The sequence below is a fragment of the Sipha flava genome, unplaced genomic scaffold, assembly GCF_003268045.1.
Source record: "Sipha flava isolate LNK unplaced genomic scaffold, YSA_version1 246_pilon_pilon, whole genome shotgun sequence".
Lineage (NCBI taxonomy): Eukaryota > Metazoa > Arthropoda > Insecta > Hemiptera > Aphididae > Sipha > Sipha flava.
The window spans coordinates 290,563-359,257 of NW_020272894.1; the positions used below are offsets into that span (position 1 = coordinate 290,563).

The window sequence follows — 68,695 nt, forward strand, 5'->3', positions numbered from 1 at the left end:
ATTAAAGGCCACAAGGATTATGTTGAAAAAGTTAAAAAAGAAATCAATAATATTATTATTGACTTGGTAAGTTGTATACCAACACTTATTGTTTCATCGTTAAATTATTAATCAATAATCGTGTTACACAGCAGCGTAGCAGTGGTGCAGTAGATGGGACGCACCGAGGCCCTCGTGATTTGGGGCCCTCAATTCAAAAGAAAACTAATATGAAAAAAAATAGAAGCTTGCGTTAACTACAATCAATTTTTTATTTTTATTTTTGGTAGAAATAAATAATGAAAATATTTTTTCGTCTTTTATTGTTTGATTAGTCAAAATAATTAAACTAATAAATTGAAATGTAATTATAATGAAATAAAATATATTAAATACGATAAACTCAATATAAAAATTAATATATTAACAAACTTATTGTTAATTGTTGATTATGTTTTTTTAGTATTTTGGGTTTGGCCCCTCCATTTTAAAATTCTGGCTACACTACCGAAAGATAATATTCTTTATTACATAAAGTGAACTAAACTATAGTCATAAATATTTTTATTCCATATTAATTTATGTAAAAAAATAGAGTAGGATTACGGGTGAACAATCCGACGCGTCGAATTTTGCTTCGCAATCATAGGAAGAGCCGACATCGAAGGATCAAAAAGCGACGTCGCTATGACCCTGTGGTAACTTTTCTGATACCTCTCGTTGAAAACTCTTCAGTGGACGAGAGGATCGAGAGGCCGATGCTTTCGCAGTCCCTACGCGTTTCCCTTTCTCATCAAGTTCCGGAGTCCACCATTGAGGTTTTGGTATGGTATTTGGTTTTTTAAGTAGTAAGCATTAGTTTATATTTTTTATTTAAAAATAAATTCGTTGTAACATTACTGCAGCAAAAATATTCTGTAATTATACATAAATTATTAACGCTGTAATATAATTGAATATATATATATATATTTTATTCAGAAAAACTAAAATCTGTACAGCTTATGTACAATAAGAATTTTTGTAATTATTTATTATTATTTTTTTATTATTTATGTAAATTTATGTTGTTTATGTTATTCTTTATTATGTTGAAAATTAATTAAAGAACATCAATAAATTCAAGTCTCGATAATGATTTGATATCGGATTTAACAAGATTTGAAGTATTTTATCATTAATAAATCAGGCTAAGCCCCATAATTAACATACTACAAATATTTGAAACGAGTTATGTGTGTACGTAATACATTCCTCGTTGGAGTTTTGAAGTACATTTTGTTAAAGCTTGTTATATTTTCAATACATGAACATAACACTTCAAATAGCAACATTCTCGTATTGAAAACATTTATTGAAAGGCAAGTTCAATTATTTGATTCGAATGTTCAATTTCTTGCAAATAAATAGACGTACGTCACTTCGTGAAATCTGCAAGCTTTGAAGACTGAAAAAAAACGCTTACTTAATAAAAATGGGTAAAAACGTTAACTGATTCAACAACACCACCTGTGGGTACCCAAAGTACGATGGGACTTTTCTTCCTCTTAAAAACTGACATTAAGCCTGCCGCCCGAATATACCATTGAGGTAATGTTTCGGGTGGTGGGTCGCCTTAATTTATTCTTTCAATGCCATAACTTTTTTTGAGGTAAGTGCGAGACACCACTGGCGGTTATCCCTTATAGATTTATAGAAAAAATATACATTGCTTTATCCAGCCTCGTTGGTAGGACTGGGTAAGTCTGTCGTCTAACGTGATGTCATGACTAACCTTCCCCACACACGGCGGGGATACAACACTGTCGAATGATACATATAATTTAAGAGATAATCTAGATTCAAGAATAAAATTCTTGTACAGTTTACTAAATCATTTTATTATTGTACATTTATGCAAAAGCTTAACGCTAAATAACATATTTAGTATAACGTTATGTAGTATTGTCGGGAGAGGGGGAGGGGCAGAAAAACGACGAGCATAGTTGGTATCAAAACATTCATTCCGCCTTAAATACGTTGAGTACACGATAATATATACATATAATGAATTTTTAGTTGCCTATCTTTTGCCGAGTCTTTCTGCCCTGTACTGCATTAGTAACAATATAAACGTATTGTTCAGCCGCAAGCAAAAATAAATTAATCGTCCTATAGACTACGCACCATTACTTTAAGAGATTTTATTAGCTTTATGTAACTTTTTTATGAATTAAAAATAGGGCACGAGTGGTTTTTAAACTGTAGTAGTATTTAAAATGTCACTTTTACCTCCAACAATTTTTTTTAATTTTTTTATTTTTTTATTCATTATAAAACGTATATAATTAATATATTAATAGAAAGACCGATATTCAAATTTAGACAGATATTAAAATTTATAGCATTGTAATCATGCAGTTGTATTTATTTCAAGATTATATAATTTCCGTCTCAATTCCATAATGCTGTACATTTATAATCCGGTATTTACTTAATATTTTAATACACAGTAATCAACGAAGCAAATGCCCAATGTGTAATACGTTCAATAGAATACATATGTTAAAAAAAATAGCACACCACAATGTTTTGATTTGAATATCCACTGAGAGTCGTTTTTCGAACATACAAAATCTGTTGTCTCGTTTGTATTCGATACATTACGATTTTTTATAAGTGTCTATATTTTACTTAAGTTATTTGGCTTATACCGGAAAAATTGTATAACCATAAGTATTTAATATATAAAATTATAAAATTAATTTTTGTTTATTATTATTATTGTTCAATATTTCGGTATTAATTTTTTGGAAAAAATACATCACACAAGCGCACAACTTGCCTACAGAAGTTGTTTATTTTTCTCGTGTTTCAAGAAATCGAAAATAGTTTTTTTTTTTATTTGTTGAACATAATTACGTTGGTTACGTTCGGTACCGATTTGTTTACGAGAAAACAACGGAAATATAAAATCGCAAAAGAAAGCGAGTAAACTGAAGGCAAGAATGTCAAACGAAGATAACTAACCACACCCTCAGTGAAAAAACCCACCGACAACAAACACTCAAACTCTATAGACCTTGTCAGTGTGTTATATAAGTATTCAATAACTGATTTTCCTATATAAGTATATATATAATGCCTTTTCATCGGGGTTCTCTATTTAAAATCGGTACATAAAAGAGACTCAAGGACAATCATCACTAATTATATTTATTTTCCGAATAAAGTGCCTAGAACGATTGTAGCAAAAAGTATTCAAAGAGAATATTGTTAATTTTTAATCACTTTTATTTATTGAATAATTAATATTCAAATATATATATACATATATATTTCAGAGAACAGTGATTAACATCAGAAGTAAGTTGTACAAAAAAAAAAACTTTTTTAAATATTCTGAAATAAGTGAACTAGTACAAAAATTACAACATTAATTTTTAAAGTACCTAATCCGATCTCATTTTATTTTTTTATTTTCATTTTTTTTCAAAACAACAAAATGTTCTTAGGTAAGAATACGGTTTAATTTTTCTAGCTCCCTACTAGTTTTTACTGATTGCTCTATGAATTCTACTGATTTTTCCTTTCTTATCTCTACGCTCAATGTTTCCTTTTCTAATCAAATTAACGCTCTTGCTTCGTCTTTTACTACTGAATATTACACCATAATTAACGCCCTTCAATTGTTTTTCTATCTTGACTTTAACAACTTTTTTATCGTTTCTGATTCGCAATTATGTTTACTGGCTAATTCCTCAGATTCGTTTAATTAATTTCTACCCCCTCTCGTTCATATCATCAAATCCTTAGCTTACCGTCTCAACCTGGAGAATAAATCAGTTAATTTTGTCCCCAATCATGTGCGTATCGCGGATAATGAACGAGCAGATAATCTAGCGTTCTCAACTAAATTTAACAATAATTTGTATAATTGAAAAATACTTGCTTCCGACCTTCTTCCGCATTCACCGTATACTCCTACAAGACGCTTGGAAATCTAATTGGTCCTCTTTACCTCCTAATTATGCAACATAGCACAGACATACTGTTTCTACTATCACAAAATCTCCTTGGTTTAAAGATTTAAAGATCTCTAGACACCTGATCGTCTCATTCACTCGCCTTCAAATTGGCCACAGTATACCTCATCATTCCTTTAAACACTCTCTTATCTCCTCTACGCGCCCTACACCACGTAGAAACCGTCTACGACTTCAACCATATCATTTTCCATTGTCCCTCTCTTTCTCCAAGTAGACATCTCCTTTTTTCATTCCTATCCACCCTAAATTATCTCACTCCCGATTCAAATCTTATCTTTAACTTTCGCTCTACCCTTATTATCAACTCCATCATTAATTTTATCCTTTCCGATAGCTTCTTAATTTGATCAATATAAACCCTTTTTTTATAAATTGTCATGTATTACCACTTAATTGTATTTCTGTAATATCTCTGACAATAGCAAATTAAATAAAAAAATAAAAATTAAAAACGAATACGGTTTGAATATACATCCAAAAATTACTTGTATTTATTCTTTAATATATTATATATTTCATTTTTATAATATTTATGGAATAATTTATTAATATACTGTGATTTATCATGTCACAAAATTCGTCATTGATAAAATGAAAACCATTTAAAGTTTCAATTTAATTAATAATACTAATATCAACTAATCTTTATTGTGTTGTCTTTTAAATAAAATGGTATTTTTTCTACTGAAACAGTTTCATAAATGATTGTGCTTTTGTGTGAGAATTATAAGCTCACTTATATACGAATATACCTTCAATAGTGAACTGTTGATACTTATTATAAATACCACAAAAAATAATCACATCAAATTTAAATAAATTATTCAGTTGTAAGGAACTTGTTTGCGCAGAGTGGTTTTATGTATGTTGTTATGGTGCAATAAAATATATGCAATAAAATAGTGAACGAGCCTGTAATTATTTTTAAATAAAATAATTTTAAAAAATGAACATTGTGTTATTACGAGAGTTCGAAATATTTTTTTAAATATATTTTTGTATTATTTTGCCAAATGAATTGATTATTGACCAAAACAATGCTTTTATGTTTGCTAGTAACAATTCTAAAATGTCTCTCAAAAATAAGGATCAAATAAAAACGTTGGAAAGCGAATACATGGACACATAGATAAACTATGTAAAATGATCGTGTGTGAGAGTTATTTTAAAAATATGATATAATGTTTGGTGTTCACACTAATTGTAAACTAAGGTAAATGCATTCAATTTTGCACTAACAATATTAGTAGAGAATTATATAATTAAGTGACTAGATAATAGTCATTTGTATTTGGTTTACTCAAAGTTTTGTGACGTATAATTTTGTTTAACAATGTCTGGTTATAGTTAGATCGTTTTCAAAAATAAAAACAGCAAAAACCAAATACGAATTGTAACTATTCTGAAATATTTAACCTATACCTCAAAACTATAAAATTACTTAAACTAAAATCGAGTAAATTTTTCTCCAACTCAGGTTTTCTCTACTTAGGATTCAGGATTTAGGTTGCTTAATTTATCAATAATTTATTTTATTTTTTAATAATTATATATATTTGGCACACTTTGCTTACATCCATTGATGTTAATAATAAATTCAACATTAAAACATTAAAAATTATATATGAATATTATTGTATACATTAAATTGTAACCATTTCTATTAAAAAAATTCATTGATAGTTTTTTCAATAAATTGCATTGTTCTGTTAAAAATATGGAATTTTATGCTGTACAAAACATTTTTTTTCAATTAATACTAAAACAATGCATTCAACACAAACACATTTATTTGTACATTATTATCAGATTAATTTATTTTCTTCAGTGATGTAAAAATAACATAATATTTTTTCATAGAGGAAAATTAAATTTAGTTTTGATTACTGTTGATTGGTAGTTGAATTTAATTCTGAAACCAAATACATATGTTATTGCTACAGTTACCTGTAATTTATTTTTTACTACACGTTTTACATTACAGTAAATTACATAATATTAATAAACAAATTACGAATATATATTTAAGAAAATTTTCAGGTACATTTTATATCATCACCAATTTTTAATAATAATTTTTTTTCCATCTTGATGTTATAAATCAATAGTCATATTATAAAAAAGTACATGGTAATTAAATATCATTATTATTCTCAAATTTGAATATCAAAGGATGTATAAACATAAAGGATTTATGATGTGAATGTAACATTTTATAATATAAATTTTATTTATATCACTTAATTTTTACGATTATTACCCCTGAGAACAAAAACAAAAAAACCTGTACTCTATTGATTAATTTTATAAGAATTAATTAACATCTAATAACATGTTTGTTTTTTCGTTATTTGGTTTTCAAATATAATTCAAGCTATATTGTTACCGTTTATCTATAACATAGACTTATGCAAAAAAATAAATGCATATAAATCATTTTTTTTAATTATTAGTTATTAAATAGAGAGTAAATCAAATGTATTGTAAAAACTCGTATTAAAATTTTTCTCTTCATAATTGTAAATTAAATGAATAAGTTACAATAATTAATCTAACCTTAGCTGGTTTAAAAATACACATATCGATTTGAATGGGAAACGATTTTTTTGTCGAAAGTTAAATAACTGTTATGCCTAAATTAACATCCAAAGTAGAAATTATAAGATAAATAATATTTTGAATGCATATACATTAGATAACATAATAATTAAATATTTTTCATGTACTGCATATTCTGCATATTCGCTGCTTCATACATCAAATATTTTTTGAATCGCTGTGTTTTAAAATATTGTATTCAAAATCTTCCCGATGTATTTTGATATTTCTCGCAGTACATAAGACACGTGGCTCTATTTTGAGTTAGATAAACTTCCGAGTAGCACTGATGGCAAGCATAAGAAAATCGATAATAAACAATAATATGTATAATTATCGAAAATAGAGAATTGTCCAGTGGTAAAAGGAAAACAAGAGGATATAGTGATTTAGTATTTAGAGAGATACAATTACGATTACGCTAAAAATTAATTAGACGTATTAATGAGACGCTGTTATCGGAGACACTATCAGTCTCACTTTATGGTCGCGGTCGGTCCTTTTTGGACGCGAGATGGCAAAGACCGACAAGAAAGATATTAATGGTTTTCCTTTACCAGTCGTCGCCTGTCGTTTCGTCCTTGTGACCCACGATGTGATAACAACGAACATCCACTAAATTATGATCATAATAAAATAAAGTCACCTTTTTCGATGTGCACGTGCGTATTTTAACAATTTAATGTCTTGTGAGCAATCACGGATACGGTATAATACCATGCATAAATAATAAAAACGTCAGGATTATACATTATATTGTTATACAAAATGTTGCAGAAATTTTACAATTTTTATTTACTATAATACGATTAAGTAAATCTTACACGAAAGTATTTACATACGAGATAATTGTACCCGTGTGTGTTTATGACGTTCATATTTCTTGGAATAACGTATTCATGACACATTCGTGTGTATATAATATATCTGAAAATATGTCTACGATAAATAAAAACGATTTTTCTTTCGTTCTCAATAATACTTTCAAGGTAATCTATACAGACTATACTGCAGAGTCAACTATTAGTGGACAGTCGTAGTTGTCTTAATTTATAATTGTACAATGTACATATATATATGAATAGTACTTTTTTTAATCATATTAACATGTCATCATTAAAAACTAAATGCGTCAACTGTAATAGAAGGAAAATTATTTTATTTTCATACATAATATACTGTTTTAGAATAATTTGTTATAGTAAAAATGAACAAATTTGAAAGCCCACCAAATTGTACGATTGTCGAAGTATGATTAATGTTTATTACTACCATGTACATTTAGTTTTGGGAACAAATTACATTCATATGATCGAAGTACTTAATTTGAGTACACTATTTATAGTACTCAGGTAACGGTTATGCATTTATTTCTTAGGAAGATCAAAAGTACACACCAGAAGTACATGAGCATAACGTTTTAACATTATTGAATTAAATTTACTATTTCCAAAAAAATTAATTACATTTTCATTATTTCCTAAGTATAATTAAGGATTAATATATAATAAGAAAATAGTAATAGTTTAAATAATATAACATTTGATTCCCCCCCCCCCCTAATATTTGTATTTATAAACGTTAGCGGTGTTTTAAATTATTCTAAATCGACTTCTATCAATATTTTTAAATTTATGGAAACAAATAAACCAGCAAAACAAAAAACATATACTCCAAACCATTACTTTTATCGACTATTTTTTATCACCTAGACAAAAAATGTGGATAAGACCATTACAAGATCTAATTATAATGTAGTCGAAATAAAATAGTTAAAAACAACTTAATTGTATAAAATATTCGAATTTAACTGCTTGTAGTATTTATAGTGTTTTGACATTAAATTCTAACTGGTTTCATAGTTTTATGTCTAATAACATTGATACTATAAAAAAGTATAAAATTGACCTCCAATATTAATTGAAAACATGAATATTTATTTTATACAATTTACGTGAAGTTGTAAAAATACATTTTATTAAAAATAAAACTATTATACTAGTGTATTGTACTGTTGATTATTATGTAATTAAATTTGAATCTATCTTCTATGATTTATAATACATCTGTTTATGTTGATATCTACTATGTAAATTATACGTATATTTAAAACTCTAATATAAATGTATAACAATTTTTTTATAATTACCCAATAAAATGTGTGTCGATGAATACATGTCATTAATCATTAACATTCATCCATATACGTATTCACGTATCAGATATCGGTTAACCACATGGGGTAACCATAAAAAGTAAAACTATTATTAACTTTATGGATATTATTATTATTATTATTTTTATTATTATCGTTTACATTGTTTTCGTTGCATAATATTGAGCATAAATTCAGTTAAATACTTTTTTATGAGCACAAAATAAATATAATTGTCAATAATTAACTTAAAAAATCATTGTAAACCAAAAAAAACCGTTTGTAACTCCCTATAAGCATTTTACTATTTTGTTATTTCTACGAACATAAATAATTCAACTTAAATTCATTTAAATTTAAAATAAATACAATTTCTGTTGTTAATTAACAGACATATATTTAGTTTTGTTATTTTAATGTTGTAAAATGTATATGAAATATTGCAAACTTGATTAACTTATTATCCTTGTAAAGTATATGTAACTTAAAAAAATAATTTTTTTTTCGTAATGAATTAAAATTTTTAATAATAAAATAAACGTATCCTATCGATTTCGTTTCATGAGATCATCTATATAATTTATATAATATTAAATAATAGTCATTGAAATATTAAGTTCACAAAATATAACCTTGAATAAATACTGTAAAATTACAATACATTTTGTATAATTATAATCATCTTAAAGACTGAACGTCTTTACAATAAAATGTATTTTTCTGCTTCGTTGTTTAAACGGTTAAGCTCACTTTTTTTAAATGATTTTTCAATAAAATACTAAAGCACACATACCAAATAGAAAAGTAATTATTACGACTCTTGTAAAATTTTTAAACATAATGAAGACATTTAGCGAACAGTTATAACAACAAGTCAGCAAACATAAAATGCGAATTACTCTGTTCTAAGGTGGCGTAGTAAAATATTATACTATGTGAGATTATAAAAAAATTATTTACGATATGAAATGAAACGATAATCTCAGAAAAAATCGATATTTTGACGCCATTTCGTGATCGCGGTACTGGAATTACATACGAGCACAACCCTATAGTTGTGTGATAGGTACGAGTCCAAAATGGTGTTTAAACGATGACTACCATAGTCCAATGACGTTTGCGCGGTTTGCGTACGTTTGCTGTAGAATGTCGTCCGATTAACAAAAATTATCTTCCGATTTTGGATTATTCACTCACTACCAGACATCTTTCTGAATCCGTATTTACGCGACGATCCAGGCAGTACTGGATTGTATTCCGAAGTGTGTTTCGCACCGTTGATCTTGACTTTCTAACGCATCTCGTCCAGACAAAGATGTTGTCAATGTCTCTACGCAAATTGTCAGTCACGGTCCGCTGGTTCTCTACTAGTGTACCGTCGTGCAGCCGAAACAAGTAAATGGCCGTCAGAGAATCGTCGCCAATCGAGCAACGGAAGCAGTACGTGGAGTAGACGTACGATTCACCTCGGTGCATCGAAGTTGCGCAATATTGTCCTGCACTCCTGCCCACTATGTCTTCCCAGTCTGCTTTTTTGTGTCTGACCACAGCCTGCGCAGGAGTCATGGTTCAAGCGGAGCAGTGTTCGAGAGTTTCGCACCACGTGTATATTGTCTATGAATAATATTAACATACGCGTAGTTATTAATAATTGTGTTCGTGAAAAACGCAGAACAAAATGTAAATTTGTACATTACGCATGCTTGGACGCCAAACAGCGGCAATCAGCACACTCAACAACCGCACATTTTACTTGTCACTAACAAAACAACATGATTTATAAAATTATGTTAAATTATTTATAAAATGATTTATCGAATATGTTTTATAATAAAAAAAAAAAAAAATTAACAAATTAACAAATTAATGGAAAAAGGTAAATGTTGTAAATATGTTGGCAGACAAAGTAGTTTGAGCTTCGATTCTCGCGTGTGGGTTACAGAAACGGTATTTACTTCATTTTGTGATTCGTTCCGTTAACAAGTTCGATTCCGTCAAAAAAAATTAAAATGCGATACTCAATCAAACAACGCGTAACTTAATATTTACACGCGCAGACTCCACTGTATGAGACTAAGATAGTATACAAGATATTATAGTGAATGTTTGCGTGTCTCACAATAGTTGTAATTTAAAACATTTTACAGTATTACCATTTACTTGTTCATTATGGTTATTGCAAAATAAATAATTCGAAGGATTATGAATTTTTAAGATTAAGAAGTAAAAGTTCACGTTAATTTCGTTAATAGTACACAAATCTGATCCGGTATATTTCGTGTTCAATAAAATACCAGATGACTGTTGCTCAACACAATTTTCAAATTGTTTTAAAATTGCTAGGCAATTTTATTTTTAAGAATTAATTTCACCACACTGTTGTTATCTATTTATTTATCATGTTTAATGCACAAATCGTGTAGAAGTAGGTACTAGTAAAATATTAAATATTGTTATTATTTTTTAACATCTAATTTATTAAAAGGTTAAAATAGGTAAATTTATGAGCTATCAACAAGCACATGAATAGAAATAAGGTCGAACAACAAAAACTGAATAGTGTGACCATGCATAGTATATATTTTATTAGAAACAATCATTGTAGTTTTCAATAACTTACAAGTTTCATTTTTACTCAAATATTTTATAGAATAAATAAAATAAGGCAATAGAATAGAAATATTTAAGTATACTTTCAGTTTTATACAAATATAAACATGTATAACCATACGGTTTTAGGTTATTAATTGACAAAATACCTTATACTACCTACTGCCCATAATATTCATCGACAAAAAAATATTGTTCAATTATTTTCATGAGTTATATGGTTTTGAGTTTCATTAAATATTTAAATTATAATTATTGTAGAATTATTATAACTCTCTTGACTAAAATAAAAGTGGCCTACAAACAATACAACATTTTTAGTAAACTAAACAAAACTTGAAAATTATTGTTGTAAGCTATCTTAGACCAATTTGAAAGTATAGTATTCGGAGCTAGAAAAGGCAAATGAAAAAAATGTACCGTTATAAAGTACAAGTCACAACTTAATAAGATTTAGTTTCATGACATATTACTTCAAATAATCCTATTTAATTTGTTAGTTGTTAATATAATTTCAAAATAACTTAGCTATATACTTAATTTAAAAATATTCATTTTTTACTTATGAAAAAAAAACCTAAAATCCAATTTGTACATTTTTTTAGATTATTCTCTTTGATTAGATTAGAAGTAAATGTTTAAAAGAAATGGATTTCAAAAATAATTTTCATTATTATGATTTATCTTTATAAAAAATACGCTCGACATTATTGATATAATTTAAAATTCTTATATATAAAGGAGTAGCTAACTTCACGATTATAAAACTATGTTTCAGCTCAAAACAATTGGTTATGTCATATAAAGGACCTACTTTATATATCGGAGTTTATCATTTATATGCAGACTAGTAATTACTTAGACATAATAATAACACCCGCACAGCTGTGGAAAATAGAACTTGCATGATATAAATAATTAACTTTTCAATAGATTATACATTTTAACACCAAGGACATGATGCTGATGGATTCGAAAGGAAATAATACCATTACAAATGTATGAATATTTTGAACTTTATAACAAGGTGAATGTAAATAATAAATTACGTCAATCACTTTTTTTGTTTAAGTGTTACACTATTTAGTCCTAAAAATTTCCTTTTTGCTGTATATTATTCAATTAAAAAATTTTACCTGTATTTTTCAATTACTCATTTATTTATTAATTTTATAAAACGTGTATCTATACTACCTATACCTATATAATTATATATTCAAAAATCCGTTGTACTTCTCAAGTATTACCATTTTTAATTTAAATTATTAAGTATAAATATGATGTACTTACTGTAATACACATTGAGTAATAATATATATTTTCGCAATACTGTGCAATTAATTTTATAATTATACTGCCAATTGATATTCTAATTATAATATTATGAGAATTTACTGCTGAAAAGATTCACGTAAAAATAATTCAATAAAAAGTCCTTCGCTTAGCCATGAATAATAAAGGATGTGATGGTTAGTAAGATCTCATGGTCTTGGTCAGTGTCCCTCTGTATAGCGTCTTTACATTTAAAAAAAATAATAATTAGATAATAATATAACTACATTTTGATTCATCTATTCGTCTTGGTTTGAAACATCGACTGCTATATAATCGAGAATTGGAGCGATAAAAAGATTATAATTTTAAATGTTCTTTAAAATATTTTTTTAACAAGTCAGTCTGATTGGTTTAATACTTTTTTTTTTTTATACACTTAGATTTAAGAAGAAAAAAGTATAAAAATATAATAACAAAATAATTGATATATAAATATACGAAATATAATATAATATTATATAGGTAGTGATCGTTTGTTTGTAATGCTACTTATAATGTCTAAGTTGACGTGACAAAGTGATTTTCACGAGTGAGTCCTATGCAATAACCAAGGTGGTGCAGTTTTTGTATGTTTATAATATAATTGCGAGTAGGTACACGAATTACCCGACTAAGAAGATAATTATAATCTGGAACTTCATGGAGTATTGCCGTTTTTGTTATTATTATTCATTACAAGCATACGCATACACAAACACACGCGTGGAAATACACACACACACACATTAGAAAGAAATAATACAAATTGCAGACGTAAAAGTGAACCGCTCCAAACGATATTATTAACCTCAGCTGCGGAGGCCATGACCCATCGGTTCTTCCGGACGGTCGTGGTGTATATTCTGACAAAACTTTGAAAACGCCAAGTGTGCTGTGGTTCCCATGATATAGTTGAAACCTATACGCGACCGAGGTCATATACAATTATAATATTTTTATTTTTTTTATTTTTTGTAATATTGGTTTTTTTTAAAAAAAAATTGAGGCTGAATTTATGAGTGAAACTAGTGGAGCATGGTCAATTAGTATTATACCATTATAGATTTTTTTTTTTAATATCATAATGCCTTGTGTTGTTGATTTGTCCTATAAAATTGTATTATAACAAACAATACAACGTTATAGTATACCTTATAGCTTACACCATCAATAACCATGCTTGTACTGGCACATGTACTTCTCTTCGGTCTTCTGAGCATTGTAAATAATGTAACAAGTGTTAATGTTAAGTTTATACGTATATATAATACATATGTATATATAGTTATACATATATAAAGTCGATATACACGTATACAAATTATCTTTTAGTTCCTTTGTATATTCGTAACTGATTAATTATTTGTATGAAAACAATATAAACAATATAACAGTATTTATATAAGATTATTTTTATAAAAGCAAATACTGAATGCCAATTTAAAGAAATTAAGATTTATAAATTTAAAAATTATAAAAAATATAAAAAATTGTGTAGTGTTTATATTTCTAGTTACTAATTACAAAAAATGCTGATGATTTTATATTATTTTATACCCAATATAATTCAATTGTAATCTAAATTATTTATTTTTTTTACGTACATATTATTTATTTTAACGAATTATTTTAAAATACCTTTTAAACCGAAATAATAATAGTAATTTATAGTTAAAAATGTATCAACTTCTTCTTATTCTTATGTGTCTTCACAACTCTACAAGAGTTTTGGCTGCCACTGTCACCGACCTCTAATAATTGCGATCTTATATCATTTCCTCCCAATCTGTTACTTCTAGTCTCTCTAGATCTTGACGCACTCCATCCATCTGTTATTTCTTGGATCTGCCTCTGGGTTTTCGACCTGTTGGTTTACATATAAATTTATCGGGCGCATGTAAACTTCGCTAGAAAAATAAAACAAGTGAAATCGGGTTCATGTAATCTCCACCACTAAAAAAAAAAAGATCAGGTAAAATTGAGTACATGTAAACTCCACCAGAGAAGAAAATCGAGTAGAAGTATAAAATTAGTATGATATACCTATTATTAAACAAAACTTTATATTATATAATAAAAATATATATAATTAAAAATCGTCCACATTAAATATTTTAATCTCAGAAAAAAAAAGCACAATAGACAATAGATATCAACGTATTTAATGTGAGAAGGCACGTAGCAATGTAAGCACTGAGAAGGTAAACAAAAAAACTGGCAGAGTTTACATATACTCATTACAGGTAAAAAAAAAAAAAACTGGTGGAGTTTACACTAGACCTTTTATTACCTTTTTATCTTAACCGATATTTTGGCAGAGTTTACAATCGCCCAAATTTATCATACTGAGGAAATATAAAACAGTGTGATTAAACCCGAAAAAAGTTAATGTAAATTTATTTTATTTTATTAAATGTCCAGATAAGATCAACAACGAAGCTTAATTAATTCCATAATATAAGCTAATTAATTATATTAAATTCAAATTAACTTTAAGGCATTCAACTGAATACTTAGTTTGGTATAGTTTATCGTGTGGTGTATTTCAAAATATAGTAAAAACTTCTATTCTGGTTAATTAATTTTTTCTTAATGTCCAATTACTTAGAAACTATATTCTTCATTCTCAATTATATTTAAACTATTAAAATGTTGGATATTAGTTTACACGATTAATGGCTTACCTAATGCAAAATTAAAATTTAAATTTAAAGTTTTATTACTTTTAAGTATAACTAACACTCTACTGTTAAGCAAACTAATATTTCTAATTGTATGTAGTGTATTTACTGGTGTGTAGACAAAACCGTAATAAATCCTAATGAATATAGGTGTAAAACATTTATGAACAGAAATATAGTTTAACCTGTAATCTTAAGCGTTGTTGTTAATACTTTTATCTAATACTCACATTGATACTGATATTGATATATAATTTAGGAAGTTCGTAATAAAAATGAATTTTATAAAATATTGTTGTAACGTTTATCATATTATAGATAATAATGTATTTTACTATGAATAAATTAATTTAAATAATATTATTTATTGCAGTTATTTGAATATATAAAAACTCTCTAAAATATATAAATATATATATATATTAAATGTATAAACATTTTGTATTAAATTTTTTATTTAATCTACAGAAATTAACACAATAAATTATTCATATTATCTCCTTCGTTCAGGGAAAAGGAATTCTTTTTTAACAATAAACATGGCCAACAACTCAAGAAAAAAATTTGTAGATCTATGTATTATTATTATAATTTATAATTGTTTGTTAAATGTGTTTAAAATTATTAACTTATTCTTGTTGGAAGGTCGATACTATTATTCCCACATTCTTATAGATTATTCCATCTCTTTCTCACATATATACAAGTAGTTTAAAATATATATATATATATAAAAAAAAAAAAAATAATGGATATAGATACGGAAGACAAATATATATAATTTACTAGTTGATTATTATAATTTATTACCGTAGCTAAGTGTAGGTGTCCATAAGTTTTAAGGGATTAAGTTAAAATGTACAATTATTTTATTTATTTCCATGTTCAGTAATTTATTGTGCTTAACAGATTATAAATTATATGTTGATAATCAATTTTGATGAGTTTAAAAACTAAAAGTATAATTAGCATCTTAGTTGATAACATAGTTGATACATCTATTGCATATAGTATACGTATAAATTTAAGATTTCTGCTTATTACGTTTATTGATCTTTCTTTGTGTTTTTAAAACATAACTTCTAAGATGTTCAATAATGTATAGTAATGTATACTTATATTAAAAATCATTTTTGAGGTGCATTATATTTATCAACAAAGGTTAACGACAAATGTCGTATTATAAATTACAGTAAGTATACATTTTAGTATTTTTTTCAAATAGGTTAGGTATCTCTAAATTATTGTAAGACGAGGATTGAATTACTTTTCTTTGAAAAAAACTAGATGAAATAATATGGTTCTATAAATAAATTAAAAAAAATTGTTATACAAACATAACATGTAATATTTATTTTTATTGATGGACCCTTATTAAAAATAATTGGATGGATCTGGATTTAGTCCTTGAACTAGATTTTATAATTTTTCAGATGGTATCCACGCGATCGAAACGTATTAGTAAAATTATAGAATAAATAAAGTTTGAAAACTCTTGATCTAAAAATTACTATTTTTATAGATCAAATATACTCCCGAGGTGAAGTGTATTTATATAAGTTATCAAATACTCAAAAAAAATAAATAAATAAATAAGTGTAGGCTCATATCAGTATAGGCGAATCACACTTGAAAATAAATAATTGTAATTAAATAATTATTAAACATCATCAGTTTCGTATACGTGGTATTTAACACCAAAGACGAATTTATTAAAATCAACACAAATAACAACTCAGAAAATTTTTGTTTGTTTATTCCTATTTATTTCGCTAGCACTTTGAAAAAAATTGCAGATTGTTTACATATATTATTAAATTTCTTTAACTTTTAGATATACAACTTTAACTTTAACTGACTTTCAAATGAGGTAACTAGATCCCCAGTTCACTCCTCTGAAGTAAGATACTAAGTAAACTTTACTACACTAATATATGTATATTATGCATATTATGTATATTATATATATATATATTATGTATACGAATAAGAAGTTTATTAGTTAAATGAACATTTGTCAAGTCGATGAACTTTCAAATACGTATACGAACACGTTATTCCTATTAAGAAATGAGTAATAATTAAACATATTACAAAAAAAACCATTCCGGTATATTAAATGCTTGATGGTATCAAATTAGTACATAATTTAGGCACTTGCAAGCAATAGCATAAGTTATTACATCAGTTGTTGCTTTGTCATATTAATATAATTTCGTATACCTTGTCGACTCACAAGTGACTCGAAAATCCCCTATTACAATTCCAATACAATGCTTCTACGATTAGGATAAGTTGACTTAAATACGTTTAACATTCATAATCCGGTGAAATGTCAGAATCGCCAGAAAACTACAAATTGAAAATGTACTTACTTCCTAGTAATGAACGAATTACGATCGAATACTAGAAAAGTGTGTGGTGATAAAAAAAAAAAAACCGTTAATAAATAATAAAATAATAATAATAGGCCTATAAAGTTTCTAGAGACTATTCGGATTTTACAACGAGTTCTGCAGGACATTCGAAAACAAGGTCTACTGGTTTTATTTTTTTTTTTTTTTTAATGAAAAATATGGAAGTGTACAATAATACAACATCGAAATATAATGCTACGGCGTGACCCATGGCCACGTTAAAAAAAATATGGAAAAACACAGTTGCCATATGACATAGTAGGCACTTTCAAAACCCATCGCAGTTACAGAATGGAAGGAAGAAAAATGTTATTCACATAAATAATATATATTAAAATAAATGTGTTGGTGAAATTAACAACGGTTTGGATACATAAGTGGTCGTGCGTGGTACCGAAACGAGCCGCAATTGAGTATCCGACGAAACACACATAATACAACATAATATATAATATTGTAGGTACCGCAGCCGCAGTAATTATTTAGATTATTCACGACGGAGATGATGTTTACCTGTTTAATAGTAATGAGACCCAATAATTCGTGTTATAATAGACCACGTCAAAAGACAATGAATTCGTTCACAGATAGTGGGTTGATCCTTGACCAACTTGAACGAAACGGCGTGTTTTAATTTTTACGCACTCGAGAGTGTGCCCGGTGTGTATGGCGAAGAGCGACCGCACGGGAGTTTGCATTATTTTCACAAACACCCACAAGTTCGCAGGCTATAATGCACATACCGCACTATAATAATGTATTCTAATTACCAAACACCCGAGTATTATAATACTGCGTGCATATATGTAGCAGCCGCAATTTATTTTTGCGTGGAACCCAGTAGGTCGATCCGTTCGTGACCATTGTTTAAGGTTATCGATTGTTAATGTTATCATTTTTATTTTTGTTTCATTTCGCCCATTCATCGGTGGTCTGTTGAGATTCTTTGAGACACAATAATATTGTATATTATTATATATTATGTAAATGTAGCGCGCGATCCGGAAATTAACGATATCTATAACCACTAACGAATGGGATATTATAATAAAACGTGTGTTTGTTTTGATAATAGAGTATACAATTATTTATCTTGTGCGAATTAATTAAAAATGTATTGATTTTGTTTATAGGTGTTTTTTTTTAGCCATTTCAATCAAATTTCAACAATCGGGTAAACCTGTTAAATAGTTATGTATTCCAATGTCCACACATTAAATATGAAAATGCAATGCTTTATTTAAATAAATATGTGGAACGGAAAATATTATACTTAACTTTCGCAATTTAATTTTGTCAAATTATGTCAAATTTCGTTAACTTTGTTGATTTTGGATTTACGTGCTAATATAACTTATACATTCAAGAATGATTTCGGAAACTCTTGAGTTGGGTCCCGAGATATTTGATTGCTTAAAAAAAATACGAGTTAGGTCCACGGTGTTATTTAATAATACTCAAATTGGGTCTATGGTCACATTTGATAATATGCGAATTGGGTCCACGGCTGATTTTATCTTATTGTTATCTTAATTACCTAACTCAAGTTTTTCCTGTGAAAGATATATGTTTTAAATTTCTTCCATAATTTAAACTATATAATTGTAAATAAACTATTAGTGATATAAATAAAAATAAATACAATTTTTTTCTAAAATCAAGCCAATTCAATAATAATTTTTCATACAAAAAAAATCTAATTGAATAATAATTTTAATATTTTAATAATGTTTACATCAGATCATTACCTTTGTTTAACAAAAAACAAAATTTTTTGGAAGTCTTTTTAGCCAACCTCCACATGATGTCTTCTAGGTAACACTAATAGGCTGGACTCAACTCATGTAGTCGATAAAATATATGTGGACACGACTCATGTACTCGATAAAATACATGGGGACCCAACTCATACTATTTTTGAAATTTAGGACCCAACTCGAGGTTATGATCCTTAATTTAATCCATGATTTCAAAATCAAGCGTTTTCGTTTTAATTGATCCGTTAGAAATATTTTTCATTCCGTTCAAATTTTCAGATGTACATCATCAGATCAAGGAAAATATACTTTGCTTTCTCGATTTTATTTTATCAAACGATTTCATACTTAAGATTAAGTGTAACAGTTATATTTATACTCAATAAGTGATCATATATAACAGATCATCAAATATGATTTCGAAATCAGACGTTTCCGTTTTGATTGATTCGATTGGTTTGGTAATATATTTCACAAGATTCGCTCATTTTTTTCGAATTCTGTTTGGATATAGATGATCTATACTGAAAGAACAAGAGATTGTATAGATTAATATCACTTCAATATTTTTATCGAAAGTGGGAGAATGTTGTGTCATTGGACCTTGTCAAATACACACTGACCACCGACCGGTGACCACATAATATATTCGTGGTTCATAGTTTAAAACACATTAACAGATTTGTCATCAATAATTTATTATTAGTACCTATTCGTTGTTAGTCATACAAAAAAATTTATTGCCGTGATTAAACGGAATGTTTTTTGTGAGAGTAAGCATATGAACATTTAAATGTTTGCTTATAATAACAAAGGTTGGGTTAGTGAGAGTTCTAAAATCAATAAGAAATGGTAAAATGTATAATATATTTATTCATGTAAAAATTACAATGATAATATAATAAAATATTCCATCAAATAGTGGATTATTAATCATTTAATACATTTAATAGACTTATAACATTATTTTAAAAATTATCAACGATATTCAAGTAAATTGAAATAACATGGAATTTTATTATTTTTTTTTTTGAAACTAACGACCTTCATTTGTTGAGCACTTTTATATATTAATGTTAACTAAAACTTTGACATCATACAACGTGTTTGATGCGAACTTAAATGCGTTATGAATTGTCATAAGATAAACTGTAATTATACTCTTCGTCCATACTATATATATATATATATATATATATATTTAATGTATTACGTGGAAGAAATAGAGATTTCGATTCTTTTACTTTGTTTATTACTATTTGCAATTTTTTACTGATTTTTTTCAACAGTGAGTAACTGCTCCATAATTAGCAGTACTTTTGTGTTTAGAATGGAAACTAATAGAATAGGAAAAATGTACTTAAAAATATAATTTTCTATGCTAAACTTTTATTGTATTGTATTTTCTTGGACTATTATAAATCTAATTAAACTTATTTATGTCAACTGACTTTATGCACGTTCTCAAACGATGATTTTATTTGGCACCATTTAATTATCGTTGAACTTTTCTTATAACATTTTCTTACAACAGAACAATTATAAATTGTATTACAACTGCACCAAATATTAAAAACAAGCGCACGCTGATAATTACATAATATTTGGTGTTACTATAATCTTTTTCGGATCAACAAACGGTATTTTAACAGACCCGCGAAACGAACGCAATATATCCAACGTCCCACGAACTAAATACTGATATTAATCGTCCTTATTATTTCTCTGATTACCAACTCATTATTACATTTAATCGTTTGAACAAGGTTGCATCTAGCAACGTGATAGTAGATTTGATAGCATAACCGATGCTATCCTCGAAAAATTAAAAATAATTATACCGTAAAAAGCTCACCTTTGGAAAAGTAAAACATCGAAATTATCTAAACGATATTTTTAATATTATAAATTTATTATAAATTTAACAAAATACAGTCATTACGGATATAAACAGTGTATTATGATACATATAGATATTATATGTATATAACTATACTAGGTACTTCGCCCATTGTTAGAATAAATCATTATATTTTTTTTTCTAATTAAAATCCAAATAATTAATTGGTAGAATATTGTATTATGCTATTGTTTATTTTATTAATTAAAAACGTTGAATAACAACTTAAAGATTCAAAATAAATTAACGTCGTGACCATATCACTGAGACTTGTACAAAACTCGTATTTTTAAATATAATTTGATTGCAATAACATAATATAATCATACGAAAATATTACTTATATTTAATACATACATAGAAAAATAATGTTAAAGAATTAATTGCGTGTGTGAATAGATACACCCCGTAATTATTATACGACCAAATAATTACAAACTTTACAGAGGCGTTGTCTTGGTTTTCAAATTTATTTTATCCGCTCGTTCATTAGCTATGTATAGAAACACTAATTGTGATTTAAATGTTTCTATGGCTAATTTAATTGTGTGGTGTGATTCGCTTCCGTCTCTACAAAACGTTAATCCGAAAATGTATACAAAACATAAACAATAATAATTGGCACCATAATGTGTATAATTTTATTTTGTAGTGTCATAATATAATGAACAAACTACCATTAAATGTCATAGGATTTCTTTTTTTTTTTTCTTTTACATTGTATTCTTCCTACATAATATGAATAAAAATTGTTCTCGTTTGTTTTAACTTTGGTGAAGAATTTCTATTGAAAGATGATCGCATTCGAGAGATCGATTGTTGTTGTGTTTTGATATAGATGCTTATTAACTATAATTATATATGAACTGCAGTAGTTTGATTACGGATCGATTCGATGCGGTCAAACTACCGAATACCGTAATAAACGTAATCGATTTACGTTTTTGCGGATAATTTCCATCCTATAATTATTGTTAATCCGATAATTTTACTACGTCAGGACGCTTCGACATCCCTTATACATTTATTCGTTGGTACAAAGAATTCACGTTGACTCGTGTGTTGACTTGTATTAAACGTACATAAAAAAAAAATGTACCATTTTTTTTGAAATGATACAAAAAAATATGTATCATCTCGGTTAATTTTACCGTTATTATAATACGTTATTATGCACGCGCGTGCAACGAAAATCCGCCAACGTTGCGCAGACGTGAACAATAAAACACCCAAGTACACGCGTACAACATAGTATACTCGCGGGCCCGCTCGACTCGGACATGTATTCATATACTACTACTATTATTATTATTATTATTATTACTATTATTATCATTATTGTTATTAAACGCATAACGTTAATGTACTGGTGAAGCCTCTCGGGCTTGGCCTCTAGATCACCATCACCGGGGGCGGCCGCCGTCGTTTCGTATGCATTCTTTGCACGACAACAGCACTTGTACACATACAAGATTAACAATAATAATAATAATACCCGAGTTCAATCATGTTAAGTCCGTCCCGTTGTGCAATGCTCGGCCGTATATAGCCGGATGACGGTGACGTTTGAAAAATACAAATAACATTATAACACGTAGGAACGGATATATGTCGCGGTACAAACGTTCGATTTCGGTAAGTCGCCCATATCGTCTGGACACGCAGACTGCAGTGTTTCGGGAAGGAATCGAATACAGCTGCGGGGCTCGGAATCAACGTTATCCCGTGCTAAAACACACAAGGTTCGGAATAAATGTTTTGTAGACACTTTCTGAAAATTGATTTAACCGTGGGAATAGTGTCATTTCTTCTGCGTCTAGCGCGGATCAGTTCTACGGTATTAATATTGTTTGTATAGTAAGTTACTCTAAAGCAATGGCGTAGCTAGGATCAGCATAGGGTCAAAGTAGGGCAGTGCTCCGGGACCTCGGAACCCAGGGGGCCTTGAACATTTCTAAAACTATATTTCCTTAAAATAAGTTACAATGTTGATGTATTTAAAAATAAATTCCCTAATCGTTTGTGGTGATTCCAGTTACAATCAGTATAAAATAGATTAATAATTCACGCAGTATTCAATATATTTTTTACAGTAGTAAACTGGATTTTCTTTTTACTTCGTATATCTATTAATTATTTTTATTCATCGTTTCATAATAAGTATTTACATAAAAAAAAAAAAAAATTATGTGTATACTTTGAATATTTCATATTAAGATAATATTAGTTAGGTGGTCTAGTTTACTTACCGTGCCGAGGTCCTTTCCCGTGTAGCTACGCCATTGCTCTAACGAATAAGATTTTATTACGCACCGTATTAGTGCGTAAAATTTCAAGACCCGAGAGCACAACTATCCCGTGTTCTACGGTTATGCAATATGTGTATGTATTATGAATTGTACGAAAACAAACATTTTAATTATGGATATAATAATGGTATTTTACGGCGGTTAAAGGATTGGATTCGCGTTTACCCGGTATGCGGTGAGAACGTGGGCGCGGGTTAAGGTTTCGCCGCGGATGTACAATCGCTTGGGCCGTCTATCACCGCAACAACGGGCCGGGACGGACTTGAGAGGAACCATCGGTGCCGAATTACGTTGCGATTCGTTAAATGGTTGGTTTCGCGCACGGCCATTACGATTAAAGTTGCAACGTGTCTCCCGCGTAATGGTCGCGTCGCGCGACACGAGCATATCCGTGAAAAATTAACAAAAATAAAAAAATCTCGATGAAACGTGTTGCGCGTTTTGTAATCATGTCCAAACCCGTTTGCGGGCACTTCTCCATACTGGGAACGAGCTTTTAAAATACCATTGCGGTTAAAAATACGCGTTTTCCCCGCGAGTGAACTGCGAAACGCTTACGAGTGGAGTCGTCCGAGGATACGTCCGCAGCTCGTTTGCACCGAAATGTCCATTATCGTAATCGTGTTACCGCTTTAAAATAAATTATCATCGTCTGAACCATGCCGATTCGCTGTAAAAACCGTAATTCTACGCGTGATAAGCAAATAAAAAAAAACTTCAAACTAATTGCAATCCATCATGAATATTATCATAACCATCACAGGGTTACAAAGTGTTTTATTATTTTTTTTCTATTTTTTCCAGCACTACTCGCGAGAGCTTGATTTTGATCACAGATTACGTGCATGTATATTTATAATTCATATACCATTCACTCATTGATCATTTTGAGCCAATAATACCATTTGAAATATCGAGAGAATGTAATTATTACTATATAAATAGTGCATGATTTTTTTTCCAAAACTGCATTTTTAAAGGCTGAAACAGTTTTTGGGCTCCAAGCTAGGTATATGCATTTATCCATTTTTTGGTTATCTATTGGGAGGGGGGGGGGCTAGGAATATATTATTCTTATAATTACCGATTAAGGAATGTATAAATTACACATAGACATACAGTTTAAAAATAAATATCATTAGAATATACGAAAATTGTGTGCTTTTTTTCAACCTGAATTATTTTTTGAAAAAAAAAAAAAAAAAGGAATTGTTGTAGTTCTAATCTAAAATAGTAAAATATTTCCAGGCCGACACCAAATGTATCAGATAGTATCTTATAAACGAGAGAATATCGTACTGTGCTCAGCTATAGTGTATAAAATATACGAATTCGACGTTTCATGTATATACGTTTTACCATTTCGGTTCGGATCGATTTCCATCAGTCTCTCGTACCTATATAGTATCTATCATTATGCAGTTGTTACGACACCGTACCATTATAATATTATATTTAATGCTAGGTTATCAAACACGTGTACGTGTGAAATATTCAGAGTCATCGTAAATATTACTGCCATCTACTTAAAATACACACTTTTACACTTCACGTTAATAAGCAATTTTTAACGCCCATTTTTTAAACTTTCCTCCTTAAATATTCATAATTATTTAAACGCGAAACCGCATATAAATTATTAAAAAATTATACATATAGATTATTTTATCCTCGTTATAATTGTTAGCTTTATTATGTACCTACACCGCGGCTGTATAATATCAGATATAGCTTACATATATATTTACGTATAAAATATTATATTCGTCCGTATTGTAAATGCGTTCATCTATGTCTAATGTCTATCCGTTTCCATGGTCTACACCAACACAGTTGATGACCTTAGGAAAATATTAAAACCCTATAAGAATTATAGGATGGGTTCAAATCAAATGATATCTATAATAATCACGTCCATAACTTTATTATTTTTTACTCAAGGTTCTTGAAAATAATAAATTATAAATGTTCAAAACATCACTTTTTTTTCAAATTATATGGTAAAAAATCTTTACAAAGGACATTTTTTATTAATTAATTTTTTTTAAATATTTTCATACATTAAGAGTCATTAAATATCAATAAATGTTATCAATTATAACATATTTGTATATATATTATATTTTGTTATGAGAATATTGTCACATGGGTGGAACTTTTTAGATACAACACTGAGTAGAGGTTTAATATCGTATGAGTACAATGTGGTGTATGTAATTTTTTTTTTTTAAAACATGAAATAAACTTTGTATATAGTTTACTTATATTATAGTTTATAATAAACCAGAAATTTTCAAAATATGATGATACATTTAAGTATGTAATTTGTAACCCAATTTTCTTGCATAATGATCAACACAAAACGATAAACTGAAAATAACTAACATATTATTTTGATGATAAAAAATATTTTTGAAAGACTATAAAATACATTATACTTTTAATAATGATTCTATATTATTTTGTTTTCTATTTTTTTAATTTTATTATGAGAAATACTGGGTTCACGATGGTCTATAATTAGATTAAATTAACTTTAAATTTATTTATTTCATTATGAAAAATATAATAATTTCGAATTTTACGAGAGTGACTTTTTTAAAAATCTTATGAAAAAATAAAATAAAAAGACCCTTTTTTTGTTTTATTCTAAAGCTTTTACAGCAAGATAAATATTCATCATATATAAATGTTATTATTTCGTCTATTAATTTAATCAAATTGATTTTAGTCATTATGATGATTTATTTGTCAAAAAGTTTTGAGAAATAATACTTTATTTTAAATGATATATATATATATGTAACCACACCTATTTATTATTTAATAATGAAATTACCTACTCGAATATACAATAATTGTATTATTAAAATAATTATTTTATTTTTTTTCTTAAGAATTTATACTAATATATTTTATATAATATAAATGTTGTGAACCAAGTATTTATTAATAAAATTATAGCATTTTATTTAGGAATAATTGTAATATTATTAAAATATTTTTCCTTTTGTATAACTAATAGAACATCTTAATCACTAGCCATTGTTATTTCCTTAAGTTAAAAATATTACTATTCAGATGTCGACAGACGCTAAACATAAATTATTTTCAAAAAAATCGATTATAATATATTCGGGTCATCTTTATTCTACTCGCATCCAGCTGGCAACTCTATAGTAAATACTTCAGTAAATTGTGCACGTGAATTTTATAGCGTACCAAAAAAAAAACACTATTCCGATCCAACATAATACAGAATTACACATCAGTAACTTTAACGCTACGACAAAACGTGGTTGAGTATAATATGTAATTTTTCCACCACCGAATATATTAACATTATAGGTAAATATTAGTATTCCGAATAAAAATAACGATTAAAAACGATTATGTGCCAATGACGAATAATCTACACGGTGCCCCGAGATCAGAATTGAATATGTTCTCTTCGATTGGGAAAAAAAATGCCTTCATGACCTTGGGCATAAGTAATATTAATATTTGAATAAATCACGTTCATAATTTTTTTCTTTTTCCCCGCACTCGCAGACAAACACAAAAAAATACACGCGCGCGCGCACGCGCACACAAACACGTGCGAACGCAATACATCTCACATCTGCACCCGAAAGATAATGCGTGGAACCGCAACCCATAAAGTCCAGGGTTATCCAAACGGGTGGGGTCGCCGGTCGGTTTCATATATAAGCTCGCGCTGGAGAACACTTATTTACATCGAATTCGTCTTCTCGTCACTGTACATCTACAGTATCAATCCGTTCAAGTCTCAAACCCGAACGCAAGACAAATAGCAAAACATCATGAACGCCTTCGTCAAAGTGAGTAGAGCTACACGAGTTATCTATCTATAATTATTTTTTCTAACCCGGGATACCGCATCGTGATACAATAGTGAACATTTTTTAAGTATTCGAGAATTTCCTCTCCACCATAATATTACAATGTTGTTTTGTTTCTGTTAGGTTTTCGTCGTATTGGCTGTGGCCGTAGCTCTGGCCCAGAGCGAAGAAGCAAAGAAAGACGCAAAAGTCGTTGAGAAACGATCCCACGAAAAATCTGACCTGACACCAGCAGCCACAGGACGATGTGAGTAGAAAATACAACGTTCATTTAGATGAATACTATACCATAGACTTAATAAAACCAAAACTAGCCTTCTATAGAAGGTAAATATTTGCTCTACGTGCCCATAACACATCTATTTATTTTTGGTTTCATTCTCAAACCGTACTTATCGTTTGATTTTCACTCACCTCGTACAACTCGAACGAAATTTATTTAATTATCCTCCGGACCTGTGGTGGTTTTACAGGGGTGGTAGGGTTCGGACCTCCCCCTAGAGTTTAGGCTATGATATATTATTCGCTCGGGACGATCGGGTCTAAAATTGTACGTTATGTTTTTTCGTTTATATTAAAATTTTAAGTAATAAATTATTAACGAGTTCAACATTTTCGTGTCTTTATATATTATAAAATAATATCAAAATACCCTCCCCCCCCAGAAAAAATTATAAAACCACCACTTTTCCGGACGTACATGACCGGGGTACAGTATTCGAAACACGTGCACAGAAGAAGTAGTACGGTCGGCGGCGGTGTACCGTGCGCGCTTCACCGTTCGACGTTCGTGTTTCGGATCCGTTCGCGCGTCGAGCGTAATTCGCAAGATTCCGATCGTTAGATGGTTCGTAGATCGTAGACCCGCCATTGGAATCGAAAACCCACCACCATTATCGACGCGCAACTACAACCCACGCGGGCTCAAGCACGTAAATAGATGCTTATTTTTTTGTAGAGCCGGAGCGGGGCGATCGACCTTTTTCGAAACGATTGGGGCTTGAACGGTTTACAACAAAACGGTTACCACAGTACGATCTTTGGGAGGATACGATCGCCACCCCCCCCCCCCGTCCAACCCTTAAATTATGTGTCTTCACGGATCTCGCTATCGAAACACGCACTGGGCCCGTCCACGCGTTACAACATTAAAACGCGAACAACCGTGCGCGTCAAACGCTCCGCTCGCGAGCACACATTTCGTCTGATCGTCCGAGTTTATAACTCGTCGCACGGTCGCAAACGCAACGTTTCCGATGCGGTAGTTTTCTCCCTCTCGAGGTCCTTCGCGCACGCAAACGTCCCGGCGACGGCGACGACAGCGCGTGTTTGCACAACGCATTACGCAAGCATTACGGACATCGACGGCGGCGCGGAGTCGATCGGATGTTTTCCCGTGGGAATCGGCCGTCCGTTTCCTCGCGTCCGTAATGGCCGCGCGGCGCCGCCGTGTCTCCCGGGACCGGACCGACGCCGCGACCTTCGAACGTAACAGCGCGGTGTCGGCTAACCGCGAGCCGACCGCCACCGCCGCCGACTAACGCGGACCCCGACGGAAATCGTCCCTCGCGGTTATCGCGCGTCCTCTCCTGCGTACCCGCACAAGTCATTTGCTTTTCTTCCGTCAATGTTCCCGTGTACGGACGATCGTTTTTCGTAATGGTTTCCGCGCGCTCGCGTTCGTGCGCTGCACCCACTCGGCGGGTACCGTCTGCCGCTCTCTTACCGAACGTCTCGTTCACCTAGCCCGACCGGCAACCGCGCCCCTCCCCCGCCACGGCTCGTTACTGATTTGTTCTTGTTCGCGCAGTGTTCTCGGGCGGTTACAACAGCTACCCGACCGGCTACAGCAGCGGTTACAACAGCGGCTACAACAGCTACCCGACCGCGTACAGCAGCGGCTACAACGGCGGCTACAACGGCGGCTACAACGGCGGTTACTACGGCGGTTACAGCGGCTACCCGAGCACGTACAGCAGCGGTTACAACAGCGGCTACAACAGCTACCCGTACAACACCGGATACTCGTCCGGTTACGGCAGCAGCTACAAGTACCCGAGCAGCGGTTACGGTAGCGGCTACAACAGCGGATACGACCAGGGCTACGGTTACAACAAGTACCCGTCCGCGTACTCGTACAGCAACAGCTACAACTACCCGGGATCGTACAGCTCCGGTTACGGGCACAACAGCTACGACAACGACTACTACGGCAACCACGGCGGTTACAGCGGCTACAAGGGGTACAGCTCGTACCCGTCCACCGGTTACGGTTACAACAAATGGTAATCATCGCCGCCGATCCGACCCGCCCGACCACCAGACATCGCACGGACGACGACAATACCTTTGTAAATCGTTGTCATCGGATTTCTCTCTTTCTCGTGGATTTTTTTCGCAGTCAAAAAAACTTCGCCAACGTTCATTTCTTTTGATGACATGTAAAAACTCTGTTATTCGTGTATTTTTATATATATGTAATACATCCTGTATATATACATTATACGCATATACATCTAATTAATTTATTGTCCAAACAATATATATATATATATATATATCTATGTGTGTGTGTATAATAAACATTATAATGTAATACGAGTCTACAATTGAACTTGTTAGTTTTGTATGTACACTATTTACGCAGTGTTCTCCGTTATGTTGATCGTTCGCATTACGGTATTCCGTCAACCGGTCGATAACACCGGGTCCGCGAGTAAATACGCAAAATATTCAAACGTAATACGTTCGCGCGATCGAAAAACTGTCGAATTGTAATTGTTTTTCGCGCCAGAAAAAGTACGAAACCGGTTTCTGGATGTGAACGCGATATAAGGGTGAAAAATCAAGTGATGGTAACTAGAATTATCCACGATTACGAAAACATAAAATGAAGTGAAGGTCAAAGAAAAATACAACAAGAGATAATGGTAGACAATGTTCGACATTACACGCGATTGCCGTCACTCATAGGACAGTGTGACTGTATGCATTGAACATTTGAAATGTGTACAAATGACACAGTGATTAGAAAAACAAATATGTTTTCACGGAATACGCTTAAAACATAGGTAGATATAAATAAGATTTTAATTTTATTTTGTACAGAACAACTATACACTTAATATAAATCATTTTCGTGACAAATCTAAATAAATAGCGAAATTATTCCAACAAGGTCTTTAAAAATTAGTTCTCATCGTCTTTTACAAACTACAGCTACCCAGCTACCACGGTTCTTTGTGTCTAAGTGTGCATTATATGTCCGAGATTGCAAAACAATTTCTAAACAACTCTAATAAGTATTAACAATCATAACTATTATTAACTTTTTTAATGGGTACTACCTACTAATAACAAGGTATAAATATTCATGAGAATATTATTGTTTTTATGTAGCATCGCAGAATTAATTGTGTGTAAATGAGTTGATGTTATGGAAAACATTAAAAATAAAAAAAACTAGTTCATTAAACATCAAATAAAAGACACTTTAAATTAAGTGAAAAACGTCAAACGTATTAGGATCTAGTTGTTTCGGAAATAATTAATGCAAATACCAGTTTTTTTTTTTAAGAAACATGCCCAACCAAAAAGCAATTTAAATGGACATTAATAACTTTTATTTGTATTTATTTATTTAGGCTTGTACAAAAATCAACATTAATAAAAATAAATTTAATAATATTATATGATTTAAAATTCAAAATTATTTTTAAATAAAATGTAGTCAATGATAATAAAAAATAGTAAGTATAATAAAATATCAAAAGGTTCAATAATACTAAAATAATAATTGCAATAAATTCAGAATTTTAATTTATTTAATTAATGACGTTAATAACTTAAAAGCAAATGGAAATACAATTTCATTGATGGGCTATATAAAAAAAAAAAGAGTTAACTTCAAAAATGGGAAAAATATCCTATTCAAAGGCATTTATCAATAGATGTCCTTAAGGATCAGAATTCGCTTCAAATTTATGGATAATAGTTGTCAACAAATCTAAAAACATTAATTCTAGAACATTCAATAAGTATTTGCTACATTAATGATACCGTTGTACAAGAGTAACAGCAAATAACAGAAAATAATTATTTAAAAGAGTTGAACTAGCCTTAATTGACTTACATGTTTGGGAAAATGAAAGAATACTTGAGTTTATCAACTATTAAGCCACAGGCACTTGTGGCGAAAGGAAACTAAGTGCTAGGATTCGCTATAACTTTCAGTGACAAAATAATACGACTTTGAAAAGCATAAAATATCTAAGAAATTGAATTAATACAGTTATCACATTTGAACAAGAGAAAATTATATTTTGTTTACTAAAAAATTTACCTGCTATAGTATTGAAGAATATCAATAACAATAAATCCAGGCCACATGAAGTATAGACATATTAAAAACTTGTTTATTCATGTCGTAAATAGGAAATTGATTAATATGAAATTTTAGTATATTAGAAAACAATTCTAAAAATTAGTATGTAAGCAATAAATATGTTTAATTAATCAAGCGAAGTAATAAAAGAGAGAAAACTTGCGAATAACATAACGTGTATATATAACTGTCACTACACTTTGTATATAATATTTGTAAATTGCAACTTGATTTCCATAATAAAGATTATTATTATTATTATTATTATAAATAGGTCTTCCGCAGTGATCGTGTGACCCGACCACTACAGAAAACATATGCTTTATTTCAAATGGTATCTTAATTTACGTTGTGTGTTTGTGTCTCTACGCGCGATCTGTTCGGCGTATACAACACTACCAAGGATAACATACAGAGTAACTTCATAAGAACTAAAAAAAGATATCAACTAACTACAAGCTACTCAAAAGCGCTCCCTAATAGCAATTATAAAAGCCTATAACACGACTTCAACAAACGATTTAAAATTCGTAGCAATACTTCTGCCATTATAGATAGATTGATACACAGCCAGAATAAGCCAAACGAGAAAACAGATGGACAAAGAAGGTTATAGATTTAAACAGTATTCGAAACCACTTGACAAGAAATATGAGACACATTTACCAAGAGTAAAGAAACATATCAATGGGTTTTCATTCATTAGACATTCAATTAAGATTTGATATACCATTATTATAAATAGATCAATATGTTGTCCAACACCTAATAGGCCACGGAGATTTTAACGCGAAACTTGAAACATTCAACGTCCAAGAATCAGAAGAATATGAATGTGGTAAAGGACTAGTAAAGAATCGAATATATATATTATATATATAATATAGAATCTCATTACGAAATAAAATGGAACAGTATGGATATAACTGGTTATCAGACAAGAGCCAGCTCATTGAAAGCAGAGATACCTACCAATAAATGAGAAAATTTGCATAAAAAAGCCTTAACGAACAATAGGTACTGATCAGTGCTTGGAAGGAATGCGTTCAAAGGAACTCGTTCTTTTGATTTCATTCCATTCTTAGGAACTTATCGGGAACACAGTTCCTTTTTGGTGTTTAAGAACGTATTGGAATTTCGTTCACTTTTTGGAGGAACACGAATGATTTTTTTCGTTCCTTTTTCGTTAATTTATTTTTAAATGAAAGTAATTAAATCATTTTTAGAACTATGAGAAAAAAGTTTTAAAACTTCTTTAGCAAACATAAAGAGCTAAAAATAAACTTTTTTTTTATACAAAATTTTTAAGGTTTCAAAATTCCATGCTGTCGCGGCGACCTTATTGGTGGGACATCGTTAGTGGCTGAAAAAATACTTGACGATACGGGTGTGTATTACTTACAATTTGTAATTTATTACAAGTATATTTTCTATTTTTGAAGCGTACCTACAGGCTACAGCTAAAGCAATGTCTCTTTTTCAGTACAATCATTTGTCTGCTGAGTGCTGCCTACACAGGTTGATAAATTAATTTCGTGTTATTTTCACTAGTTATTTTATTACTTATTAAATATTACCAGGGCTCGGAAGTTGTAGCACTATCATTTTTACTTTTTAGCTCTTAAATATGCACTTAAAAACTCTAAAGTATGCGTTATAAATAGTACGAAAAATAAAAAAATATGCATTTAACTTGAAAAAAATTGTAAATTGATTAGAAAAAAAATTAAATGCAATTTTACAAATTTTTGGGCTCATAGATGGCTGGACTGGATAAATTATAAACTGTTAACAAAAATGTTAAATTAATTAATTATTAAATATCATTATTATCAACAAATGATGATTATTTCCTGTATTATGTGAAAATATATCCAAAAATAGCACTCTAAACCCTAAATTAACAAAATAGCAATAGAACCCGTGTATATGCAAAAAATAGCAAAATTAAATTTTGTGTATGATATCCGAATAGTATAAAACATATTTGTATCTTACTTTGGATATTCTAGGATGAACCAAGAATAATATGCATTTTTTAGAACTTCCGAGCCCTACTTGTTACAAATCAATAATTATGTCAGACGAAAGCACGAGTTAAATTTCAACTTCACGTATTGGTATTCCATGGCCAGGAGTTGAAAAACATTTTTTTTCTCAAATTTTTAATGGACCTATTACATATTATAAAATAATTAAAATTGAAGCAAGTATTATAAAATTAACTTGTATGGAATAAACAATTTTAAAAAATAAAAACAAAATAATAATACCTAATTAAATTAATTATTTTAAAACCTTTGAAGAACGATAAATGTTCTTTATTTAAGAACGAGAAAAGAAACTAGTTCCTTTCTTCAAGACAGGAACGGTAAAGGATTTAGTTCCTTTTTAGCAAGATAAACGTGAACGTGAACGAGTTCCTTTTTTAAAGGAACTTTCCAAGCATTGGTACTGATAGATAATGAACAAATAACACATAGAAACGAAGAAAATTCAACACGAATAAAACAAAATATTCACGCGATGCAAAAAAAGCTGATGCTATAATGCCAATCTCTCTGACACTCGGGATAAGAACATAGCGATAGTGACTCGATTTATCGTAAGAGGCGATTAAGTGGTATGATCCACCATTAACCGATTAACCCGTTAGTTAAAACAGTGAGAGATTTTCCAAACAAATTAATCGAGTTGATCAACCAATATCAACTTGAAATCTAACTAGAACTACGGGAGAAGGGAGCAATAAAATTGTTTTATAAAAATGTATGTCTAATTGTTACTTATATTTTTATTTTTTTCGTAAGATGGATATTTTTTGATTTAAGCTATAACTAATATATAACTATAATCTAAATTTAAATATATAAGTGAAAACAAATTACATAATAATGTACGAGTAAAATTTCACAATTAAGGGGTTATCCTCCTGATGAAATTTTAACTAGGTCACAAAATGTCTGATTTAATTTAAAAATATGTATTTAAGCCAAATATAAATTGATCTTTACTTTATATGTACAACTCTAACAGAATATAATTGATAAATAAATAAAATATTCAATAGTATATAGTTTAGCTATAGACGTGTACCATTATTATTATAAACAGTCAACCGTGTTCGTGTTTTAGGTACTTAAAAATATTATACATGGACATCGAATCTGTGACAATATTATATTGACTTGAAGTGTTTTACTCGTATATATTTATAAACTATACAGAACAAGATGTATCTTAGTTGGTAACAAACTATTCCTCAATGTTCGATGGAACAATTTTGGTACTCTAACTTGGCAAGTGTAAGTGTCGAAAAATATATTCGACAAGATTGAAAGAAAAATAGCTGTACAATTATTATATAATTGTTAATAATTTATTCTTTCAGAAAAATGTTTTTTTTTTTTTTACGTTACATAATACAGTATACATAAGTAATTTACAAATATTCGTATTAGTTCGTACTTAGTGTCGCTCGACATGCATGCACAAAAATACACTAGTTCTAAAAATCCCCCCCCCCAAATATTTTATACCTAGTTGCGCCATTTCGTACGAGCTTATAGTATAGCATGTAACATAACCTATATTATAATACGGTAATAGACAGCGAATTGTATACCAACCAAAATCGGAATCGTAACGACTACGAGAATATGCGCGTATGCCCGTAGTAGTACGTACACGTCGCGTACCGTAATTATGTTAACTACTCGTACACTATTTGCGGCCGTTTGTTATTATTAGATGTTAACAATGAATTTATTTCGGACAACAGCCCTCATTAAAATTGGTTAATTAATTTGCTATTGATTAACGCGCGCGGTGGCCTAGTTAAAATATTATTAATTTGTACGGTACAGCAATAACAATAATAATAATAAGAACAACAACGGTGGCGACTATTATGTAGTATTTCTGTGTATTTCTGTGTAAGGTCAAGTAAATCGTTTCAAAACTATAATTTTGATAACAATATATCATGTGTATGCGCACACACGCACGCACTATTGAAGCATGTGATATATGCAATAGGCGTATGTCGTATGTAGCTGCAAGGCACATCAGAGCTTCTGGCGTTTTACACAAATTTTCAATTGCAATGTCTGCACCGCGAAAATCGTCCGATTTTGTATTACGACCAATGATTGTATTGTTGTCAAACCCAGGTCCTTCGAACCGAAGACCTCATTTACACAAGCACCTGTACTAAGAGTTGATTTCTAAAATAATCCCTATTGAACAATAAACAACAAAAACATTGTTGAAAAGAGCGCAAAATAATTGTCCAACATCATACACGCTATATTATGACGTTTTACGCTAAACTAAACGTTGTACGCTAAACGTTGTACGCTAATCAATACGTGTAGATCTTACTTGGATCGTGTTTGAAATCGGTGTTTCTAGTTACTGTTTAAGAAGTTCGCATCAATTTTGATTCTGTGACGGTTTTTTACTAATGACCTTTGGCTTTACATGGATATGTTGCACCGGTAAAAGCGAAATAAATATATCAGTATACGACTCCTATACCTACCAAATACCCTTTTGGTTGAATCACGTCATAATATATACCATAATAATATATACTTACATAATAATCTGTACTGAGATCATCATAATAAATTCTGATGTATACACATGACTTTGGACTTCTTGATTTTAAATTGTCTTTCTACTGTTCAAAATTATGTTTCTATAAAAACTCTACCTCTGTTTTTTCTTTTTTTTTTTATTGAAATCACGACACTACAAGGAGGTAATACACCTTTGCTGGTCACCCGGCTCTTAGAATTTATTTTCCTAAAATTCAGGACAAACAATCACGTAGCGGTAGGCTTAACGCGTTAAACATTGTTGCCTTTCGAGCGTCATTGGCAGTTAGAACGGTACTAGATTTATTTGTATTATATATTAATTATCCGTACATTAATAAGATGTTTTATGTTACCTAAATTTTCTTATAATATATTCAACTGCCTACAATAAAAATTATTACTTATATTATAAATGGATTTTCTTGTAAGATAAATCAATATATGCGACTGAATATGATAGTATAATGAATTATTGTGTGGGCTTAGATTTCGAAGAAAAGAAAAAAATGATGTTGAATCAACGAATCCAGTTGTATTGCAGTTGACGTGCGAAAAATATTTAGATTTATTTGAAGTTTAATGATGTTGGGGGGAGGTCGAGGAGATTAAACTCTAGTTTAAGTTAAGCAATCGCGAACGCAGGGAGATTTTAGAGGTTAAACTCTCCCACCCCGAAATATCAGAAAAATATTACAAAAATAAGACCTGACCTACAAATCGAATAGTTATTTCAAAGTTTCCCACGGGACATGCAAATAAAGTATTAATTAATAATTACATTCTATAAACTTAACGTTACAATAATTGTCTGAGAAACTTCGCGTTTTTCAATTCAAGTACCGATTACGATATATTTCGACCGGTATCAGTGGGAAACGTTCTCTTTTGATCGATAATATTTATTTATTTTTTTGTCATTCGATCCGAACGTCAAGGACTTTTCGTGTCGTTTTAATAATTGGAATCACAAATCGGTCTGTCGCACGGTTGATTAGACATATTGTTTACGCATGTACTCATAACACGTTTTTTTTTTTTTTTTTTTTTCGTTCGCTTTGATTTTCCTAACCCACGTCGTCCACATCGTTCCAATCGGTTCGTCGTACAAACGCGATGGCTTGTGCTCGCGGTATTTTCCCTCGGGCGGGTTATGAGAAGCGCGGGTTTCTGGTTGTAGGTGCGTTCGTCATTGTTCGCGTTCACGTCCGCAATTGAAATGATTAAATTCATCTCGCCGTCGTTGCGAACAGGTCGCAGGTCATCGTCGTAAGTTGTCGCGACAAAATTGTTGCGTTGATGTTTTCACGCGTCGATAAATCATTGCCGCGGTCCGTATCGGCCGGGTTCATCTGCAGGCGCGTCAGGCTCGTCGGTTAGATCTTTATCCGCGACCGTCTTGTATTCGCAGCCGATACGTGATTTCAACCAAGACGCGTGCTCCGATCACGCTCACTCGGAACGTTCGGTACATCGTGTTGCGAACAATGCCGGATTAAGCAACTATTCGGCTCCGGAGCTGAAATTCTATATGGGCCCCATATTGACAAAACATGCTTCACAAAGCCGCTCGCTACGCTCTCAGAACGATACATTTCTTTTTGACTATTTCACAAATTGTCAATTGTATTAAAAGATTATAAAATTTATGTCTATAAAACTACTAATTTTAGTGTGATAAAAAATTTGTATCGGCTTAAAATTGTTTGGGCCCTTTTCGCTTGGGTACTCGAGAGGCCCCCGAGGTTACCACCCCGGCTAGACCCCCCCCCCCTTAATCCGGCCTTGGTTGAGAACATTTTATTACATTTTTAGAGGGAGGAGGCTCTATATATACTATACGCTATATACAGAGGTGGAACTAGACATTTTTACGCCCGGGGAAAATGTTAAAATTAACATACCTACCGTAGACCAATATTCAAATATTTTAATACTGAAATACAAATATTCAAATTTTTTTCTAACAATTATTTCATACAGTCGTACTTATTGAGTTTTATTATTATAACTTTTAGCGATTATCCTTTGATTTTTCTCTAAATAAATTTATTTATCAGTGATAAATATCGATTATCGGTTGGCAGGAGCTAGGGGGCCTCATCGATCGCGGGGCTCTGCACACGTGCCCAAAGTGCCCAATGGGAAAGATGGGCCTGGATGAACGAGAAAGTGAGAGCAGTTCCACAAACAGTATTGTAAATCGAGGGAGGGATCAGCGTTTGGATAGCAAAAGAGAAGAAGGGACTAGCGATTGTAATTATTGCAACCGTTATTCTTAAAAATATTTTTGATAATAAATATAAATAGATATAGTAGCGTAGCGAACTACAAGGAATATGGAAATTAACAACTTATTAATCACCAACCCCATCCCACTTATCAATTCAGTGTTAGCGTTTGCTCTTCATCTTAAATTTTAAGGTTCATTCAAATTTGACTGCTATCTTCCAATATACCTAATAATTTACCAATAAGTGACCATATATGCAGTTTAATGCATTAAAATTAAAATGAATGATTATGTGGAAGTCCGGTGTGAATGTAGCGTGATGAATTTTCATTTAAATATCATCTAAACAAATAACAATCTTTATATGCAAGGTCCCTGGAAATCTTTAACCGTTTTGTATCTGTAATTTTTTTCTTTTCCACAGTATAATATAATCACTGGCCATCGTTGATGACTGGTATCTATGTAATCCTCGTATCATAAAAAAATTGATTGAATTGTGAAATTTTGTTTAGGGAAAATTCCCCAGCACCCCTGAAAAAAATCTTAATACGCCCCTACGTTTACGCATACGTTTTAAGTTTATACAAAATTTAACATTTTTTTTTTTATCGTGTTCAAAAACTACATTTAAATAATCGATGTGTATTACAAAAATACTTGTATCAATGGATTGACGTGCTTGTTTCTTCAGCGATACCCAGCATACAACACATAAAGTGCTAAATATTATTTTCATTTAATTATAGCTGTAGTGCGCTACGTGGTATAATAATAGTGCTTAAAGAAATAAATTAAAAATCTTTTTAAGGATACGCCTCCCAAGTGTGGTCTTCTTCTATTGTGCAGATTAACTAATAATTAGCAGTTGTACAACAGTAGGTAATCATTATAGAGTTCGAACTTTTAAGTAATTACATATACAAGTATATACGTGTATGTTTAAACAGTGTTATTCTACCTATACCTATACAATCAATATTTTTATTACGTTTTTAATATAATTTCGTGTTTAATGGCTGTTAATATTATTATTTTTTTTTTTTTTTTACTTTGAAATAATAATATTAAAATATTGAATAGTAATCGGTCGACGTATTTTCAAACGATTTTGAAACATTTAATTTCGTGGACAATACATTTGCTCTTTGATAAATCATCGATATGTAATAAACATTTAAATAAAGGTTATGTGGTGGTTATTTAGATTTCATATTATTGTGCCTTGTAATGGAACATGGGCCGAAATATTATGGTTTTTATTGTTCATAAGGTTTGCGTAAAAACAGTGAGTCAAGATTTATCCTTCAGTGTCATGGCCTATCTGTTATAGGTATGTAGTATATATATATATAAATTGATATTATTTTTAAAGTTAGCAACGTCATTAGCTTTTAAGTTTATGTATCAATATTTGATGTGGAGACGATTTCCATATTAGAAACGACCCCATAATATTTCATAACCAGTTATCAAATAGTTATATGATTTTTTTTTTTAAATTCTATTAAATTTGTTTTTAATCATACATATATTATAGTATTAGCTACCTAGTATTTTTGTTACAAGATGGAAGACAAAACACTTTTAAACAAAGCTCGGGCCACTAACAAGAGATTCCATGATTTTAAAAAAGTAAATTTCATTAGAGTGGTTTACTCGTATGAATAAAGTACACTATCAATAATTTTACAATAAAAATGTATAATTATTTATATTATTTGTTCATAGTATATGATGGATTTGACGCGGATTTCTAATGATCTAAATAATGAAATTATAATTGATAATGAAAAACTAAAAACATTGTATGCAGAAATAAACAGTTTACAGAACAAAATAACTGTACTCGACGAAAAAAAGTGTAAATTAGAAACAGGGGTAGACGAATTAACCATAAAAATGAGTAAGTATGAAATCGTTCAAATAACTATAAAGAATTTAAAGAATTAAATAACAGCGGTATACACGGTATCCCACGAAAAAATAACCATAAAAAATTATCTTCTTATTTCATTATTTTAGAAATTTAGATTTTATAAAGTTTATTAGTATGAACATTTGGACGTTTAAGCTTTGGATTTTGATTAACCTTGTGATTTTAATATTTTTTCGGTTAATAAGAAAGTAATATTTTGATCATCTTCATTCATCTTGGATATATTGCAATGAGTGTATTCTAATGGGATACCTTGTATAGATTACATAATAATTATTCTTTAATAGCTATAAAAATAGTAAATATATAATATTTCTTTTTGATAATTTTTAATTTCAGAAAACTATGAACTTTTAAAAATTCATCTAGCAGCTTTAAATCAAGTAAATTATAATTTAATAGTTATATTTACCACAACTATCGTATGAATTACAAAGTATAAAAATAATAATTATTAATTAAATCAACTATTCAAAAAGTTACATATTATTTCATATTTGAAAATTCACTATTACAAAAAAAATTAATTTAAAGTTTAAGGGAAATATTATGAACAACTTTTTGATTGTAATTCATATGACTATACAATCGTACAAACCTAACAACTTGTCTTAAGAAAAAAATTGACCAAGAATCGTTATAATATAATATTTTAGCGCAAGCAAATATTTGAGGATCATACGATTGAAGAAGGATTTAAAGAACAAGGTAAAAATGTTAAAACTTAAATCTAAATATATATATGAATAATATTTTAAAATTAAAATGTTTAATGTTTAAGAGGATACGTTACAAAATAAAATAAATATTGCATTGGACTTTTTCAACGAAAAATTTTTTAAATTGGATGAAGAAATCAATAGTTTAGAACTGAAATTAGCCAATCGAACACAATTGAAGTCCATAAGGGTAAGATTTTCAACAGCAATATTTTATTGCGGATACTAATCATAAAAACATGGTTTTTAAAAATAGTACGAAAAAGAATGCAACAAGTATAAAAAATTGATTAAGCAACTGAATGAGGATAACGATTTGTTAAGTAAAAAGATAAACTTAGTTAGTAAACTTCAGTAAAATTAAAATTGTTTATTTATGATCAACTTAAAATAGTTTTAATATTTAAATTCAAGATTAAGACGTTATAGTTATCGTAATCATTATATAAATGTTTTTAATTTTTTTTTTTTTTTTTAATATTATTATTTCGTATAACTCTTACAAAATACATTTAAATTTTATTTATTTTTATTAGATTCTGATGTAAAATATTTAATATTTTAGCAATCTACTTGAAATTCAAATGTTTGAAATATATTTTTAGATTAATGTTTGAATTATTAATTTTGTTGTTATTACGGCTATTTTCATATTTTAAATAACGGTGTATCCATATTTCCGTTCCTAGTCTTGGAACACTGAGGTGTGATAGGCCACGAGTCTTTTGTTCCATCACGGTAGAAACGTTTAATTTTACACAATAGAATATATTCCATTAGATATTATGTGAATTTTTTTTTTTTTATACATTTCTCATCTTAAAAACGCTAAATAACTCAAGTCACACTTAGTGTACACACAACACATGTAGACTACAATATGATCATCGTCATCTCGCACAAGTTTTAAGATTATAAACAACACTTAACACAACTTACACGAATGACAAAGATATTTTAACGCTTACTGCGAATCACGCGTTTACGGTTCTGTGGAAATGGATTAAACCATGTACGTATATGCATAAATTATTAATACATTACCGGTACATACCGTTGTAGTTTTTTAATAGGCACCGAAAACCGGTGCAACGGGCCAGCGAACTCCACAAAACGTAACCAATCCATTTGTTTACCCAATCACATCTTATATCAACGATTAATGTTCCTAATTTTCGTGGTTTCTTAATCGTTTTCCGTTAACGTTTAAATAGGTATTTTTCAATTCCAAATCCATGATAAAATGTAAATCAAGATTTATAAATAAATTTGTAGTTAATTTGTAGTAGTTCAATTGCAATCAACTATTTACGTTATTGACATTATAATCTCCAGTTCAGCTAAATGTAATGCGACTGTATTACATCATCGAGCATTTTTTGGATAGTTATCAGAAACTAAATTCAACATTTGAGTATAGCCACCATGTTCATATTACAAAATTTTTATAGTTTATATGTATGTCTAGATGCACTTATCAAAAAAAAGAAAAAAAAACAATGCAATTGTCGTAATATAGGTATTCGTACCAAATATACCTATGAAAATGAAGTAAAAATAATAATAATTTATAATAATAATAAACTTATGGTACTTGGTACTTGATAATTATATGTAATTATATGACATTCTTTATATATGTTTTCATCGCAGTTCATGATTTTACATAATTAAGTTTAAACTTTTAAACTAAAATAAAAAAAGTTTAATAAATTAACAAACAAAACATAAATATCAAACACATGAGGATATGATAAAACCAAAATAATTTCTTTATACTACTAGCAATTCAATTTTTGACAGGAAATTTTCAACAATTTTAAACACTAATAGTTTTCAATATAAACAGAGTGGTTAAGCTGATACTCACATCGAAAATGGAAAGAACAAACAAAATAAAATATTAAAACATTCAGAAAACAATAAAATTGAAACTAATTTTATACACCTCATGCACTTACCTCTTTATTTATCACGTACAATTTCTCATATAAATTATTAGTTTTGATTCATTCCAACTTAATAGTCATAATGATATATAAGTGATATATTACCATTAATTTATATGGTGATATTATATTTACGGTAATCGTAGAATTCCATATAATAAAAACATACCTATTTTGATCAAAGGCATACACAGACCTCTTTTTCAGGATAAGTAAAAGGCTGCCAAATGCCCCCTCCCTCACTGAAAGTTATTTTAAGCATTTAAAATTCTGGTAAAAATACATACACAAATGTCTAAATAATAATTTAATTTAAAATTTAAATTTTTTCCTTAAAAAAAAAATGAATGAATAGCAATTTCTATTTTATTATAACTATTTTCATAATCAAAATTTAAAATAAATTACGAAAGAAAAATAAATAATTACACAACACTTGAAATGGTTTGAGCAATATATTCAAATAGTGTAAATAAACAATAAAATAGACATATACTTCAATGAAAAAACAAAATCAATTTGATAAATAATTATAATCGATCATAATACAATTTTGTATTCAGTTGAAGATTTCGGATAGAAATTTATAGCTAATTCTTGATTGATAGTTAAAAATATTAATCTCTTTTGAAGCATAATGCTTCTAAAATTTGTTAATACATTAAATTATTATTACATATATGTTTTAAAAAAAAAAAAATAAAATTTCTGAGACTGAATACAAAATATAATAATTATAGTGCGATATAAAATCATGCAATTTAAATTTGAAGATCAAATGTGTCATATTTTTTATTTATTTTTGGTATTTTTAGAAACAAGGCTCTGTGTTCAGGACATACAACTGTATACCCTGCATACCACCAGCAAACGCCTATAATATTTATAATAGGTTGTTGGTACCCAATTATTTTTAATATTTATGTATTCATAGAGAATGATTTAATACACATATTACATTTTAATTATTTTGAGCAAATTAATGCATTTATTTCTCATGGACGTGAATTACAAAATATTTTTTATTACATTATCTTTTGTAAAAGGTTAAGGCACAGAAGAAAAATTTGAACTAGTAAAAAAATAATTAAACAAAGCATTTTACAGTACAAAAATATGTATAGTTATACATAATTCTATTAAAAAAGTATCACAATAATAAACAATATTATATATTACTATTTATAAAAATATATGGAATACATAAATAGTAATTAATACACGTTAATTCATATTAAATTCTTTTCAGTATCTTAATTACTTTTAGTTTCAATACATTTAAAATTATAGTTTTATATGGTAGATTAATAAAATTACAATTTAAAAATCCACTGAATAGAGATTATATTATAAAGTTGTGGATGTAACAACACTTACTCCATGTACAAGAACTGTAGGTGGTAAATTATTAGTCAAATCAGTAAGAGCATTTAAATAGTTAATATTTTGCAGATCTGATCCCTGTGATTCTTTTGGCATTGGCAAATAAACAAAACAAATGGCTGTTTCAGAAGATTGATTTCTAATTAGTTCATTTGCCCTACAACAAGTAAAAATATATAAACATATATTTATTCAATAAAATTAACAAACAAAAACAATTAAGCAATAATTACTTTAAAATATAAGTATTTCTATCACTGTCCAAAGTTGTTATATCAATCTGAGACCAATCTATGACCTAACACATAATGTAATTATTATTGTTATTTAAAATGAAATATATTTAGAAGCATGTACTTACTTCATTAATAACTGCATTAATACGAAGTGTAAACAACAGTTGTTTTAGCTGCAATCTTTGACTTTGAATGTCAATAGTGTTAAGCAAATGCACTCTCAACGTATGTTTTTTATACACAGCAACCATTTTAATTATACATGATAATTGCATCATAAATAAACTACTAGTATCATATGCATCATTCATTGAAGGACCAAAAAAGTTAACAGGCCATACATCGATATACTTGTACTTGGTGTTCCTAAATTAAATTATACACAACATATTATACAAAAATATTGAGTAAAAGATATTATAACTATATAATTATATACATACTTAATTATATCGGCTTTATTATACAAATCAAAGTGTCGACAAATACATATATTTTTGCGCATTAAAAACACATCATTTATCATCGACACATATTCTGTGGCACCTAAATGTTTTTCTTCATTGGGAGATCTTAGACAAAATTTTTCATCACTAGCTGTAATTCCTTGAAATGCAGTAGTTTTATATGCAGAATCTAACCTGTAACATACGTTTTATTAGTGAAATTGTTTTTAAATAGTTTTAAAATTCATTATTGTCAGTTCACCTTGTAAAATAGTCAAGTGGTACTTTGTCATCATAGAACCCAAATACAACAGTATTTGGCTTCATTGCTCCTATACCTGATAATCGTATAAGATGATGCAGTCCTTCTCTTACACTATTGGCAACAGTAAGTTCGACAAATGCTTTCACCTTTAACAAAAAAAAATTAAAATAAATAGTTTTAAGAAAATACCTGTGAAGGTATTTTTAAAGGTATTTATTACTTTCACATGATCAACAAGACCCAACCAAGATGAGATGTTCTTGTCTGTATAATCTAAATTTTTCTCTGATTCATCAACTTTTACATGTCCTAACACAAATAAACCACTTTTTTTTAAGTCGTTGACAAAAGTTATAGTTGGACAAGATGAACGAGGATTAGCAACCATCAATAGCATTTGAGGTCTCCAAAATTTAATATGACTTTTTCTAGAATCTAACAACAGCAGATATTTCCGGACCTATAATAACATAAATTATATTTTAATACTGAAGTTCTAAGCTTAATGTCTAAATAAAAACAAGAAAGTAATAATCATACCTGGTGGAATAATAAAGCTTGAGATATTGATCCCCATTCGGTAGCTTCACAGGGAGAGAAGAAATGTAATAAAAGTATAAGTAACAAACACAAACCAAAACTTGTTGAAGCATAGAATGGATTTATAACAAACATCATTACAACACTCCCCATTAGCCCTAAGGAACAGGTCCATGAAGAAAAATACTTGAAGGATGGCCTAATTATGAAAATTGAAGTTATTAATGTTTTTAAAAATTAACATTTTTTACATGTGTAATTTATAACTTGGCAAGAATACTGAATAAAAAAATAAAAAATAATAACTTTATACCTAAAATTAGGAGCTGATGTAAGATCCAAACCGAGACAAGTTAAATTTAATGCTACATATGCTAATAAAAATAGAATGGAATTCAGTTGAGCAATTACATTGAGTGATCCAATAAATAAAATCATTTGTACCAATAGCCATGAAAAAACAACTGCAGCAACAGGATTTGACCGCCAAACTCCATAGTTAACAAAATGTAATAACCGACCTAAAAATAAAAAACACCGTTTATAATACAATATTATTTAAAAATAAAATTACTAAATTATTAACTTTGTATTTAATACTACCAATAACTCAAAAAAATGCTTGACAAGTTAAAACTTAATGAATTATTGTACCCTATTGGTAAGAGTTATAAAATGATAAATTTATCAGGAATTATTTTAAACTTAGTATTTCAATTAATTTAAAATTTATTATTCATTAAATTTACTGCAATTAAAATATTTAAACATAAATAATCAAGTGTAATCTGTTAGTTTTTTAAATATGTTTATCAATTCATTTTTATAATAATAACATTGTACTATTGTAGCCATAATGAATTAGCCTAAATAACATATTCTTGTTCAATACTAAAAAAAACTAGAATGATTATGGTCTAAAATCTACCAAAATATAAATACAATAGAATAATAGAATATAAAGTAAATAAAAGTCATTTAAAACAATTTCTAAACAAAAATTTGAATAATTATTATTAATGAACAGAATAATAATCTTTATAGTGTTTACCATAAATACAATCTTTTGCTAATGCTTCAAGTACTCTACTGGAGCCAATCAAACAACTAAGACTAGCTGAAAATGTGGCCGTCAATATACCAATGGAAATAAAAGGAGGCCAAATATTAATAGGCATCAGAAAGACATAATTTTCTTGGAGTAATTTTTGTGAACATGTAGCAGCCACAAGAACGGATAAACTAATGTATGATATGAAAGTAAACAGTACTCCTCCAAGTGTGCCTCGAGGTATGCTATGAGAAGGATTTTTCAAATTACCTGAAAAATTAAAAGAATTAAAATCAGATAATTTAATAGGTAAATCTTTAAGTTATCTTTAAGTTTTTACCAGACATATTAGCTCCAGCTAATATTCCAGTTACACCACAGAAAAGTACTCCAAATACTGATGAAAAATTTACAGCAATATTATTTGAAGTATAGTCATACCCAAAATTAGGGCCCAAATTTTCAGTAAAAGTTGTTAAACTAAAGCCTGTATAATTTAAGAAAACAGTAGTGTTGGTCTCATTTACAAAAATATTTGCCGCAGGTACTTCAATCTAAAATATATATATATATTATACATAAATTATAATTTATTATTTATAATTAAATTAATTAGTTTAATTATGATCTTACTTGTTGTGGAGACTTTAGAAAAAAACTAATGAATGAAGATAATAAGCATATCACAACAATTGCAAATATAATCACAGTAGTTTTTGCAAATAATGAAGCACCAATTAAACAAATTAATAAATTTAAAAAATTCAACAACGATGTATAGGTAAATCTCCACCAATGGCCATCAGCTAAAATATAACTATTTTCTGGCATTAAATAACCTAAAAACATTTATAAAATATTAATATAAATCATACTCAGCAAAGAAAACGTGCAAAATAAAAGAAACATTATACAAATACAGAAATAATCATGATTTATATTACTAATAGCCGCTTACCAGACTCTCCAAAGTTATCAATAAGACCCTCTACACATCCTGTAAGACAAAGAGCACTGCTAACAATATTTGCAAGGAAAAATAATGTTCCAATTGATCCACCAAGTTCTGGACCTAACGTTCTACTAATCATAACTGTAAACAATCTTAAGGAATTGATTCATATTGTAAAGGTAAAATATTTTAAAAGGTTAACAATTGTTTTGAAAAGTAAACACTATCAAAAGGATACAATAAGCACCGCCTCCTTCAACAGCACCATTGGTTGATATAGCACAAACAGACATAACAGTAAAAACAATAATAGTATAAGCGATGGCAAATTGAAAAAGAGTTTCAACAAGACCAGCATTACCAATGACAAACCCTGGACAAATAAACGAATACACAAATGTCTGAGTGATGGTACAAAGAATAAAATCAAACGTTTACATGAGTTGTTACCATACCCACTCGCAGAAACAACAAGGCACTGAACATTGACAGACAGACGGGCGCGAAAACTCCAGCAAAAGGACCCAGCGTACGGCCACTGGTAGCCTCGCCAATATTTCCGAACTCGACGTAGCCGTCTTTCGATGATTCATCAGAGCCATTGTTTGAGTTAGTGAACAGGCGCGTGAAATAGTCGAAAACCTGACGGCGACGGTTGACCAACGGTATCTTCTCGCCGACGTTACCGGCAAACGAGACGTCGATCGACGACTGGTTACCAGCACTCATTTCGTTTGGTTTTCAACTTCAAAAGTTTTCCACGAACGCTAATACCACCTGACCATCACTATTCGGCAGGCGTGCTGCACGATACCTGACGAACAGAACGACAGTTTCGAACAACAATTATAAACGTAACATTAACGTCATGAGCTGTTCGGATTCGCGCTACTAAGTGTAGTAGGCGGACAAGTGACCGAATATTACAGTTATCAGATACGATCGGTTCACCGCGGACGAATTCCCGTCCGTGCAATCAACGTACCTAATTCGCGGAAGATTAACGGCGATGGCAGCAGCGGTACGAGTGAACGGTGACCGGTGACGGATCGGACGACGAGCCGATCGAAACGGGAACGCGAAACGTGTCGATCACTACAAGTAGCTGGCGGAACGTTTGGAAGACTGAACACGCGCCACGGCGATAACATTCATTTTGTCGACGACGAAACGACCGTAGCAGCTGACACTGGTCCGACAGCAGCGAGTGATAACTCTTATCTTCCGAAACGGCCGCCGACTGCGATCAGCGGACAACGAACCGGAATTTCCCTACGCGCGGACCGCAGCGTTTTGAAATCATTTTTAGCACCTTCGATTGTGCTGTGAACATATTATAATTATTATTATTATTATTATTATTATTCGAGAATCTCGCAGACGAACGACCGTTGGCCCCTACACGGGACCGGTTCCATCGTTTTACATATTACTATGAACGTTCGACCTTATTGTGTGGTAGAAAAAAATTGTGAAATACAACATTACGTGTTGTACTGCAATTCGCTGAGGTCGTTTGTGTACATCAGTGGCGTAGCTGAAGTGTGGATGGGTGGATCGTCCCCCCTGGAAATTTTTTATAGATGATGTCTTGATTAGGGTTGCCAGATTTCAAAATTCAAAATAGGAGACAAAAAAGGATAATGTCTGCCCCTCTTGAAAAAAAAAAACATAGGTAATAATTTGCCGTTTATAAAAGTTAAAATAGAAAAATAATGATAAGTAAATGATAAAATATGCCGTTTTATTATCTCAATACAAAAAAGTGATATTATATTTTATTGTATGGGTAATTTTATGAAAAACGGGACATTTTGGTGTCCCAAAGAGAGTTATTGGGACGACGGGACATCAAATTAAAAAATGGGACATTCCCGTATTAATATGATATTTATACCTGTAATATTTTTAAATCACCCCTCTCCCCAATATGGTACATACCATATATGGTGTTTTATTTTTAATCATTTCTCTTCAATTGTGTTCACTACGTTTTTTTTTTTTCTAATGAATATTTACAATCTGTGTAGTAGTTTATACAATAAGTAAATTTTGAAGGCTTATAGTTAGAAAACAAAAGGAGCAAGTACTGATGCCTGGGGAAGGCCATTAAGTACTGTGCACCAATTGCTTTCTTTATTAACTATAAATATTTTGAAGCGGCGGTTCGTGAGCATTCTATCTAGGAGTGTAAATAATTTCTTGCATGGGATGATCTTTGTGAACTTATTCAAAAAGCCGTATCTCCATACTGTGTCATACGCCGCTGATAAATCGATAACCGCTACACTAGTTCAATTTCCTTTGAAATCCAGTCTCTATTAAGGTTGTGAGTGCTAAGCACTTGCTCCTCGCATCCTCGGAATTCCCTAAATCCAGCCTGCTCTACTGGTATCACGTCTTCGGTATATGGTTATATGCGTTCTAATATCATTCTTTCTAGGATCTTATACGTAACGCTCAGTAATGATATAGGACGATAATCTGCGGCTTCGTGTCCGTCTTTCCCGGGTTTTAATAACGCAATCAATTTCGCTCTTTTAAATTGCTTTAGTAGTTTTTCAGTATCTATAATATCATTATAAAACATAGTTAACTAGATATGGGTTCTCGGACTTGCAAATTTAAAAAATTCTGAATATATCCCATCGAAGCCCGTAGCTTTGTTTATTTTGTATCATTTTGTGTGAAAGCAGCGTCTAGAGTTGGGTTCGGCATTAGCATTTTCCTGTGATCTCTTAATTCTGTTTTTATTAATCGTCTATGCTCTTTGTCTATTGAAAGTTTTCCAACGCTTTTTAATCTAGTTGCTACGCTATTTGGTCTTAAGGTATACTGACCTTTCGTGTTATTATTCGAGGTGCTTAATTTTTTCATTAGGCTCCATGCTTTGTGGCTGAAGTGGGTGAAGTCTAGATTTTCTGTTTTTTTTTTCACGCCGTCTTAGTTTTCTTTCTGAATTTAGGCGGTTAATAAATTCATCCACTACGGTGTTATCTTTTAATCTTTGAAACTCCGCAAACAGTTCATTACACATTTCGTTCCAGTATGGGATGAACTGCTTCATGAAGACCCTAGGTGTGTTTTTTCGCCGTTAGTTTTATAGCTCCCACGAATCGTTCATAACATTTGGCCTTTGCTGGGATCCATTGTATTTAGACTTAATAATTAAGTGATCTAGCTTCTTGGCAAATTCAGTCCAATTGGCATTCTTGAAATTCCATCTTGGTTTTGGAATTAATCTAATTATTGGTATTTTTAGACCATACTCTAAGATCACCGGTCGATGCTGGCTGTGGGGAAAATCAGTGAGAATGCGGCACGATGCCATTTGATTACTATCATTTGGAGGTTTCGATAATATGCTCAGATCTGGCGCGTACTCCTTCAGCCACCTTGCTAATCGAAAAGTTCCCTTGTCCTTTATACTGAAGACAAGTTTAAATTCATTGTGTCTAGCCATTCATATAGTATATCTCCATTTTCATCATTTTCCTCATAGCCCCACGCCATATAATGGCTGTTCAAGTCACCCCCATAAATGGCTGGGTGTTCGAAGGTTTTCATTGGGTTACTCTCCTATTTGTTGTTTGGAGGTTTATACACGTTCGTTACTGTAATACTACCAATTTTCGTGGCTAGAACTTGGATGTTTCCTGAGTTAACTTTGTGAACCACCCTCGAACCATCGATGTTTTCTTTAACATACGTAGCTATGCCATACTGTTTGTGATGTATCGCTTCAATTAGTATATATCTTGCGATGTAGCCTCTTTTTTGAAGGTCATCATCTTTCGTGTGTGTTTCTTGTAAGGCAATTACATCTTTTCTTTCCTTGTTCATGATTTTGGTTAGAATTTCACACTTCGCTTTGGAAATTTCTTCAGTGTTGAAATGACAGATCCTAAGATCTTCACCAACATTAAGCGTCAATTGTTCCTTAAAAAAACCGTTTTCGGTTGGCATTACTGCCGTTTGCTGATGTTTATTTGAAATGCTGGGCATCAGCGCCTAGTTGTGATATTAATACGTTAGTTTTTTGCTTGATCTCGTGGATTTTAGCGGACAAACGTATGCAGAGAGGGCTACGATCAAGCTACCACCATCCTCCCCAAGTGATCAGTATAAAACCCTGTGAAAGTGGAATAGACTATGTACTATTCACTGAAACCCCCGAACACAAGTTTAACCTTAAACAAATATGGTATATAAAAAATTATTAATAAAAAAAAGATTCGTAAATATGTTAAAAAATTAAATAATGAATACTGATTTTCTTGACTAATGGTAATTTGAAAATGATACATAAAAATAAATATATATATACTATAAAAAAAGGTATCGGTTATTTGAAAAATTTGAAGAGTCATTCATTAAATGACAGCGATGAGTAAATTTCAAACTTATTTAGACTTTTCCTTGGTTCTAAGCTATTAGCAGGATATCTGATTGAAGATTGATATCAACCACTATAATTAACACTACTAATATTTTATTATATTTTTTGAAGAAGTGAAACATAGCAAAATTTTTATTTACATAAGTATAATACCAAAAACTTGAAATACATTTTTCAAGAACCGAAAAGAAACCAAAATCTAAATTGTATTTTATTTTTAAAACCGTAAAATAAATTTTTACCGTGATTTTACCAACATTTTTGGGAAATACCTAGTACATTTTATTAGTTTGTCCTTATTCACTTGGCGAGATCCAGCGTAACGTTTCGGACAAAATATTTTAGCACTACTTCCCTCCCCAGCCATAATACATACCCATGTCAATACGAAAAATATACCTATATAATACAATTGATCAATCAAACAATTAATTATAAAAAAAAGTTTAAAAGTAATAATTATTGTCATATCCTAATGAATGAACTACTTACTGTTGTTACAAATCAAATAACAATTTGCAAGGCCGAGACGAGATTAAATGAACGTACCTACCATCATAAGTAGACACAGATCGTCGATTATATTATACTTTGATATTTTATTTTTCTAATGAGGATTACTGAAGCAAATCTGATATTTATATTAAGTTTTAATATATTATATACGAATAATTATAATTAATTTAAAAAATGTCTCATTTTTGAAAGATACTGTTATGCGTGCAAAAAACATTCGTAAGCAATATCACTATTTAACTCAGCTTTTTGATAAAAGGTTCAAGGTCGGAATATCAAAGGTTTATAACAGATTACAGATGAAGAATGTTATATATTAGTAATATATAAGTATTTATATTACATAGACACGTAAAGTTATGTAAAGTCCAAAAAATATATAATGTTTTCAGTAGATAGATGGCACAAACTAATTTTTTCGTGTTATATAATCACGTGTATTGGAACTAACAGGTGATAATATTTTTACTGAAAACTATTTATCATTTATAAAAAGATCTTTAAGGATAAAAACAAATATTAGTATTAGTGTTATCGAAACATTATCCATTATCTCAAATTATAAACATTTTACTAGGTACCGAAAACAGATTATAACTGTTTTTTAGACATAACATAGAAATACTATATACGCATACATAACAACCTAATGTATAATCTTTGAGGACAATAGAAATCTATCAAGTATAAAAAAAATTTGTTTATTACCTTTAAAGTTTTCTAATCGTTCTTGTCATATGTGTAATTTAAAAATGTCGTTTTGGTATATCTGTCTCATCTCTAGAAGTTATATATTTGTATTTAGATATTTTTATTTTGATAATTTTTTTATAAATATTAACGAATTATAATTATTATTAAAACGAGTACACGATGGCCTAATTCAATCAACACACATAAAAAATTAATAAAACAATTTTTAAAATACTATAATTCATTTTTTCATATTTGCAAGTTTGGACGTAATACTTATTAATAACTTATAATATGCTTATAATATTGATGAATATTTAGCAAAATAGTAAAGTATTAGGTACCTACTTCATAATTCAGAAGGTAATACTGGTGTGTGTTATAGATAATCCACATATGACTAGAAATGCTAATAAAAAATTAATCCGCTTTTTGAGCATTAACTTTTTATTAAACTTTTCTTTTAAAGACTTAGCTTATGACATTTAATTATAGTTTAATTTCAATATTCTTTAATTATAAACTTCTAGTGTGATATCCTTGGGTTATCATATCTTAATTATTTTGCATAACTTGTTCACTTTTGGTAATTATATTGTCTACGCTACGCATGTGCTGAAAGGATTAAGAATTTTCCAAATTGTTTAAAGATTACACATTTAATAACTGATAATAAAATAATTTAAATAGATGCATAATAATGAAGTAAATTTAATGTAAACCCTAACCCATATGTATCATTATACATATGTGGTACAATTAATATAAGTAGATTGAAAAATAAAGTGTAGATATAACCTAAACGAATTTAAAGTTAATTGAATAACATAATATTATGTGTTACGAGCTAAAACCCATCATCCATCAAAAGTATTAAAAGTATAATGCTTTGTTAAAAAATAACAGCGGTTTTACTTTACCACTAAGTACTTAAAAGTTATTAAATTGTTACGGAAAATCGTATTATGATTAATATGATAATGTGTTATGAATTCATTAATAAACAATAATATTATATGATAGTTTATACTAATGCTATTCAGGGATAAATTTGAAATACAACTCTAAGTACGCACCTGGTTGCAGCTCTGAAATCTCTTTAATTTCATAGTCCTAACTCCTAGGTATGCCATTGTCACATGAATCTAAATATTAGAATTGTTATGACGTATTACGCGAAAACTGTCAAGATATTATTTATTTTGACAGAAAATTTTTTTTTTAATTGATTAAAAAATAATTAAATATTATTATAATTAAGTCAATCACATTTGTGATAATTTAAAAAATAATATTAACGTTGATTTTGTCAAATATTCAAGAAATTTAAAAAAAAATTCTAGCTAGTAATCGTGTATATTTTCTGGGATGGCAAATTACCTACTGGCCTTGTACGATCAATAAGCAGAAATAATAGCAAAATAATGAGACATCCTATCGTTATTTATGATAGTTTAGTGGAATGTTCAGATTATATAATTATCATTAAATCCTATTTGTCCAACTTGTTGTTTCCTGTTGGAAAATGTCCAAATACCCAAAATATACATATATCTATTGCATTGTAATATGATAATAGTTAATATCAACACACGTACACCTACTTATTGTGTATTAATATATTCTATATTTTTCTTAGGTTTCATAAATAAATAAAAAACTCTTGAAAAAATTTGTTAATGGTTTGAATAAAATTTTACTCGATACATTTTTAGAATTTTAGTTTTTTAAATAATATTCGTCACATGTTTATATAAGTAAATATTTTACTTTCTGTGTGCACTTCGACTTCCCTTCCCACAATATCGCTATCGTTAACTGTAGTTGCAAAAACAGTGGGGAAAAAATGATGAACTGACATATATGTGGCAAAGTGCGTGCATACGATTGCAAATGCGAATAACTAATACGGTTATACATGGTTAACATATTTAACTTAGAACGATAATTTAATAATTACTTTTTAAACGTCAAAATCGATTCAATAAAAATGATTGATAAAGTATAATACACCCCTAAAAACCCTTAAAAAATCAAACATCCAAAACCCATATAACCCGAATAATTTTTTTTTTTTAAACACCCGAATTAACCAAAACCCGAATAAAATATTGATTTTATCCCGAAACCCGAATAATTTTTTATTTTACAATCTTTATGTGACATATAATTTTGTATGTATTTTTGTGGTTATTTCAGTTTTTTCATTAGTTGTTTAATAGTAAAATTATTATTCACAGGAATAATTTTACAAATAATATAAAAAAATGTTAATTAATCTAAATGTATCTAGATAAAGACAATAGCAATATATCATATGGACAGGTGTACACAAATGGTATGGTATGTTGAATGTTCAAGTTTAATCAACTGGGATACTATTTTTAAAATTATCCCAAGCGGATATGTCGTATTATTATAATTTAATAGGTAATAGGTCTACGAATCACCAAGTCGTTATCTATTGCAATACTGTAAGTCTGAAATAGAATTGATGTCTTGCGTATGATTACCTAAATTGTTGTTCGCGTTATTCGTATTTGTTCGGTGTATGACGTGTACTACACATGTCTATGGCGTGAATTGACAGTTTTTGTTGGTGTAATAATGTCATCGAAATATTCATAAGTACAAATTATTATTATTTTTGTATTACGCTATGTCTTAGCTAGTGCGTTTTTAGTGTGTGCACGTACCACAAACCATAAGGGGAAATTTGGTGAAATTTGTGGGGGTGGGTCTAAGCCGGACCTCCATTCAGTGCCTCCACGTCGTTTTTTACCATATCTTCCCACCTAAACATTTTACTGCTTATAGCCTTTAAACATTTTATACGCCTTTTTTCTGTTTTGTTAAAGTTGGGATTCTAAAACTTTAACTAACTTAATAGGAAATTTGGTTTTACTATATCAACCATCTTAAGAAATATAAACTGATTCACCGGACCTATTTTTTTTAGGATTGTTTTTTCCGAGAGCGTTGCTACTGTTGGTGTCAGAATGGTTTTGAAGTCAATGATGTTAACTCAACAACTTATTTGTATTACGAATACAATATAAATGATAATGATGAAGTGAAATGTGATGTCGATAGTGGTCTACCAAAGACTTTGACGTTGAGGAGACGCTGTGATAACGATAGCGGCATACATTGGTTTTAAGTTATAAAGACCAATGACGTATTTATAGGAGGGAGGGGTGTTGGAAGTTTCCCCCGAATAATTTCCATACCTCAAATTTTTAAATTTCGATCAATTTAAAGTTTGTTAATTTTGTAAATTCAAATAAAAAAAAAAACTAAAATAGATAAAAATTACAGTTATTCTACATTATTTTGAAATTTCAGCTTCAATAAAATATTTGAACTGAGAGGTCAGAATATAGTTTCTTTTAATATTAATTAACTTCGTTGAAGCATTAAGCATAGACCAAGTGTCACTTTGTGTTTTTGCTACTCATGTATCACGAAAATATTGGCATTTGTAATTAGTGTAATATTTTTGATCACATTTTACTAACGGCGTTTATGAATCGTCTCTATAAATGGTTCCATATTACTATTGCACCGTAGTGCGGTGGTGTGTACACGGAAGCTCGAAAATTCTTTGTCGAGGAATTAATTAATCGTCACCTCGTCGAGATCAATTAATTTTGGGATCTTGAATCCAAAAAAAAATACACAACACTGGTCTATGCAACGCGCAAAAACAAAACACCCTTCCGTCCGACCACCAAAAATCATCGATCACGATCTGCTCCCTGAGACGAAATCTGAACGTATTCGGACCGGAAAACATAACATTTTTTTTCGCGACTTATGGTTAGCGATAATTGGTCTAGTTTCAATAAAAAACCAACTACTTGGACTTCACTACGACGACAGACCGATATGCGTGAGTTACGCGTAGTGATGTATTACGGGTAAATACCCAAAGGTTTTCTTTTTACTTAACCAAAATTTAGGTATATATTCTTTGGATATTGATATCAAACAGATCTACCGTCATAATTCATCCGAATGAAATTATGATTTTATTTGTTTGAAGCTAGTATTAAAATAATACAATTTTATATTCTTTTGGACCTACAGCAGGACCTGAAGTTCATCTGAACTCAGGGTGGACATTTTTTTAGTTAAATTTATAACTATTGACAGATTTCCATATCAAAAGAACCGGTGGGGATTCAAGGGCGTATTTATGTTTTGGCCATGGGGGGGGGGATATTGTTTCTTGTTATATATTCTTAGTATATGATACTAACTTTAAAGACTTTTTATTTCAAAATTTTGGATAAAATGAATCTTATTACGAATAAAAATAGAGACGTTTTTCATACAATGATCTTATGTTGGTACCTACTTGTTTTAGATAAATTTAATGCTGACGGTACTAGATGATTTTGGCGATGCTAACGTTAAGATAGGTGTTCAATTTGTTTACATACGGAAAAATGATGATTTCGAGATAAAATGTATAGATATAAATTAAATCTGATCAAATATGTATACGAATCGGATTAATTAGCCTTCCTATTTGATTTAATAATGGAATTTTTGCAATTATTTCAAATTTTGTATACTTTATGTGATAAAATATACAAATTAATATTTCTAACGTAATTTTACAATAAAAATATAACTACGACGTATATTTTTATATGTAGTTAAATGTAGTTTAGCATTTTAAAAATTATGTTTATCAGAGTAATTCACAAAACTCACAAGTTTAGAAGAATCAAATAGTCAATTACTTAATAGTTTAAAAATATTTAGTGAAATTGAAAATATTTCGATAAATATTCCAGTTCCCAATGGAAAAATAGTTAAAGATAAATTAAAATATGTCTTAGAAAAAAATGACAGGAAATCAAAATGCTAATTTAGATATAACACCAACATTTTTAAATATACATCGATAACAAGTGTAAATGTTGAATGTACTTTTTCATTATAAAAACATATTTTAAGTAACAGACGATACAATTTTTATGAACACGATTCAGAGATGTATATAATTATAAATTTTAATAATTCAGAAAAATTATATTAATGTCCATAAAATTATTTAAGTAATATATTTGATATGACTTTACTATGCAATTTTAATGCATTTACCATTGAAATTTTAATATATTTATACTGCAATTTTGATAAATTTTCATTGCAATTTTGGCATCTTTTTAGAGCAATTTTAAAATATTTATAATGCAATTATATCCAGTCTTAGTTATGATATATGCTAAGATTATTTTATAAATATTACATTATTATTATCACAAAATTGAAAAGCACTGAAGACTTAAAGAAAATATGTTAAGCAACATACAACATTGGTAAGAATTTAGTTATGCATCACTTAGGCGTGAACGCAGAGGGCTTAAGAATTCTAACCCCTCCTGAAATAGCAGAAAAAAATGTAATAAAAATTAACCTAACCTGCAAATTTAATAGTTATTTCAAAGTTTCCCACGAGACTCACAAATAAAATATGTAATTATATATATTATATAATAAGTAATAAAGCATGCTATTTATCAATATTTTACATTTTTCAAACCCCTTCAATTATTTTCCTGCGTTCACCCCTGACATAACCCAATTTTTACAAAATATTTAAAAATATAGGTCATATTAGATTTTTTTATTTTTTTTATTTTTTTTTTTTTTATGGTAAAATTACAATTAGCTATTTAAAACAGCAATTTCAATACCGATGGAAAAAAAAAATAATAAAATAAATATATGTATACATATATATATATATATAAATATATGTATATATATATATATTTTGTAATATTATTTATTGCGCTAATTTTTTCTTTTGTACAAAGTTTTTACTCATACGCAATCAAAAAGTACAATATTATTTTCAACAATAAAATAAATCAGAATAGAAAAAAAAAATAGTTAACAAAATTTTCCTAAACTTCAGAATCTGCTATTTTTTCACTTTTTCTAAAGTTAATTTAAACAATAATTAATTGAAACAATAAAATAAACACATTAAAAAAAAAAAAAATTAAAGAAAAAAAGAAAACAACTAGGTTACAAATAATAAAGAAAATAGGTATAAACAAAAAGCAATACATAATTGTATGTATAATTAACATATTTTTTTATGTATAAAAACTCAACAAAGTAGTAATATTTAATTATAATGAATTACATTTTTTTTTTTGTTAGGTTATATATTACTTATTATGCATAGTATTTTATATATATATATATATATATATATATATATATATATATATATATATATATAGTAAAAGAACGACTAATATTACAATAATGATTTCAATTGATTCTCGCAGGATGATGTTAAATATTGGCGGACCCTCATACTAAATCTATGTACAAAAAGAAAAATAATAAATAAATAAATAATAATAATAATTAAATAGAATTTAAAAAACATAGATTTATACAACCCTCTGAAAAAATTAAAAATATTGATATTAAAAAAAAAAAATAATAATAATAATAATCAAAACCTATGCTTAAAAATTGTACATGATTTATTTTTATTTTTAGTTAATGAATTGATAATAATGGATGAAGGGGCAGAGAAGGAAGTATAAGTAAGCAGCACCAAACAAAAATAAAATTAAAAATAAATAAATGTAAATAAAATATTGGTACATTTGCATGTTACTCAATTATTATCGATTGTAAGCCCAGGAACCTTATGTCCTAACTTAGTTATGGTATTCGATTAAGTTAACATCTTTTGTTCTTTGAAAAATGCATAATATAAGATCCCAGAGCAAAAACAAATTATAATAACTTAACATACAACTTATAACAAGAAACAAACAATACATCATTTAAAGAAACTAGTAAGTTACAAACATAATATAATATAATTAGTTATATTTATCTATACACGTAATTACATAAGATTTGGAAATTTTACCATTGGATTTACAGGTATAACATTCATAACGGTAATATTAAAAATTATTTATAAATATATATATATATATATATATATATATATATATTCAATATTTTATAAACATTTTCAGTTGTGCGATTTTTTCGTATTGGAACATTGCAAATATTATAAGTTAAACAAAATTATATTAATGCATACAATTATTTACATCATTGAATGTGGACATTATACTGTAGTAACAGACTTGAAATAGGTATCCATTTTAATATAATATAATCATTAGGTTAGGATATTTTTGTACCTGGTAAATAATAATTAACAATAATATAACCATTGACAATGTAATTTTACAAACTATATGTTAGAAAAATTTATCACCAATACAAAAAGCAAAAAAAATAAAATATAAGTATTCATTGGTGAATATTATAATTCATTGTACCAGACATTGAACAACAAAATGAAACAGATAATAAATTAAGTTTTTTATACTCTTACTGATTTAAGTTTAATCAATCAATTTTTTTTAACTACAACTGCTAAAAAATTATCTAAAATTGTGACTAGGCAAACATAGGTACCTATAACATCTGCAAAGGTCTTATAATCTAGATATGTATTCCTTTTTGCAAAACCGTATTTGGCTGCTTGTAAAAGAATGTTCACCAAAAGGAATCAATCTTAATGACATACTACTGAAATGTTTAGGTTTGTTGAAATGAATTTGGATTTGATAATCTGTGATTCTGAAAATCGAATTAAGAAAATATTATATTAATCTCCAAAATATATACTTTCTCACATGAACTTTTTTTTAAATATTTTTGACAATGTTAGAAATAATTCTTCTGAATTAAAATATTCCCAATAATTATGTATTATTTAGAGAACTCTAAGCATCTAATCAAATTTGTAATAGTCATATAAAATACTAAATGAAAATATAAAATAAATATATTAAAAAATGTTCATTGTGAATAGTTGAAATTTAATTAGCAAACATAAATGAAAAACAAAACCAAGAATTTATATTAGAACAAAATAAAAATATAATAATAAATTCTGTAGTAGGAATAATCTGTAGTTTTATATCAGTATTTCTAATTATTTAACAAGTTTATTTGTTCATATTAAATAAATAATTAGTTGCATATGATTAATAAACATTTTTATAAGGATATTGTACATTTTAATAAAAACTTAAAAAATATAGAAAAATTCTGTTTTAAATTATCATATTATTATTTATTACTATTAAAAAAACAATATTTCATTTAAATTATATTCAATGATAGCATTACAAATTATATAAGACTAAACAAAAAACAAATAAAATGGGAGTATTTGTATAACTAACCAAATTTGAAATTTTATACTTTCACTATTTAAATAATACATTTACATAAAATAGATAATTCCGCTCAACATTTAAACTAGTTTATTAGTAACCATTTTTCAAAAATAAAATGAAAGATGGACTGTTGTTACTTTATTAATTCTAAAATATATTTGTTTAAATATATTTTACATGATAAAATAACAAAATAAACATATTTAATCAATGCACTCAACATTAATGTGTAATATTTAAACTTTTTCTGCAAGGTAATTAATTTTATATTAATGATTTTCATAAAATATCAAAATTGCTTTTGAAATATATACTAATTTAAAAATCAATAGGTCAACCAATTAAAAAAAAATAATAATAATAATAATAATAAAAAATATTAATTTAACTAGCATTAAAACAATTAAAAAATATGAATGGAACATATTATGTACTGTAAAATCAAGTATACACCCCATGATTTGTTATAAACATTTAATGTAATATGAAACTAGTGAAACGAGAAACTTTAAAATGAGAATTAAATGGATCATGACTAACAAGATGATTTGTTAAAATGTATTTATTTTTTAAATGAATTTATCATTTATTTAAACTGCAAGTATTTATTTGAAATATTGTAAATAACTACTCTATTTAAAATGTTACTTAGTTATTATAAAAAAATAGTTATTTAAATTTGAAAGTAGGAAGTTTTGTCATCAATTATACGTTAGCTACAAAAATAAAAACTATCCCTTTACTTTGAATTGTGGTGAATTATCATTTGTCATCAACATTTTATAACATTTATTTGTTACTGTAATATTGTAATACATACCAGCTATTATATATAAAATAAAAACACAAAAATGATTTACGTTCAACAATAAATCAAACGAGATATTCGAGTATTTATTAACAAATATAACAATAATTAATTTTTTTCTAATATAGTCTTTCGTATGTTTTATATAATATAAAGTTTTAATAATTTTACTTAAAAAAAAAAAAAAATTAAAATTTAATTACATAGGACATTTGCCATATGGATGTAAAAATTAACAGTTTTATTAAAATTAAAAAAAAAAATTAATATAAAATAAATTAATTAAAGATATTCATATAGAACAATACTGACAACAAAAACTATTGATGTACAAGAGATTTGTTGATCAAAGAGTAAATTCATTACTGCAACTGAATTAAATTTTTCTCATCCTTAATTTAAAAATTATGAATAATTATTGACTTAATTTGCATACAGCAGTAGTTATTTGTTTTAAAATCATTACATCATGTACTATACAAATGTACTGGATTTATCATAGTATTTAAACATAAAAAAAAATTATTATATTAATAAAAATTGGTACGTAGTAAAAAAAAATGATTTGGTATTCAACTATTTAAACGTGAATTTATCGATTAAAAAATATATATATACAAATCAATAATGATAAATGTTCGTATGTTCAATTCAGTGTAATGTTTGAGAGCTCAAACAAATGATATCTTAAAAAGACTGAAATACTTACTCAAAATTGCTGCAGAATAATAAAGAGACCTGTGTATGTATGTGAGTGGGTAAGGAAGAGATCATAGCAACTCGTACTGGCGCAGGTGCATCCTCTGTATGATGTCGCGACAGTCATTGAACACACGTCTGATATTCTCAGTGTCAACAGCGCAGGTGAAATGTGGATAACAATAATGTTTACCTTCGCCACTGGCAGTACTGATGCGCTATATGTCAAATTAAATATTTATTGATATTTTAATATAAAAATAATAAAAATAAAAATATATTAATAATATAAACATACAAGGAACTCATCTCGGATAAAGTATTTGGCGCGAATAACTGGAGGATCTTCTCCTGGATCAGGAGTAGCATCCATTGGCGTTTGATAACGGTTAAATTCGGCAAAATAATCTTCTAACCGAGATTTCCCAGCCATGATTTTTTCGGCTAGCAAATCTTGTTTATTCAGAAACAATATCACTGATATCGTTCTCAACCATCTTTAGAAATTTAAATAGATTTAAAATAAATCTAACAAATAATATTGAAAACCAATACCTGTTATTCCAAATGCTTCTAAACAAATCTAATGACTCTCGGAGTCGATTTTGAGTAGGATCTTCTCTAAGGACCATATTATAACTACTACAAGCAGTCACAAATATGATGGCAGTGACATCATTAAAACACTGTATCCATTTACGCCTTTCATCTCTTTGGCCTCCAACATCAAACATACTAAGAAAATAAAAAAAAGTACATAATAAAATTCTTAGAATTATTAATTAAAATATTAATACTTACTGAAAATTAACTTTTTCAACTTGAAACCGTGTTTCAAATATACCAGAAGTTAAAACACGGCACCTGAGTATGTCCTAAAAAATCATTCATCAAAACAAATATTAAAACGCGCTGATTTAATAAAACGAATAGATAGAAAATAAAACTTGATTGAGCACTCAAATTAAATTAACAATACAGACTAAGTTATTCTGAGCAAAATTGTATTTTCGGTAAGATTTCAGAGTATTAGTTAAATTAAAATAAATATCTGGTACTAAATTTTTTTTTAAATATAATTTGAAATTGAGATATTTTGAAAATATATATATTCGTATGACATTTAATGAGTATTAACATGTTTATCACTAAAATATTTATATAAAAGAATAAATTTTGAAGTATGAGGTACCCGAATAAAATAAATAATAGGAAATAAAATAAAATAAAATAAAAATAAAACAAACATCACAATCTGTATCACATAAAATTAAATTAAATTGCATAAGTTTTTTATAACTCTACACCCAAGTTGTTATCTAACCAGGCCACAGCCTCAGGGGTCACTTTTAAGATTTTGGAAATAAGTATTGTAATAAACATTTAATTAAAAGTTTTAGTAAGGTCAAAAATATATAAAATTATATAATTATGAGTTAAGTACTAATATATTAAAAAAATATATCTAGTATATCCGAACAGTTATTCAGATTGTAATAATTTATGTCATAATACATGGTACATTATAAATTAAAATATTTTTGTATACAATAGATTGTTTAAAAAAAGAAAATTAGTTTTATAAATACTAAACAGTGTTCATTTTCCTCAAAATAAAATATTAGATTCAAAAATGCGTTTTTGATATATTTATAAATTATACTAAAGAAAATATTATAAAATATAGATTTATTAGTATTATTAAATATATGTCAACTTTTGTTAAAACATATTTTTATAAGTGTGATTTTTAATTTACATTTTAAGGAAAAAAAAGGAATTTATAAATATTATATTTTTAACAAAAAATCGAAAAGTAAAAATTTCATAAAAAATTCTAAAAACATACTGTCAACAATCAAAATAATATATAATAGGCAATATAACTTTATTATTATTTGCCATGTAGATTTAATTATGAATAAATTAATATCAATATCAATGAATAATTAGAATAATTCATTAAAGGATAATGATTATATAATAAAAAGACAATTGAATCAAAAATAAAAATAAAAATTAGTTATTCACACTATATATAACCCAAAAATTATTCAGGTCACATATTTTACCAAGCATTGCCATGTATTTCATCAAACAATATAAATGGGTGAACTGATTAACAATTACAAATGTTTATAATCAATTTTAAACTTTGAATCAATTATACTAATATTATTAATAATAGTATGATAATTTTGTAAAAGGTCTCACGGCTGTATATTTAAAAATAAATAAATATATATGTATATAAGTAATTACTTGTTCTGAAGGCGTATAATTTGGTTGTCTAATAATGTGTACTTGATCGAGAAAGCTGAAAAAAATTACAAAAAAAAAAAAAGTTATTTTAAATACAAACTAATTTTTAATGGAATTAAATATTTTTTGTAGTTATAATTTTAAAAATGTGAACATACAGGGAAACTAACATAGATACATTTTTTTTACACATTTTATTAAATCAAGGTACTATTAGTTATGAAAAACAATTCTGAGTAAAGAAGAAGAGATAGATCAAAGTATATGTCTAAAGAAAATTAACATTACTATATTAATATACTATTTTTTTCGTTGTTAGATTGGTTACTCAGATCTTACACAGAAAAAATTGCCTACAAGTATAACCTTACAATTTTATTTAATTTATTTATTATAAGCAGTTAAAAAAAATAGTTATGATAATATAGATATAATATATATATATATTGTGCTAATAACATAATAGTATGTATATATTTCAAGTTCCTACAGTTAATATTTATAAATGTTAGGATGATTTAACAAATTTTCTTGAACTATACAACTGTGCCAAAATGTAATACATACATATACAATTATACATTTTTTTTGTTAATTTCTGGTTAATTTATTTTTTGTTAACTATAAAGAATAGTTTGTTAGAATATTGTATTCAATTTTAAAGCCTGAAGTGTTACAATTATAAATGAGATGTACTTTTAATTAAAAAAAATTGTTTGTAGATTTTTATAAATTTGAACAAGTTTTGTCAAAATTTGAACATTCAAATGAGTATAAAAATGAAACACCTATGTAGTTTCTATACTTTTATGATATAAATATTTTTACTTTTAAAGTTATATGACGAATTTTGTCAACATTTTTAAGAATTTTTGTTGAACTTATATTATTGACATTTAAAAAAAAAATTTTGATTTTTCTTAAATCAATATCCTGTAAATGTTGTTTTTTTTAATCCTCTTGATTTTCAAAGCATATCTTCAAGTCAACATTATATAGATCGATACAAAAATCAAGAAAAAAAAAATAGAAAAATAGTAACTTCTGTTAAAAATTTATAGGCTACATTTAATTTTAACTTTTTTGTTAAATTATTATAAATCATTATTGAAGAATAATAAAAAAGTAGGATTGTTTCACAACAGTTAATAAATCCTAATCAAAGAAAAACAAGTATGATACTGATATTGATTAAGTACTGTGCCTAATCAACAATATAGATTTTGATTAAATAATTAATATAAATATAAATACAAACTCAATACTTAAAAATCATTATTACATTGAGAATGTAAAATAAATAATTTAGAAAATGCCAATAGCCAATCAACAAAACAGAAAAATTATAAATTTACATATTACTAGTTTCTAGGTAAAAGGAAATGTTTTCAGTAATACAAAATTATACTTCTCAACATTGAAATATTGTAAACTTCAACAGTTTTTAAGTTTTTCTTTTGATTACTCAGTACATAATACTAAATATTACTCAGTACAATAACATGAAAAAATACAATATAATAGTATAACACTTACTATTTTGCACAATCAATGAGTTGATATTCATTAGATCTTTCAAAACAAGATTGTACGCCTCTATCTTTCCACAGTACTTCTGTGTGTTCATAAAACTCCTAAAATACAAATTACATTAAAAAATAGTATCAATATAAAAATAAAATGGTGATGAAAACTACATACCGTAGTATATTCAAAGTTATGTTGAGAGGCAACATCTTGCATGTAATCGACCCTAAACTGATTTTCAGGATGTTCTAATTGTACTGGTGGGGTTAGTGTGCTCATTGCACCTGTAATTGTCTGAAAAAAAAAAACACAAAAAAATTATTCAACTATACAGCCATAAAATTTTGAAAAACTTACCAATATGGCATCTCTAATGTTTTTCTTAATATCTTCAATTTTTTGTCTTTTCTCTCTATAAGACAAATTATTAAGTATAAATATAATATCGCCAATACACATAAGTTTTATACATACTCTTCACTAAATCCATTAACGTGCAATATTCGCATTTGTTTTACAATTGTGCTTTTACCGGATTCTCCAGCTCCTAAAAAAATAACAGAATTTATCAGTTTGGAAAAGAAAAATCTTCAAACATGTCCCATACAATTTAAATGAGTTTTATTATAAAATTTTATTTATCCAAGTAGAAAATAAAAATTGTTCTATGTTTTACTAATTCCAAGGACATACTTAGGTGGTGAAATCGACCAGGATATGGGGCTTGAGAAACCATTGTTGCGTGTAATTTATTTTGTATTTTAAGTGTTTTAGATTTTAGCATTTTTCAACAATTATGGGTAGTGTGACACTACTGAAATAATAGAATATTTTTAGAAACGTCATATTTTCATTATTGTTCATGATGACAATAATACTTCCGTCAATTAGGAAACAAGTGTTTACGCTTTGTAAGGAATTCTCTTTATTTTAACAATTTGTTTAACTATTCTGAGCATTATAGTCTTTCTTTAATTCATTAAAACTAATGTTATTGTTCACCATACCTAAACTCTATTTTTAAGCATATTACTTGGTTAGGTATGTAGGTATATCCTATAGAAAAACTAAAAATAAAAAGCTTAAGACATACTCATTTGAATAAATATTGATATATTATAGTACATTTAATATTAATACCCTACATCTATATTTTGAATGAGTATGTTTGATGTAAGAGAAAAAATTAAAAGATATCAAAATAAATGTTACGCTTAGAACTTTTTTTTA

General features: G+C 28.7%; 5 protein-coding genes across 7 annotated transcripts; 2 read left to right on the forward strand and 3 right to left on the reverse strand.

Annotated features, from left to right (window-relative positions):
* Positions 1 to 9,461: 9,461 nt before the first annotated feature.
* On the reverse strand, positions 9,462 to 12,694 carry LOC112684227. 3 transcript variants are annotated; one of them, XM_025555614.1, is made up of 4 exons: positions 12,661 to 12,694; positions 10,458 to 10,519; positions 9,958 to 10,374; positions 9,462 to 9,899 (listed from the first exon to the last, which is right to left on the reverse strand). In XM_025555614.1, exons 3-4 carry the CDS (start codon positions 10,324 to 10,326, stop codon positions 9,858 to 9,860), a joined length of 411 nt encoding a protein of 136 aa, XP_025411399.1. In that variant the 5' UTR covers positions 10,327 to 10,374; positions 10,458 to 10,519; positions 12,661 to 12,694; the 3' UTR covers positions 9,462 to 9,857. The 3 variants fall into 3 exon arrangements, with proteins under 3 accessions (XP_025411399.1, XP_025411396.1, XP_025411397.1); XM_025555611.1 differs by having other exon boundaries at positions 10,453 to 10,519; XM_025555612.1 differs by lacking the exon at positions 12,661 to 12,694 and adding an exon at positions 10,716 to 10,854 and having other exon boundaries at positions 10,453 to 10,519.
* Positions 12,695 to 27,476: 14,782 nt separating this feature from the next.
* LOC112684228 (keratin-associated protein 21-1-like) lies at positions 27,477 to 30,135 on the forward strand. The gene is made up of 3 exons (XM_025555615.1): positions 27,477 to 27,590; positions 27,735 to 27,858; positions 29,422 to 30,135. Exons 1-3 carry the CDS (start codon positions 27,573 to 27,575, stop codon positions 29,898 to 29,900), a joined length of 621 nt encoding a protein of 206 aa, XP_025411400.1. The 5' UTR covers positions 27,477 to 27,572; the 3' UTR covers positions 29,901 to 30,135.
* Positions 30,136 to 40,087: 9,952 nt separating this feature from the next.
* LOC112684238 lies at positions 40,088 to 41,496 on the forward strand. The gene is made up of 5 exons (XM_025555637.1): positions 40,088 to 40,162; positions 40,370 to 40,464; positions 40,561 to 40,735; positions 41,108 to 41,151; positions 41,425 to 41,496. The coding sequence occupies exons 2-5, from the start codon at positions 40,399 to 40,401 to the stop codon at positions 41,494 to 41,496; spliced, it is 357 nt and encodes a 118-aa protein (XP_025411422.1). The 5' UTR covers positions 40,088 to 40,162; positions 40,370 to 40,398.
* A 3,157-nt stretch (positions 41,497 to 44,653) lies between these two features.
* On the reverse strand, positions 44,654 to 49,610 carry LOC112684223 (solute carrier family 12 member 9). Its single transcript, XM_025555607.1, has 15 exons — positions 49,295 to 49,610; positions 48,765 to 49,123; positions 48,548 to 48,682; positions 48,316 to 48,450; positions 47,991 to 48,196; positions 47,698 to 47,911; positions 47,358 to 47,627; positions 46,620 to 46,827; positions 46,307 to 46,505; positions 45,987 to 46,226; positions 45,764 to 45,912; positions 45,499 to 45,696; positions 45,181 to 45,421; positions 45,053 to 45,117; positions 44,654 to 44,976 (listed from the first exon to the last, which is right to left on the reverse strand). The coding sequence occupies exons 2-15, from the start codon at positions 49,036 to 49,038 to the stop codon at positions 44,784 to 44,786; spliced, it is 2,727 nt and encodes a 908-aa protein (XP_025411392.1). The 5' UTR covers positions 49,039 to 49,123; positions 49,295 to 49,610; the 3' UTR covers positions 44,654 to 44,783.
* A 10,805-nt stretch (positions 49,611 to 60,415) lies between these two features.
* LOC112684233 (guanine nucleotide-binding protein G(s) subunit alpha) lies at positions 60,416 to 68,012 on the reverse strand (the record flags this gene model as incomplete). The annotated part of the gene is given in 10 exon segments (XM_025555633.1): positions 60,416 to 61,564; positions 63,687 to 63,894; positions 63,975 to 64,173; positions 64,232 to 64,411; positions 64,478 to 64,551; positions 65,939 to 65,993; positions 67,475 to 67,572; positions 67,640 to 67,759; positions 67,823 to 67,877; positions 67,940 to 68,012. Coding segments are annotated over 9 exon segments (1,001 nt in total), but the record flags the coding sequence as incomplete, so codon positions are not given.
* Positions 68,013 to 68,695: the final 683 nt, after the last annotated feature.

Bases quoted from the DNA above. Each gene is read 5' to 3' on its own strand.
- LOC112684227 (XM_025555614.1), bottom strand. From the start codon at position 10,326: ATGACTCCTGCGCAGGCTGTGGTCAGACACAAAAAAGCAGACTGGGAA. The intron at 9,900-9,957 runs GTGAGTGAATAA...GACATTCTACAG, and splicing joins ATTCAGAAAGATGTCTGGTA to CAAACGTACGCAAACCGCGC.
- LOC112684228 (XM_025555615.1), top strand. The intron at 27,859-29,421 runs GTGAGTAGAAAA...TTGTTCGCGCAG, and splicing joins ACCAGCAGCCACAGGACGAT to TGTTCTCGGGCGGTTACAAC.
- LOC112684238 (XM_025555637.1), top strand. From the start codon at position 40,399: ATGGAAGACAAAACACTTTTAAACAAAGCTCGGGCCACTAACAAGAGA. The intron at 40,736-41,107 runs GTAAGTATGAAA...TTTTAATTTCAG, and splicing joins CGAATTAACCATAAAAATGA to AAAACTATGAACTTTTAAAA. The intron at 41,152-41,424 runs GTAAATTATAAT...ATAATATTTTAG, and splicing joins ATCTAGCAGCTTTAAATCAA to CGCAAGCAAATATTTGAGGA.
- LOC112684223 (XM_025555607.1), bottom strand. From the start codon at position 49,038: ATGAGTGCTGGTAACCAGTCGTCGATCGACGTCTCGTTTGCCGGTAAC. The intron at 48,197-48,315 runs GTAAGCGGCTAT...AAATGTTTTTAG, and splicing joins TGATAACTTTGGAGAGTCTG to GTTATTTAATGCCAGAAAAT. The intron at 45,697-45,763 runs GTGAACTGACAA...CGTATGTTACAG, and splicing joins CCACTTGACTATTTTACAAG to GTTAGATTCTGCATATAAAA.